The sequence below is a fragment of the Lampris incognitus genome, chromosome 11 (assembly GCF_029633865.1).
Source record: "Lampris incognitus isolate fLamInc1 chromosome 11, fLamInc1.hap2, whole genome shotgun sequence".
Lineage (NCBI taxonomy): Eukaryota > Metazoa > Chordata > Actinopteri > Lampriformes > Lampridae > Lampris > Lampris incognitus.
The window spans coordinates 29585909-29657997 of record NC_079221.1 but is presented as its reverse complement, the minus strand read 5'-3'; positions in this window follow the sequence as shown (position 1 = coordinate 29657997).

The following is a 72089-nucleotide window of genomic DNA, read 5'->3' as shown; positions in this document are numbered from 1 at the left end:
AGGGGTCTCCTGCCTTTTTCAGAAGGTTTTTCACGGTCTGGACTGCCCATTCTGCTTCACCGTTACTCTGTGGAAACCTCGGGCTGCTGGTGATGTGTTTAAACCCATATGAAGCTGCAAAGGAAGTGAAGGCTTGTCCAGAAAACTGTGGCCCATTATCTGACATCAGGAACTCCGGAATGCCATGGCGGGCAAAAATCGACTTTGAATCTGCAACTTTTTTTATTCGCTTCTTCAGCTCTCTCCAACATGTCAGCTCTCTCCAACATGAAATGCACAATGACGTCAGTGGACCTGGTGTGAGATAATTGTGCAATTTCAACATACCTGGAGAAGTAATCAACAACAAGCAGGTAAGTTTTACTTCCCAGGACAAACAGGTCCGCCCCCGACTTTTGCCATGGTCTTTCAGGGCGTTCTCATGGCATGAGTGGCTCTTTGTGATTGTGTCGCTCTTGTATGCATGTCCTGCAGTTGAGCACCATTTCGTTTACTTGCTGGCTGAGTCCTGGCCACCACACAGACTGACGAGCATGTGCTCTACACTTTACCACACCTAGGTGTCCTTCGTGTAGTTTGACTAGCACGTCGTTCCGCATTGCTGAAGGTATTACGAGCCGTGTGTCTTTCAGCAGTAAGCCGTCTTTCACTGTGAGTGTAGCTCGCTCTGGCCAGTAGTTTTTCATCACCGGTTCTTGTCTTGCATGTGCTGGCCATCCTTCTGTGCACAGTGTCATGACGCGTGAGCAGACACTGTCAGCTTTCAGCTGCTCTTTCAGATTTTCCATGTATGAAGGGCTCACAGGTAGGCTTTCCATGACACAGTCCACATAGATGTTGGTGCTCTCCATCAGCTCCTGTTCTGCTGTGGACATGCGTGATCTCACAGCTGAGGTGAGTGTGACAGTGTGTCCGCTGTCCAACGTGACTTTCCTGGCACGTGCACGATGGAGTACAAGTAGCGCATCAGCCTCATCCTGAAGCGCTGGATTCTTGGTGGCAAAAGATCCAGTGCTTGGGCTCCAAGTAGGCTGAGAAAGGGTTTATGGTCCGTTTCCAGGCAGAAATGTTTCCCTATGAGAAAATCACAGAACCGTTCGCAGGCCCATGTGAGGCCCAGGGCCTCCTTCTCTACCTGTGCGTACCGTTGTTCGGTTGGAGTGAGCAACCATGATTCATAAGCCACAGGCTTCCATTCTTCCTCCCATCTCTGGAGAAGAACGCCCCCCAAGCCATATGATGATGCATCGGCTGACACTTTGGTGTCTCTGTGTGGGTCGTACATGGCCAGTACAGGAGGAGAAGACAGTGCTTTCTTCAGCGTTTCAAACACCGTCGCCTGGTCCATGTCCCAGACCCAGCAGTTTTTCTTCAAGAGGCGGTCACGAAGCGGCTTATCCTTTTCCGCCAGCTGGGGAATGAACTTTCCCAGCTGGTTGACCATCCCAAGAAAACTCCTCAACTCGCCCACATTTGTAGGCTCCTTCATCTCTGTGATGGCCTCTGTCTTTCTTGGGTCGGGGCGGATGCCCGCGGCTGTGATAATATGGCCCAGGAAGACCACCTCATTCTTGGAGAGTTCACACTTGTCCACATTCAGGGTGATGCCTGCTTTTTCCACTCTTTGTAGCACAGCCTGGAGTCGAGTGTCATGCTCTCCCTGGTCCCGCCCCCACACCAACAGGTCATTGATGCGTCAGACCACACCTTCAAGCCCCTCTATGACCTCAGCCATCCTACACTGGAAATGTTCAGGTGCTGAGGCGATACCAAATGGAAGACGGTTAAAGTGGAACTGCCCAAAGGGTGTAATGAATGTAGTGTACTTGGCTGATTCCTCTGTAAGTGGAATCTGCCAGAACCTCATGTTAGCATCCAATTTGCTGAACAGTTTTGCTCCAGAAAGTGTTCCAAGGCTCTGTTCTACTGACGGCAGAATGTATTTTTCACGGCACACATACTCATTCAAGCCGGTCAGGTCCACACACAACCGCACGTTTTTACGGTCCTTCTTGGGCACGACCACCATGGGAGCGTGTCATCAGCAGGGTGGAGGAGCTCTTCCTTGACTTGGCCCACCAGCGGTAGTGGAATCTCCTGGGGGTTTTCACAGAATATGGCACGGCCCCTGGTTTAAGCTTGATGGCGTACGGTTGTTGTAACACGCCTAGCCCACTGCACAGCTTGGGGTAACCTGTCTTGAGGGTCTCCATGTCCATGCTGTCGACACGGACGAGCAAGCCAAGGGCTTTAATGGCTGGCAACCCGAGCAAGGGCGTGCTCAGGTTTTTGACCACATAAACCTTCTCCATGGTCTGCTTGGCTCCTCTCCTCAGTTGCAATCTGGCGAACCCCGACACATCCAGAGGTATCCGTCCTGGACCCAACAAAGGTTTCTCTGCTTTGCGGAGAATAGGCTGCTGTGCATTTGAAAAAGGTTTTTAAACTCAGTCTGTGACACAGCGGTGACATCCGCTCCAGTGTTCAGTTTGAAAATTGTGTTTTTGTCCATTATGCTTATGTCAGCAGTCCATGTTTCATCATCAGATGTCACAGAGCCGAGAAAGAAGCTTTCCTCCTCTTCCTCTATACCATGCACAGCTTTGCCTGCACGGCACACACGCTGGTAGTGGCCCTTTTTCCTACAGGAATGACACTTGGCATCATTGGCAGGGCACTCGTGCTTTGGGTGCAGCGTGCCACCACATTTGTAGCACTGGGAGCTCTTTTGATTTTTGCTCTTACTGCTGTGTGGCTTTGCTCCATTGCTTTTAAATTTGTTGAATTTAGGCTTTTGCTGTCTGCCTTTAAACACTCTGTCCACAAAGCTAAGATCCATCTGCTTTACACCACTGGCATCACTCCTCAGTGTGTTTTGCTGCTTTTTGATCTCCTCTGATTGTCTTGCCATGTTAATAGCTTTGTCCAGGTTTAAGTTTTTTTTCCATTTGCATGCGTTCTGAGAGCCTTGTGTCAGCCAGTCCAACCGCTATCCTGTCCCTGATAAGTTCGTCATGCAATGTCCCATAATTGCAGTGCTCTGCTAATGCATACAGAACAGTGACGAATGTATCGACAGTCTCGTTTGCTCCCTCACCTGACCTACATGTCTTTGGACTGTGGGAGGAAACCGGAGCACCTAGAGGAAACCAACGCAGACACGGGGATAACATGCAAACTCCACACTGAGGATGACCGGGGACGACCCCCAAGGTTGGACAACCCCGAGGCTCGAACTCAGGACCTTGCTGTGAGGCGGCCGTGCTAACCGCTGTGCCACCATCCCACCCGAATATCCATTTTTTTACATTTAATTCATCAAGTAGAGTGATATTTTCACTCATGCCTTGCCCTTTCCTCATGCAGACACATAGGAGATGTGATCATATACGACAAAACCAAAGGTTAAATGCTAATTTACATGCCAGAATTAAAGCCCATTTTCAGTAACATGGATAGTGCCACTCGGCCTGGTGTGCCAAAACACCAATATCTAATAGAAAATATTCACACAATGCAATAACACAGCATGCTGTCAACATAAAAATAAATAGGCGACAGTAGTATATGCCTACTTGCCAGACTAAGAAAACAGTCTGCTCTGATGATGGACTTCTGTCTTTTTCTGCTTTCCTATGGAGGGGTCATCCATGAAGTGTTACCCCTCTTTCACCTACATCTCTGCCATTCTCTGGGCAGGGAATCAGGCAACCCTTGGTCCATTTATTGAGATGAACAGCAGGCTGTTCGACGTGGGAGACATTAATTCAGTTGTTACCGTCTGTGAGAATATGGTTCTCAAATTCTCTCCTGTGATACCATGGATATGCTGCTCTGACTCCCTTTCATTTTTCCTTTATTTGGCTAGCTGTAGTTTTCGCATTGAAATAGCCCATTGAGGGGGGTGTCTGGGCAGCGTAGTGGTCTATTCCATTGCCTACCAACACTGGGATCGACGGTTCGAGTCCCCGTATTGCCCCTGACTTGGTCGGGCGTCGTTACATACACATAGTTGGCCATGTCTGCGGGTGGGAAGCCGGATGTGGGTATGTGTCCTGGTCGCTGCACTAGCACCTCCTCTGGTCAGTCGGGGCGCCTGTTAGGGGGGAGCAACTGGGGGGAATAGCATGATCCTCCCACGCGCTACATCCCCCTGGCGAAACTTCACTGTCAGGTGAAAAGAAGCAGCTGGCGACTCCACATGTATCAGAGGAGGCATATGGTAGTGTGCAGCCCTCCCCGGATCAACGGGGGGTGGAGCAGCAACCGGGATGACTCGGAAGAATGGGATAATTGACCAAGTACAATTGGGGACAAAAACAGGGAAAAACCCAACAAAAATAAATAAAAGTGAAATAGCCCATTGGTGCTTGGTGACATTCTGAAAAGCCGTGCATGGATTGAGGCCAATGGAACCAGGATCATCACGTAGCCTAAACAAAGCGTCATCTCTATCACACGAGTGCGAACGCTGACAGTGAAAGTCCGTTTTTGAGGTTATTGCTGTTTGCATTATAGACTGTTCTCACATTGCAGCGCTTATTTTAAAAATATTTTCATCTTAGGTGTTTTATGTCTATCAGTGAATTAGCATTAATTACTCTGAAGGGGGGGGTGTACATTTTGTCCCCGGCAGAGATGAACATAATTCAGCAGAGGCAGGGATATATAGACTAGAGGAGGGGCGATCGCACACAGCATGCACCCTACATACACCCTTTTGTGGGGGGGGGGGATTTTTCCCCCTTTTTCCTCCCAGTTGTACTTGGCCAATTACCCCACTCTTCCAAGCCTTCCCAGTCTCTGCTCCACCCTCTGCCGAACCAGGGAGAGCTGCAGACTACCACATGCCTCCTCCGATACATGTGGAGTCGCCAGCTGCTTCTTTTTTATAGCGTCAGCCTTTTCACAAGACTTCGGTCTCCGTCTGCTGAAGCACAAACATTCAAAGCAGAACGGTTAATTCTACATAACTGTAAACAGATGTTCTTCATCGGCCATTATAAGGACTTTTTCTCTTCTATAGGTAGTTCGGCTCTGTACCAGTGCTCTGTCTGTCCTCCTCCCACCCAGGGCTGTCCCTCTGCCCAGCTGGCCCACACCAGCAAACTGACAGGTCAAAGCAGGCACATCACGCTCTTCATCACACACAGACAGGACAGAGGAGAAGGAAAAAAATGTCAGCCAGACGCTGGTGGCAGTGGTTACCCACATTCACCTGTCGCAACTAGTTTATTACTGTGATGTGTTGTGTGTATGTGTTTGCTTTTAGCTTTGTCTTGTGTCGAAGTGTTATGTGTTGCGCTGCAGTTTTGTACGTTGTGGTGATTTATTGTATGTTAGTCCTAGTGCTTCGATGTCACTATCGCAATAATCATGTCGAGTTTTACATGACAATATATATTATGGTATCTGCTTATAGATGTGGACACATGCAATGTTTGTCATTTAATTTTTTTTGAATTTTTCAAAAAGAACTGTAACAGTAAGGCTAGTGGTACACTGCTTCAACAAACTTCACCCCTTCAGGGTCCTGACTTCATTAGTCATGGCATGAAAAAAAATAAGTAAAATATAAAATAAGTAAAAACAAGTTGGCATGTGGAAGTAAGAAACTCATTGTCTGTAACGAGAAGCAAAGGGAGCGTGCCACAGTCACTGAAGGTTCTTGGTTATTCTTCAGATCTAAGCAAGACCTCCATCAGGCTTTATATGAGTCCAAAAAAGATCCCAAGGGGTAGCCCCATCTTCCATGTTGCCTTTTAACCTGTTGAGCATAGACTTGTAGGATGCAGTCTCAATCATTACATATACCCAATCTTTCAAATCTGGAGATTTAGCTATTTTCCAATGTCTTGATATAATACTGGAAGCTGTGACCAAACCCACCATAATAACAGAAAAAACACCTCTTGATATATTTGGTGTTTGAGATCTGTCCCCTAATAGACATAAAGCAGAAGTCAGGGGGATTACAGAGCCAGACCAGCTACTCAGGACCTCCACCACTTTAACCCAGAATGGCTTCACTAATGTACATTCCCATATACAGCGTAGGAAAGTTCCTACCTCTTTTTTACATTTCCAACACATATTGTCCTTCATCAGTTTCATTCTATAGAGTCTTGTTGGAGTGTGGTAATATCTATGTATTATCTTATATCATGTAAACTTCCCTCTTTCTTCCTTTACATATTTTCCACAATCTGCCAAAATATTGAGCCAATTCCCTTGTTTTAAGACTATATTCAGGTCCCTCTGCCATACCAGCTTCACATTAGATGATTCACCACTGACAAAATAGTTTGTTAGTTTATAAAAATGTGAAGCTGTGTGGCATTTATGTGGCATATTCATATAATCCAAAATGTGATTGTTTGTATCCCCACTGAATCTAGCTAATAACACAGTGGGGAAACGTGCAACGTTAAAGAAGCCAGCTGAAGTTCATCACATTGAACTGTATGGCGATGTAGAATATAATATTAAACCAACATTAGTTTTCAAAACACCCCCTCAGGGGGCGTCCGGGTACTGTGGCGGTCTATTCCGTTGTCTACCAACACAGGGATCTCTGGTTCAAATCCCTGTGTTACCTCCGGCTTGGTCAGGCGTCCCTACTGACACAATTGGTCGTATTTGCGGGTGGGAAGCCGGATGTGGGTATGTGTCCTTGTCGCTGCACTAGCGCCTCCTCTGGTCGGTTGGGGCGCCTGTTCTGGGGGAGGGGGAACTGAGGCGAATAGCTTGATCCTCCCACGCGCTACATCCCCCTGGCAAAACTCATATCACTGTGTGTTTTGGTTTATGTTCTAAAACCTAAACCTCCGTCGTGCTCTTATCCTTCACCCTGTTGTTATTGCGTATACATGCTGGGTTTTTTTCCCCCCCACCGTGAGGTGAAAAGCCATTAACCCGCCACTTCCCTGGTGATGTCATGGTCATTCGGGTCTCCACGGTAACCGGCTGAAAGAGCCTGTGTGGTCTTCAGTTTGAAGTGAGAGGTTATTGGAAGCCATCAGGGCTGTAATAGACCTTGCAATGCTACAACAGTTCCCCATGAGAGGATGTGGTGCAGCTACACATGACTGACAAAACGGCAAACTGAATCATGCACTGCCATGTGCTTATAATAAAAATAAGTGTGCTCTTGTGTAATGCAGTGTTTAACAACGTGAGGCCTGATGGACCCTACAGGGGTCCTTGAAAGGGCTCCACGCTGGTCCCCAAGCAAAACAAGGGGATGTTCTGTTTTAATTGAATCTAGGATTATGACATAATATACTAAAAGATAGGGATAAGTGTTCTGATCTTCTAAAGTTTTAACAATAGTTTAAAAAAAAGAAGAAGCACTGATTGGGGCATTGGGAACAGGATCACAGAAAGGATGTCAATCTATGTCAAATCTATTTAGGACTCCCTTTTGAAATGAAAAAGTGCACCATGGGAGCTCCAGTAACAAATCTGATTCTTGGTGTTATCTGTGCTGGATTTGACAATGGAAGGAAATACATTTAAAGAAAATAAATGGAATATAAATTGAGCAAAATTTAAAATGTTGCCATACCTGCAGCTAGGAACACATTGTTTTTCATTCAACAATTCAACAGATTCTGACAGAAAAGGGGACATTAACAGCTCAGAGCTATGTCACAATGTTACAATTTCATTTAGAAGACACTTTTATCCCAAAAAAATACATGTGCGAGTTAATGTAACACAAACTTGAATCTAGTCAGGAGACGACAACACAAGTAAGTGCCAAAAAACCGGGTTCATGGGTTTTTTTTTTTAAATACCATCAGGTGTGGAGGCGCTCGTGAAAGCTGGGTCAATATCTTGTGGCGAATTCGGGGGGGGCAGTACGGGAACCGCCGCAGCCGGTACGCGAACCCAGCTCTCCCGGACCACGGGCGACAACGTTAACCAGTCGACTAAAGGGTCCGACCCGTTAGCCAAGAGCTACCGAGCCTATTCATCCGTGATCGTTACAATATATTTCTAAAACCCGTCCAGTAGCAAAACGTGCCAGCCACCCATAATGCTGCCCATGCAACGCCTGCAAAACCATGGTATTGTGGTGACCCACATCTATATAACTAGAGACATTCACCTAAGAGAGAATGACTTCCGCTTCCGGTCCTGAGAGTTCAGTGTCGTTGTCGAATATATGACATGTAAAGTTGGAGCTAGTAAACTACCTCGACTACGTCTACTCTCACGTCTCCTGTCTCGTTGTTTTCTAACTCCACATTGGTGACCCCGACGTGATCGAACAACTAATACGAGTATGTTTGACAACGACGACGCCGGTGCTAACAACATGGCTATTGCTAACGCTAGCATTTACACCGCTACTGTGAAGCTACCCGACTTTTGGCAGCATAATCCACGGCCGTGGTTTCAACATGTGGAAGCCCAGTTCCAGCTGAGAGGGATAACGCAGGATGCAACGCAGTACTTCCACGTAGTGGCGGCGTTAGACGCATCGACAACGGCGCGAGCAATGACACTGTTGGAAGCTCCGCCAGCTGCTGGCAAGTACGATGCTATAAAGACATTCCTCCTGAAACTATTTGAACTGTCGGAGCTGGAGAAGGCAGACCGTTTACTGTCCCCGAATGGCCTCGGCGACGGCAAACCGTCTGATTTAATGGAAAAAATGCTGTCTGTGCTGGGATCGGCTGATCCGGCCTTTCTTTTCACACACATTTTTCTGAGGCAGCTCCCCGCACCTGTACGCACAGCACTGGCCAGTTCTCCTCTCGCCGCCTCCAAGGACTACCGTTCTCTGGCTGCTGAAGCAGACAGGGTTTTCCTGGCCAACCGGCAACAGTTTGTGCATGCCCTGCTACCCCACCAGACCGCCCCACCACCACCTGTGTACGACTATATGGACACCGCGGCTGCGGTGACAGCCCGCCGCCAACCTGACGACGGGCTCTGTTATTACCATGCCAGGTTTGGGGCAAAAGCAAAACGGTGTCGCAAACCCTGCAGTTACAGGGTTCAGGGAAACGCCAAGGCCGGCGCTCGTTAACGGCTATGGGCGCCGGCCGTGACTGCAAGCTGTTGTTCATCAGAGACTCCTTGTCGGGCCGGCGGCTGCTGGTTGACTCTGGCGCTCAACGCAGCATACTACCAGCACAAGCTGTGGACACGATGACCGACAGTCACGGCCCCCAGATGGACGCCGCCAACGGCACGTCCATTCGGACGTACGGTATCAGACATGTGGACGTGTGTTTTGGCGGCCGACGTTTCGGCTGGGACTTTGTGATGGCTGCTGTATCCACCCCGCTCCTAGGTGCGGATTTCCTCTGTGCTTTCAACCTGCTGGTGGATGTTAAAAACTGTCGCGTGATTGATGCCGTCTCTTTTGCGTCATACCCCTGCACGCTTGGGGGCGCTGGAGCGCTGTGCCTCGCTAACACACTCTCCACCGGGGATCCATACCAACGCCTGCTCGCAAATTTCCCCGAGCTGACCACACCCACCTTCTCCTCGGCGGCGGCCAAGCACGGCGTGGAACATCATATCACCACAGTGGGGCCCCCAGTTTACGCCCGGGCCCGACGCCTCGACTCGGCCAAGCTCGCAATAGCCAGGGAGGAGTTTTCGACTATGGAGCGCCTCGGCATTGTCCGCCGTTCTGACAGCCCGTGGGCTTCCCCTCTTCACATGGTTACTAAGGCCAACGGGGGTTGGCGCCCGTGCGGGGACTACCGTCGCCTAAACAATGCCACGACCCCCGACCGGTACCCCATACCGCACATACAAGATTTCTCTACCCACCTGGCGGGCGCTGCCATCTATTCCAAAATCGACTTAGTGCGGGGGTATCACCAAGTGCCGGTCCACCCACTGGATATCCCAAAAACGGCTGTCATCACACCCTTTGGGCTCTTTGAGTTTTTACGTATGCCTTTCGGCCTTAAAGGGGCGGCGCAGACGTTTCAGCGCCTTATGGATTCTGTGCTCCGTGACATGCCATTTTTGTTTGTGTACTTAGACGACATCCTCGTGGCCAGCGCGTCGGCGGAGGAACACATGACGCACCTCAGACAGCTGTTTGACAGGCTCAGCGAACACGGCCTCATCATCAACCCAGCTAAGAGTCAGTTCGGGGAGTCGTCCATCACCTTCCTCGGGCACCACATCACTCCACAGGGGGCCGTTCCCCTCCCTGCCAGGGTTGAGGCTGTCACCATGTTCCCCCGCCCCCGCACTGTACAGTCGCTGCAGGAATTCCTGGGCATGGTGAACTTTTATAACCGTTTCCTGCCCCGTGCCGCCCACATCATGCGTCCCCTGTATGAGGCCCTGCGGGGTAAGAAGTCTAAGGACGAGCTGGACTGGTCTTCGGGGATGGACGAGGCTTTTGTGGCCGCCAAGACCGCGCTGGCCAACGCTGCGCTGCTAGCTCACCCGTCGCCTGCCGCCCCCATAGCCCTTACAACGGATGCCTCCGACTACGCCGTGGGGGCCGTGTGTGAGCAGTGGGTGGGGGGGGGGCTGGCAGCCGTTGGCGTTCTTCAGTAAACAACTCCGTGAGAGCGAGCGCAAATACAGCACCTTTGATAGGGAACTACTGGGTCTCTTCCTCGCAACCAGACACTTTAGGTTCCTATTGGAGGGCCGACAGTTCACCGCTTTCGTGGACCACAAACCGCTGACGTTCTGTATGGCCAAAACCTCAGAACCGTGGTCTGGGCGTCAGCAGCGTCATCTCGCGGCGGTTTCCGAGTTTACCACGGACATACAACACGTGTCGGGCAAGGATAACTCCGTCGCCGACTGCCTTTCACGGGCGGTTGTTAACGCCGTTCACTTGGGACTCGACTACGCCGCTATGGCAGCGGACCAAGCCAAGGACGCGACCGTTCAAGACTACCGGTCGACCCCTACGGCGCTACGGCTGGAGGACGTGACGTTCGACGCGGCCAACACCACCCTCCTCTGTGACATCTCCACCGGTCAACCGCGCCCCCTGGTGCCTACTTCCTGGCGGCGCCGAGTTTTCGACACCGTCCACGGCCTTTCCCACCCGGGAGTGAAGGCCTCGACCAAATTGGTGAGCGTCAAGTTTGTTTGGCCTGGGCTCCGTAAGGATGTTAGAGCCTGGGCCGGCTCTTGTGTGGCGTGCCAACGCGCCAAGGTGCACCGCCATACCAAGGCCCCTTTGGCGCCGTTTGTGGTTCCAGAGAGGCGGTTTGACCACGTCAATGTTGACCTGGTGGGTCCCCTGCCCCCCTCCCGTGGTTATACGTTCCTCCTCACTATTGTGGACAGGGCCACCAGGTGGCCAGAGGCTATTCCCTTGTCCTCCACGACGGCAGCAGAGGTAGCACGGGCGTTCATCGGCTGCTGGGTGGCCCGTTTCGGCACACCGGGTGACATCACGAGCGACCGGGGCTCCCAGTTTACCTCGGAGCTCTGGACGGCGGTCGCTGAGCACCTGGGGATGAAGATCCACCGCACTACGGCGTACAACCCGCAGAGCAACGGACTTTGTGAGCGGTTCCATCGGGACATGAAAGCCGCTCTGCGGGCAAGCCTCACTGGCTGCGACTGGATGGACCGGCTCCCATGGGTCATGCTCGGCCTGCGTTCGGCCCCGAAGGAAGACCTCCAGACCTCCTCCGCTGAGCTGGTGTATGGCCAGCCCCTGCGAGTTCCGGGGGAGTTTCTTCCGGATGCTACGACTCCCTGGTCGGCCGCCTCTCACCTCAGTGCGTCCCGGAGCGCTGCCGGTGCCTTCGCTCCCGTTCCGATGTCTCAACACTGCCTCCCCCGGTCCTACGTCCCCAAGGATCTGCCATCGGCGAGGTACGTCTTCATTAGGCACGACAGCCATCGGTCCCCGCTGCAGCCCCCATACGACGGGCCCTTCCGCGTCCTGGAGGCGGGGGATAAGAACTTTGTGGTGGACATGGGGGGCAGGCCGGAGCGGGTCGCTATAGACCGTCTCAAGCCTGCTCACTTGGACATTGGGGAGCCAATGCAATTGGCCCTACCCCCGCGGCGGGGACGCCCTCCTAGGTCGGCCCCGGCACCTGCCTCTGTTCCTGCTTCGGCCCCGCCTATGGCCCGGGTTTCGGCCCCATCTGTTTCCCCTCCTGTGAAGCGCAGCCGTTATGGCCGCAGGGTCCACCCCCCGACTCGTCACTTGTTTTCCCCGTGACTTTGCACTATGTCATTGACTGTTCTGTTGTAGAGTCTATTTTTATGTTCATGAGTTGCGCTTTTGCTGTTTTGCATTGTTTTGTGTAGGTGAATTCTGGGGGGGCCTGTGTGGTAACCCACATCTATATAACTAGAGACATTCACCTAAGAGAGAATGACTTCCGCTTCCGGTCCTGAGAGTTCAGTGTCGTTGTCGAATATATGACATGTAAAGTTGGAGCTAGTAAACTACCTCGACTACGTCTACTCTCACGTCTCCTGTCTCGTTGTTTTCTAACTCCACAGTATAGAGTCTAGACATTGGGTCGACAGGTGTCCTGCCAAGGTACGTATCCCCTGGTATGTGCTCCTGGCCGAAACCTAAACTCATTTTTCGCTATTTACCAAACAGAACATACACATACGCACCAAAACATCTCCTGCTGAATCTAGCAATATCAAGCGTGAAACCAAGTGAGGCTTACTTTGGACGCTAGCACCGCCTGAAGTTGCCCTCTGACAGGAAGTGTACCCCTGGGTCGAAGCGTCAAAAGTAAAAGTCGGATTGCTTCGACTCTAGTACCTTTCGATTCAGCAGGAAACTGAAAATCTTTGATGTATCACGTGCATTTTTGCTTCAAATCATGGGATCGAACACAGAAACAAAGAGCCATTTGCTAGCAAATCTCCACAGAAACATCCTGCTCTACAAGCACTTTATGGGTGTCTCCGTTCCAACGTACATGTAATAAATAAAAATGTTCAGCGCGTCCTGCTTTATCGAGCGGTACCAGGGTCGAAGCAATATGAGCTCTACTTTGGGTGCTACGACCACGGGCATCAGTTTGTTTTGACAAGTGCTGGGGACAACGTAGGGTTCGACGTGTTCACACCTTTTTCCAGTGGGTCATACAGCTACTGCCGATAGATGAATGGCATCTCTTTGAGCATCGTCTTTAAAAGCTGCTTGCGCCCTTATGTGTGCTATGGCCTACATACACCAGGCACAAACACGGGAGCTGCGCTGCGGAGCTCTGTTTTTGCACGGCTGGTCTATTCTTCTTTCTTTCTCTCTCGCTCTCTCTACGTGCGGATATGCAGCTCTCCAACAGGTAAAAACTACATAAAACTGGAAAACAACAAGTACAACCTGTATCTAAAATAAATACCTCATTGTACCAGTGGCAATGTGACGCAGCAATGAAACCTTGTGGGTCTTTTTTGAATTTGATATACTATATTAATCCCCATGGGAAATCCCTCTGCGTTTGGGGGGAGAGGTACGTATGTTCATGCCCGGTGGTCCTTTGTGCCACGAATCCCTGGGGTGTGTGTGTGTGTGTGTGTGTGTGTGTGTGTGTGTGTGTGTGTACATACAGGGTGTTGTGATGCGTCTAGTGCAGCAGTGTGTAGTTGGAGGGAAGGTGCATGTGTTCTTCCAACCCGCTTGTGTCCTTCCTGCCCTTAGCTTGCTGCCGCTGGCTAGCCTTTGTGGCGAATAGGGAAGCATCCTAGCGTGTAAGCCTTCCCTTGCCAGTACATAACCTCTCCTTCACTAAGACTCCTGCCAGGCCTCCCCGTGGCCACACGTGGTAACTGGGGTCTTGCAGCCCCAGGCTAACTTGGCAGGGGATCTCGGAGCAGCAGTGGGCCCCAGAGATATGGTGTGCAGGCCCACCCTGGTGGACATGCCCTGGCACCTATCAACCACTGCCCCGCTGCCTTGTTGGAAGACATAAGGCTAAGGGAGCTTACCCCAACAGAAAAGCAAGCTGTGGCGGTACGCTTCGAGGCGGTTTCCGAAAAACTGGATTTCCGGCAGCCCCCTGCAGTTGTGTGGAGGTGCCGGTCGTCTAGGGGATCCCCCTTGCCATCAGAACCATCTCCTCTACAATCAAGTCATGTGGCGTTGGGAGAAGCGCACCCCCCATGCCACTTTAAAAACCATCTCTGCGCAGGTATCTTCTGCTATCTGAGTCCTCAAAGGACCCACAAATAGAAGAAGATGGTCATCATCGGGCACGATGGACAACCAGCAAGCAAGAGTGTGTGTGTGTGTGTGTGTGTGTGTGTGTGTGTGTGTGTGTGTGTGTGTGTGTGTGTGTGTGTGTGTGTGTGTGTGTGTGTGTGTGAGTGTGTTGTTCTGATCCGTTATTCCCACCTATATGCTTATTTAGGTGTCCTTGATTATAAATGATTAGGCACACCGTTATTACACAATGCCTAACGTGGCTTGCTTTATTCCACCGTATTGCAAGACTGCCCGAATAATATTCGTCGCGCTTCTCCCCACGTCAACAGGTGACGTCACATACATACAGGTGCCCTTACATGCCAAACCGGTACATGACATCCCTCCTTTTCTGGGAAATAAACTTCAGGTTATTTTCAATTCAAAAATATGAACCCATATAATGACAGTATCAAAACTTTCCTAACCAAAACACATACCACATATTATGTATGCTTTCACCTTAATTAGAACCATGTATTAATTCTCCATTAACACATATTCACTTATGAACAGTCTGTAAACATATAAGACCTTTTAACATGTTAATTTCACATTTGCATCATCAAACAACAATCGTCACTGAACTTGACCCAACAGTTTTTTTTTTACATTTCTCCAGTCTATGTCATATCATAGTCTGCCAGCCTTGATGACAAGCGTCTCTCTCTTGGAGGCCTGTCTGCCCCCGGGGTGTCATTGCTGGTGTTGCTCCGCTCTGCGTTTTGAGCACCCAGTGTCTCTCTGTTTGATGTGCAGTCCTCGGCATCCTGTGATGCTTCTGCTCCGGCAGGTGTCTCCTGAGTACTGGTGTATCGCTTCACGAATGTTGTGTTCCGTGTGTATCTGGCTCCGGTTGGAGATTCGACGACAACTTGGTTTCCTGATTTGCTCACCACCTTGTGTGGCGTTGTGTTGAATAGTGTTGTCAGTTTATCAGTCTTTTCTTGTCTCACCAGGACCGTGTCACCGACATTGACATCCGAGTACCTGGCGTGACGCCGTTCGTCTGCATAGATCTTTGATTGTCCTTTCTGTTCTGCGTCTCTGTCTCTTACCTCCAGATCAGCGTGTGCTGCTGTGATGCTTGGCAGCTTCCCCCTCATCTTTCTTTTGAAGAGCAGCTCCGCGGGACTCTGCCCTGTGGTCGCGTGATCGATGCTCCGGTATACTGTCACATACTTTCTAAGTTCTCGCTTCCAATTGAGTCCATCTGAAACAGCGATGCGAATCCTCTTCATCAGCGAGGCGTTTTGACGTTCTACCTCGCCGTTCGCCTGCGCCCATCGTGGCGTTGTTTTCACATGCTTGATTCCGTTGGTGTCACAGTACTCACTGAACTCCTCTGATTTGAACTGAGGACCCTGGTCCGACCTCAGTGTGACGGGAAGTCCATGTCGACTGAAGATTGTCTCTAGACTGTCTATCACTGTTGACGTGGTTGTGGACTTTAACACGTCACACTCATAGTAGCGGCTGTAGTAATCAACTACAACTAGAATCGAGTCACCTGTCGGCAGGGGTCCGAGTAAGTCAATGGCAATATCTTGCCAGGGCCCCTCTGGTAACTCTGTTGGTCTTAACGGTTCCGGTGCGTCTGGCCGAGCAACAACTTGGCATCCGTGGCATGACCTACAATGTCTCTCGGCTGCTCTGTCCATTGTTGGCCACCAGACTTTGCTCCTGAGGTGCTTTTTAGTTCCGACAATTCCTAAGTGTCCTTCGTGTGCTAGTGAGAGAGCGCGTGCCCGCAGTACTTGTGGCAGCACAATACGCGTTCCACGTAGAACCAACTGTCCTATTACACATAACTCACTAGCCACCGCGGCATATGCTGCGCACTTCTCAAAGTGTCCACTCTCAATAGCTTTACGCACCTCGATCAGCTCCTCGTCGTGGGCTGATGCCTCCTCCACCTCGCGGGTTGTCAATGCTCTGGGTGTGGCACTCACTGCAACAAATCTCACATACTCGTCGGATCCGTGTGCATGTTTCTGTTTCAGTGCGCTGTTCCCCAGCAGACGTGATAGTGGGTCTGCTATGTTCTTTTTGCCCGAGATATGTACTACTTTAAAATCATAAGGCTGTAACCTTAGGACCCATCGCTCTATACGAGCGCATGGTTTCGAGCGTGGGCTGTAGATAGATTCAAGAGGTTTGTGGTCTGTAACCAAGTCAAATCGTCTACCATAGATGTATGGGTGTAACCTTTCACACGCCCATACCAGACCTAAGGCCTCTTTCTCTGTCTGAGAATACCTGCGTTCACAGTCGGTTAGACCACGACTGACATAACAAATGGGAACATTTTCTCCATTCTTGGTCTGTACTAACACTGCTCCTAATCCCACTGGACTAGCATCTGCAATGATTTTGGTCGGTGCGTCTTTGTTAAAGTAGGCTAGTGTCCCTGCTTTGGCTAAGCCCTCTTTCAGCGCCTCAAACGCTTGTTTCTGTTCTGGACCGAATTCAAACGGAGTGTCCTTTCTTGTCAGGCGTCGCAGCGGCTCTGACACTGTTGCAAACTGTGGAATGAATCTGCTGCTGTAACTTACGAGCCCGAGGAAGCTTCTCACCTCCGATGCGTTTTCCGGCTCTCTCGCCTCGCTCACGGCTCTCACTCTCTCCTCTGTAGGACCGATTCCTTTTTCAGACAGCAGGATTCCCATGAAAATCAGTCGATCCATGTTGAACTGACACTTGGCAGGGTTTAGCGTCAGTCCGCACTCCTCCAGTCTCCTCATGACTGTGTGTAGTCGCTCGTTGTGTGTCTCCTCATCCTTAGCGTGGACTATGACATCATCTGAGATGTTCTCCACACCTTCTATACCAGCCAGTGCAGCGGCGATTTCATGCTGGTACTGTTCGCTGGCGGAAGACACGCCGAAGATGAGTCTCTTGTATCTGTAGACTCCGTTGTGGATGGCGAATGTGGTGATTCCGCGTGATTCTGGGGTCATTTCAGGTTGGTGGTAGCCCCACTTTAAGTCCAGTTTACTAAACACCACCAATCCATTCATCCCTTGTAGTAGCTCATCCACAGTGGGTATTGGATACCTCTCTCTGATGATGGCAAGGTTTGCCTGTCGCATGTCTAAACACAGTCTTATTTCTGAGTTTGCCTTGGGCACGATGACCACTGGATTTACCCATGGTGTTGGTCCATCGACCGGTTCTATTATGTCTAGATCTAGGAGCTCTTTTATCTTGGCCTCCACAGGTGCCCGTAGGTTGAAGGGTATACGCCTGAGTGGCTGTGCTACTGGTGTCACCTCTGGGTCTATGTGTAGCTTTATCTGTTTTGTTTTCAGCTTCCCTACCCCCTGAAATACAATCGGGTACTGCCGCTGAAGTGATTGGTTCATGTCTCTGACGGCTGATATGTTGGCACCTATTTTCAGTACACCTAGTTTCATGGCCAACTCTTTTCCTAGTAGTGGTTCTCCATCACCTCTGATTACTATGAATTCTGCTTGTTCACAGCGTTCTCCTATTTTTACTTTGCATGTGAACGCCCCTTTAATGGGTAGAGGTTGGTTAGATGAATAAGAAAATAGTTTCGTTTCCGGTTTTGGGACATATGAGTGGCACCTAATGTTCTCTGACTTTAAACCCTCCCAGGTCTTTTCGTCTATCACATTGCAAGTAGCCCCGGAGTCGACAAGCATCTTCAAGCTAACTCCTCCCACATTTATGTTGAGCCTATCTGACTTGTTTGTATCACTCAATACAAAGGCATAATCATGTTCTTCTATCTCTATTTTATGCACTTTTTCCTTTCCTGTTGCACCTTTTGTTTTGCATTGCTTTGCGAAATGGTCTCTACCATTGCATTTGCGACACGTTTGGCCGCGCGCGGGACAATTGGGGTCTTTCCCAAAGTGGTCTGAATGTCCACATCTAAAACACGTTTTGTCCATTTTGTCCGTTTTTCCTCTATCCGCGCCCGGTCTCCCTTGTCCTCTTTTCTGACATTTCCCTCCTTTCTGTGAGACACGACTCACAGTCGCCTCTGTTTTCCCCTCCCTCACAGACATCTCCGCCATTTGTTCTTCAATTTGTTCACACTGTGCCGCCAACTCGAGAGCGCGAGCAAGCACCATACCACGCTCCTCAAGGAGTCTACGGCGAGTATAACTTGACGTGCATTTGCTTACAATTGCATCTCTAATCTGATCGTCTGTGTCTCCACCAAAACCGCAGTCTTTTGCCGCACGTCTCAAGCGTGTAGCGAATTGTTGTACTGTCTCCCCTCGATTCTGAGAGATTTTCTGAAATGTCTGTAGCACTTACTTGAGGCACGAAATATCTGTTCAAAGCTGCAACAGCGGCATCATAATCAGTCACCTCTCCGGTGGCGTCCAAAGTTGAAAAGATGTCCTGTGTGTCTGGACCTGCGTGATGCAAAAGAAGTGCTCTCCGGCGCTGCTTCACTGCATCCCCGGTGTTATCATCGATGATCAGACCTTTCCCATCAGCAAACAGTTCAAATGACATTAGCCATCTTGTCCACCGCGGCCCCAAAGTCGCCGGGTCGGAGTAGCAATCAAACGCCGGTATGCATGCTGTCTTTTCCATGCTGCCGCGCTAGCTAGCTACAACTGTTAGCTACACTTCAGATCTAACTATACGTTACGAACCTTAGCTCATCACTTAGCTTAGGCTCGGTACATCACTCGTCGCCATTGTTCTGATCCGTTATTCCCACCTATATGCTTATTTAGGTGTCCTTGATTATAAATGATTAGGCACACCGTTATTACACAATGCCTAACGTGGCTTGCTTTATTCCACCGTATTGCAAGACTGCCCGAATAATATTCGTCGCGCTTCTCCCCACGTCAACAGGTGACGTCACATACATACGGGTGCCCTTACATGCCAAACCGGTACATGACATGTGTGTGTGTGTGTGTGTGTGTGTGTCTGAACTTTCGTCCTTGTCTAAAAGTGTTTGTGAACTTGTTTCAGCCTCCTGTTCTCTGTGCGGACATGTGCTTCTTTTTTTGTCCAGTTGTGCGTCTATTTACTTGCGTATATATGCATTTGTCCGTGTGAGTGTTTTTACATGTATTTGTTTCCTTCTCTCTCACTCCCATTGTATGTATGAAATGTTATGTATAATTACAGCTGTGTGTAAATACACGTATGTATTTGTCTGTCTCTCGGACTGTGTGCATATACAGCTATGTGTATTTATCTCTTTTAATAGTCATCCGTATGTGAAATTAAAGGAAAATCCTTGGGTTTCTGAACACAAGCCCTGTTTTCCCATTTAACAGAAGTCAATCGAGCAATGGGTAGCAGACTCTTCTAAAGTAATTCAGTATGGAGCAATCCAGCGTCAGCCAACCGCCGCACACCAAGCTGCAATATAATCATGCAGGGCAATTTGTGAGATTGTCAAATAATGTCCGCTAAAAGAGCTGTTTCTTATCATTAGCAGACCGAATGGTATTGTAGCGAATTCGGGGGACAACGCAACCACAGGAACTGCCGCGGCCGGGAAGCGAACCCGTGTCGTCCGCACCGCAGGAGACATCGCTAACCGCTCGACTAAAGGGTTAGACTCGCCAGCCAGCGGCCAGCGTGTCTCAATTAGCTACAGTATGATAAGAGTCTGAAAGCTACCTCCAAGGCAATGCCAGGACAGTCAGTCAGGTCAGCGATTGACCTTTTCAGCACTTTCTCACTTCCTTACTGTGGTATCGTAGTAGATTTCAATAACGACAACAGGTAATGTTCAGAAAATGTTTAGCACTCACCGTCACATGCGTAGCCGCCATAGCTATTCTCTTCTTCTTACTGTATTAACGTATAACACACGTTTCATCACCCAGCAGTGCCTCCTAGCGGCGTTACAAGATAAGCCATTACAGGACAACATCTCTGTAAAAGAATACTCTCGCTTGCGTCGACATAAATGAACAAAGTGGTAAACATGACTCACCGTTGGATGAAAAGTTCTAAAAGCAGCAACAAAACCCTCATAATCAAACACTCAAGATATAATCTGTTGTCAACCGATTAACTATACAACCATCAAATTCATGAACATGGATTGTGTATTAGTACAACTAATTTTAAAAAAGAATGCCAATCACTGCTGTACAAATGAAATGACATCATCTTCCAAAGAGCATAGCTCTGCATTTAACCTAGTGCAGGGTAGTATTGGTCAGTACACAGCATAGTCCTGATGCCATTTGGGTTTGTATCTGGTGCGTGGATAATTCGGGGAAGTGGATGTAGTGGTATGTGAGTGTGTCAGTGTATGGTTTGTCTGTCCTAGCTGTAACAGGTGGAAAATGGGCCAGGTGTGTTGTGTTCCACTTTTTTCCATCACTCAGTAAGAAGGTGTTGGGGCCCCAGATTTTTCCACTGTTACAAGGGCAAAAAATCTGGGGCGAGCTTTAGGAGTTGACCAGGGAATCCTTATCCTCACTCTCCCCCTCATGAAAGAGAGGAGCACGGGCACCGCCTTTGAGTCAGCATAGAGCTTCATCTTGTCCTGTTTCTTCTGCACTTTGTCACATACATCGGCAGGAGTAGGTGTTGCAACAGGAAGCAGAGGCAAGATGTCCAATCTGGTACGCATCTTCTGGCCGTAGAGCATTTCATGGGGTAAGGTGGAGGTGGTGGCATGTGGTGTCACACGGTACACTTCAAGCCAGGTCAGCACAGCCTCTTTCCATGGCTGTGACTGCAGAATTGCCGTTTGCATGCAGCTTCTCGGGGAACGATGAAATCTTTCAATGTCTCCATTGGCTGCAGGATAGTAGACTGATGTCTGGATATGATGTATGCCCCATGCCTCCAAGAACTCAGCGAAGACAGCTGAAGTGAACTGAGGCCCATTGTCAGTGACAATGCATTCTGGGTTGTCGTGGTGGCTGAAGACAGAAGTTAAAAACCTTGTAACATCCACAGCTGTAGCACTGTAGGAGAAAGCAAGCCCGGGCCCCTTGGAATAGTAATCTGGTAGCATAATAGCATACCGACAGGCTGGGGCGGCTGTCTCAAGTGGCCCAACAATATCATGGCCCAGCTTCTTCCAAGGACCATTAGAGAGTTCAACAGGCTACAGGGGAGGAGGGTGGGTGAAGGCCGTTTTATCATTGGACTGGCAGGGAACGCATGACAATATACAGGCCTGAACCTGTATGTCTATCAATGGCCACCAGTAACGGTCACGCAGACATCGTTTTGTACAGACAATCCCTTGGTGACTCTCATGGGCTAGGGCAATCAGAGTGTAGGGTAAGCAGATAGGCACTAGAAGCCTTATGCCTCTGAAAATGTAACTGTCTTTAACTGAGAGTTCTTCTCTCACCTTATAGTAGGGTGTCAAGTCCTCGTTCACCAATTTGATGAAGGATGGCCAACCACGGTGAATCTGTTCATGAAGAGCTGTCATTTCAGGGCATGCAGAGCAGGAAGCTTCAAAGTCAGCAACTGGAAGTGAGCACAGTGTGGAGGAGATTAGCGCCACTAGTTCAGGTTCCACATCAGCAAAGGGGTCAGTAGGCACAGACAGAGGGAGACGGGGAAGGCAGTCAGCATGTGGTTTTGGCAGTATGGATACAGCAGAGCCTGTGTCCACAATGAGCTGTATCTCCTTTGCAGAGGTGGTGGGAGTAGAGATACTGACATTACAGAGCAGTCTCTTTGGGGCTTGGACAGAGTTCTCTATGTAGAGCACAGTCACGTCAGTTAACTGTAACTCATGCACATTACTGGTAGGAGCTGAAAGGCATACACGAGAAAAATTGCCTCTTTTATTGCAAGATTTACACTGGGCTTTGGCTGCAGGGCACTGAGCGGAGTTAGCAAAATGCTTGTCAGAGCCACATCCGAAGCACGAACCGGCCCGCTTTTCGAAAAGGTTTGAGAACCTAACATGATATGGCGGAAGTTGGAGCGATTTCTGTCGGGGGAAAAAAATCATGGCGGACAGAATGCATCTGCTTTGCTTGCTTTTTATAAATTTACTTTGAAAATCGTTACATCTTCATTACATCTTGCATTTAAAGTTTGCCTGCGTGCAGTGACAACAAACAGCATTCATAACAGAAAAAAGAAAAGTCCATCCATCCACTTAACCGTTTATCCTGTTGTCAGGGTCACGGAGATGCTGGAGCCTATTCCAGCAGTCATTGGGCGGCAGGTGGGGAGACACCCTGGACAGGCCACCAGGCCATCACAGAGCTGACACACACACACACACACACACATACCTAGGGACAATTTAGTACGGCCGATTCACCTGACTTACATGTCTTTAGACTGTGGGAGGAAACCGGAGCCCCCGGAGGAAACCCAAGAGATATATAAATAAAAGTTATAATTACCGCAGTCATTGGCCATATCACCAACAATGACGAGATGGCCTACAGGGACGAGATTCATCATTGCTTATGGCATGAAACAGGCTTGTACTGTCTCATAAAGAATTTACTTGACTCACTGGATTATTTTGCTCCTAATTTGTTGAGCACTTTCCCTACCGTTGAGTGTTTATTTTAACAAAGTTATATATATATATAACTTCTCACATATTGTTACGGGACACTCAGGAAGGACTCGGGCACAGACACAAAACTTGCTTCCAACTGACTTCAGAGTTTATTACATGAGGCCAGCTAAGGCGACAACACACAGTGGAAGGAATTGGGCTGGGCTTCCTCGGGCTGAGGAAACAGGACCGGGGGCAGAGACCGTGGGTGGTGGAGAGAGCCAGGCAGAGCAGAGATCTGGAGCAGGTGAAAATCTGGAGAACAGGGACCGGAGGCAGAGCAGGATGACTGCAGTGAAAAGGAGGATGTTAGTCAAACAGCGGTGTAATGTCCGTAGACGCCTTGTCTTACTGACATAAGAATAATTCAAGAACGAGCCGACTTCGTAGGTTCTTAACTGTGTAGCTTTTACTAGCGTTCATCCGACATACAACCTTCATAACATGCGCGTCTCCAACTTCCTGTATACGTCACACGCACTGCACGTACACCCGTGAGTAGGTCAAGTTAAACACGTGACCTTTCATTCATTACATCTCCCCCTCTAAGATGATTTTCTAACCTGTATATCACCCCCCTTTTCACAAAAAAAATAAAAAATCCCCCACAATACACAAGTCCATACGCCTCACAAATCCAGCCGGATTGCTGGCTTGCTCACCCTGCCAGAGCGAGTAACATATGGTGTGGAAGTTGGCATTTCTGCTGCTCGGGACTCATCCGTGTTTCCATTCTCCCCTGGAGTGACATGGTCAGGATCCCTGCTGACAAAGGTGAGTGTTTTGGGTGTGGCCAACAGGTGGCGCCTGTTCCTTCTGTAATGTTCACCTTGAGCTGTCTCCACTATGTAGGATCTGGGAGTGGAGCTCTGACTGTGAACAACTGCTGGCATTGTCCATGTTTTCTGTCCATCAAGTTTGGTGAGTACTGCGTCACCCGAGTTCAGTGGGCGCAGTGTCCGCACGCCGTTCCTGCGGTTGTAGTAGAAAGCCTGCCTCGATTTGGCTGCGGCGTCAGCGGTTTTGATCAGTTCCTCTTTAGGCCAGGCCGGTTTCAGGTTATGCTGCAATGTGGGTAAGGTGGTTCTGAGTCTCCTACCCATGAGCAATTCCGCTGGACTGGCTCCAGTGGAAGAAGAGGGTGTAGCTCTGTATGTCAACAGGGCGAGGAGAGGGTCTTCCTGCCTTAATATGCTTTTGGCTATCTGAACAGCCCTCTCTGCCTGTCCATTACTCTGGGGGTAGTGTGGGCTTGAAGTCACATGGATGAAATCATAATCCTCACTGAACCTCCTCATCTCTTCTGAAACTAGCTGTGGCCCATTATCACTAACTACAATTTCAGGGATACCAAAACGTGCAAATGTAGCCTTCAGCCTAGCTACAACCTGACTGCTAGTAGTTGTTGGTAGATTTAGGATCTCCAAAAACCTGGAATAATAGTCAGACACTATCAAGTAGTTTTGCTTTTTGTACTCACACAGGTCTATGCCAACTTTCTGCCATGGTCTGGATGGGAGCTCACTTGACATTAAAGGCTCTTTTCTCTGTGTGTTCTTGTGTTCTCTGCAGAATTGACATTGCTGTATCTTTGTTGTAATGTGCTCTGTCATTTTGGGCCACCACACTGACTGGCTAGCTCTCTCTCTGCACTTAACTATCCCCTGGTGCCCGTCGTGTATTCTGTCTAAGATCACCTCCCTCATCTCTGTGGGAATGACGATACGACTGCCTCTGATGACTAAACCATCTACCTCAGATAACTCCCCTCTCACCTGATAAAAGTCTCTGACTGTCTCCGGCACTTTATCGACATACTCAGGCCAGCCGTGTCTGATGAAGCCCAACACTGTCTGGAGCTGCAGATCCCCATCCGTGCTCTGTTTTATCTCCTGCATCCTTTGAGGTGTGGCAGGCACCTGGCACACGATGGCATCAATGTGCGCTGCAACATCATCATGAGAAGCACCATCTCCGTAGCACTGCTCTGGGCCTCTGGAGAGTGCATCAGCCACAGCTAAAGTTTTGCCTGGTGCGTATTCAGCCACTGCATTGAAACGCATCAGCCTCATTAACAGTCTCTGGCACCTAATGGGCACATTATCCAAGTCTTTGCTGTTCATGAGGGGCACTAGTGGTTTATGATCGGTGACAAGTCTGAAATTGTCAAGCCCAAACAAGTACTTCTCGAACCTTTCACATGCCCAGACGCTGGCTAAGCACTCTTTCTCGATCTGTGCGTACCTTGTCTCTGCGTCACTCAGCCGTCGGGAGCAGTAGGCCACGGGCTTCCAGTGTTCCCCGTGCTGCTGGAGCAGAACGCCTCCCAGCCCGTAGCTGCTGGCATCTGCTGACACCACCGTAGCCTTAGTGACGTCATAAAAGGTGAGTACCGGGGCGGTGGCGAGTGCTGCTTTAAGGTCTTGGAATGCTGTGTTCTGTGCAGGTCCCCACAGCCACTCTGTCGTTGCTTTAAGCAGTCCATAAAGCGGCTGACCTACAGTGGACAGCTCTGGGACGTATTTTGCCAAATAGTTCACCATCCCGAGGAACCTCTTGAGTTCCGTCACGTTCTGGGGCTGAGGAAAGTTCTCTATTCCGGCCACTTTGTCCGGGTCAGGTCTGATGCCTGCCTCGTTGATGATATGACCAAGGAAGCGGACTTGTTTCTGTTTGAACTTGCATTTCGCTTGGTTCAGTTTGAGACCTGCTGTTTCAATGACCCCCAGCGCCTCTGCTAGGCGCCGGTCATGGATTTCCTCAGTCTCTCCATGTATAAGGATGTCATCCATGTACACCTCTGTGCCCTCTAGCCCGGTCAGAGTTTCCGCCATCTTTCTCTGGAAAATCTCTGGAGCACTCGTTATACCAAATGGAAGGCAGCAGAAAGCATACCTCCCAAATGGGGTGATGAAAGTGGTGAGCCCCCTGCTGTCTTCATGCAAGGGGATCTGGTAAAACCCACTTGCTGCATCCAACGTTGTGAAGAACTTTGACCCTGCGAGCCTTGGCATTATTTCCTCCATAGTGGGCAGCACGTATTTCTCACGTTTCACCGCTCGATTCAGCCTCCTGAGGTCAGCGCAGCAGCGAACCTCTTTCTTGTTCGGTTTCAGCACCGGCACCATAGCGGCGCACCATTCTGTGGGCTGAGTCACTTTTTCAATAATGCCCTCATTTTCCATGCGCTGCAGTTCTTTCTTAACTAGTGGTACAAGTGGCAGCGGTATCCGTCTGGCTGTATGCACCGCGTATGGCTGGGCACCCTCCACCAGAGCTATTTTCACTGGGTCTGTTTTCAGCAGTCCACTTGAACCGAAAACTCCACTGACCTCATTCATCCGCTTCACTAGACCCATCTCCACTGCCTCTGGACGACTCAGCAGACAGCTGCCTCTCCCCTTGATCACATACACTGGAAAGGAGTATTGTTTCTCCTTGTAGTTGGTTGTGGCTTGAAACTGTCCTATGCAGCTGATGTTTCCACCTGGGCTTATGAAGCATGTGTCAGGAGGTCCCAGTTTTATGTTTGGCTTCAGCTTTTTAAATGTCCCTTGGTTGATAACAGTAGCGTCAGCCCCCGTGTCAATTTTAAAGGTTATTGGTACATCACTTATTGTTAAACTAACAGTCCAATCTTCCTGACTGCTCTCTTTGCCAACTTCTCCCAGAAAGTACAGCTGTTTAACCTCTTCAGTGACTTCTCTCACCGCTTTAGAGTGACATACACGCTCCCAATGTCCCTTTTTATGACACTTGTTGCACTTACTGTTCGTTGCCGGACACTTCCGCTCATCGGTGTGCTGCGTCTTGCCGCACCTGCCGCATTCATCTACTTTGTTGGTTGCAGGACTGCCGCCACCATGACGCTGTCCGCCCTTTTTGTTTTGGCGTCCGTCCCGCCGTCGGACAACATTGACGTTAGCCAGCTGGGCCTCTGGTTGGTTAGCTTGGAGGCTGAGCTGCCTTGTTATTGCCTCCGCCTGGCGCACTTGTTCAATGACTTTCACCAGAGTAAGGTCCGCTGTGAGCTGGAACTGACGGGAGAGCACCTTATCTTTTATGCCCACTACCAGACGATCTCTGATATGTTCATCCCTCTTGTCCCCAAACTCACAGTGTTCAGACAGCTCATACAATGTCCGGATGTACATCTCCGCTGTCTCTCCTGGCTGCTGGCTACGTTGATAGAAGCACGCCCTCTCATGTATGATGTTACGGCGGGGAATAAAGTAGCCGTCGAACTTTTTCAGTACGATATCATAGTCCACTTTATCACCCTCCGCCGCGAAGTCAAACGAGCTGAATATCTTTTCAGCCTCGCTTCCCATTGCATAAATCAGCGAACTCACTTGAATCTCCCCGTCGTCTTTATCCAGCTTTGTCGCGAGCCTGAAGCGCGAAAACCGTTGGTTCCACTCCGGCCATTCAACGGGGCAGTCAAACTTGAATTCACTCGGCGGATTAAACTTCGGCATGACCGCTCGTGTTCCGATACACAGACTATTCTGACACCATGTAATGTCCGTAGACGCCTTGTCTTACTGACATAAGAATAATTCAAGAACGAGCCGACTTCGTAGGTTCTTAACTGTGTAGCTTTTACTAGCGTTCATCCGACATACAACCTTCCTAACATGCGCGTCTCCAACTTCCTGTATACGTCACACGCACTGCACGTACACCCGTGAGTAGGTCAAGTTAAACACGTGACCTTTCATTCATTACAAGCGGGTTCAAAAACAGATTTCGCGAGCAAGGGCTGGATGCAGTGCACTGACGGATCAGAGGCTACGATCTGGCAGGGTGGAAGTGGCAGTGCTGGTCTTTTATAGCAGGTTGGCTTGATTATGGAATGGGTTGCAGCTGGTGAGGCTCTGCTCTCCTGTCTCCACTCACACACAAACACGGGGGGGGGGGGGACTGACACTCGGGGAGTGGCTCAGGTTAAGCAGCCTTTGAGGTGGAGGCTGTGGAAGGAGGGACAGATGTAACACACACATATATATTATATGTGTGTGTGTGTGTGTGTGTATGTATATAATAATAATAAATATTAATAATAAATCAATCTTATATAGTGCTTTTCTAATACTCAAAGTCGCTTTACAATAAACGAGGTGAAACAAGACGACAGATAAACATAACACAGACATACAGGGGTGGATGGGAAGCGGGGCTACAAGAGGGAGAAGAGAAATATATATATATACTAGATAGATAGATAGATAGATAGATAGATAGATAGATAGATGTATATATATATATATATATATATATATATAGCGTTTTTTCCGAAACCGTCAATGGTGTTGTAAGTGCTCAACTAATGAGAACCGCTGATAACCATATATATATATATGTGTGTGTGTGTGTGTGTGTGTGTGTGTGTGTGTGTGTGTGAGATAACTATATATTGTGGCGGACACTAGGGGCTGTGCCTCTCACCCAGCAGGACTGTGAGCTGGGGGCGTGGTTTACGTTCCCGGGCTCGCCGGGGCAGGGTTGTTCCTGCTTTAGTTGGTTTTTGGAGTTGAGGAATAAACATCAAACTCGCCTTGGTCTCATGTGTTTTTCCTCATTCCTGCCACATTGGTGACCCCGAATTGAACATGTTTGGAGCAGAAGATGTGTGTGAATCCACTTCGGCCACGCCGCCCCAACTCTCACAGCCGGCCGTTCTCGCCGCGGCTGTGAAACTCCCAGAGTTCTGGAAGAGGGACCCGGCCTCGTGGTTCCAGCATGTCGAGGCGCTGTTCCACCTGCGTGGAATCTCCGCGGACGACTCCAGATACTATCTGGTCGTCGCTGCGCTGGATCAGCAGTCCACACGCCGGGCCATGCAGCTGTTGCGCGCCCCTCCGCAACACGATAAATACGTCGCCCTCAAACATCTTCTGCTCCGGAGGTACAGCCTATCTGCCGCAGAGAGGGCAGATAGAATCCTTTCCCTATCCGGTTTGGGCGACGGGACGGCTGTGGATCTCATGGACAATATGCTGTCGCTGCTAGGCTCAGACGAAGGTGGGTTCCTTTTCCCGCACGTTTTCTTGCGCCAGCTCCCGTCTCCTGTGCGCGCGGCTTTGGCTAACTCCCCGTGTCTGGCCGCTGGTGACTGCCGAGGTTTGGCGGAGGAGGCCGATCGGGTCCTGCTGGCTACCAGACGGTTCTCTGTGCAGAGTGTGGCATCGGAGCCTCTGCAGCCGACGTCGGAGGACGCGGACCCGGCAGTGGTGGCTGGAGTGACTGCCCGGAGACGGCGCGGGAGCGGCCTCTGTTTCTTCCACCAGCGGTTCGGCGGCAAAGCGAGGCGCTGCGTCCCTCCGTGCACGTTTGAGACGGCGGGAAACTCCAGGGCCAGCGCTCAGTTCGCGTCTTAAGCTATGACGTAGGCACGTCCCTGTTGCGTAGGCGCGCGCGCGCGAATTTGCTTCCGGCTCCATCGACTTGTTGACAATATGCCTCACTGCTGTGTCCCCCTTTGTTTAAATCGATCAGAGAGTAAAACTGAGACCAAACTGTCTTTCTATCGCTTTCCTCCGAAAGACAAAGATAAGAAGAGGTGGCTGCAGTTAATACGGTAAGTTGCTATTGAAGAAATGCATTGAAAATCGAAGTTTGGCGCCGACTTTTGTGCTAAGTGCAGACTAGCTACCCTGCACTGCAGACTAGCTACTACCGGTAGCTACCCTCTTGTTACCGAAATCCACGTTACATACTAGACAGGTATTTAGATTTTTAGCTAATTCAACAAGCGAGGATCAATATATGTGCTTTTCCATATGTTTTTCTGCTCAATAAGGCTTTAATCAGAGTTTAGTGGAGGGTAAACAAGCATCGGTTAGCCACTTATGTTGTTACTACTACAACCCTGTCTGTGAAGACATACAGTTACTGTAAGCAAGCATTATGTCAGCTACACACTCGGAAAACTGCATTATTCTATGCATTGTTAGCCCATGATTATCTAAAACGAGATGATGCATCTCAAGGGGATTATCATTAAAGAGACTTGGAGTAAATGCATGAATAAGCAGGGGTACATAACGTTATAGTCCAGGTGAATGTGCTGTTTCTGCCTGTTTTGTTACAGTAGTTTCACTTCTGACTTTTCCCATATAAATGAAACAATGAAACTTCATATCTACAAAAAATAATGTTTCTGTAGGGAGACTGACATCTAATTCTAAAGCCTTACTATGTAACCTTTCCTTTATGAAAAGGCTATGAAAAGGCTATAATATTTGCCCCCCCCAAAAAAAAATCTGTATTGTATAGTATGTGAACACAATATAACTTGCCCAATCTGTATGGTAGACTGTTTGTATAATATCATTATACAATCTTTACAGTAGAGTATGTAAACACAATAGAAATTGTGTTTTAAATAATTGATGGTTTAAGGTGGCATGCTTTAACTTTTTTTGCTAAAAAATAAAGTTGATTTTGGTCACAATTTACCACTATCTTTTACTGAAGGAGGTAACAGAGGACTGATTTAGCCTATTTCCCATTCACAAATCCTTCACCATCTGTTACAATGCCCATGTTTGTGACTGTGTCTAACCAGACACAGACACAAAAATGGGCACGAGCTGCTCTTCATTAAGGACACGATGTCAGGAAGACGGTTTCTGGTGGACTCAGGCTCGCAAAAGAGCCTACTCCCTCCTGCTAAGACAGACAGGTCAGCCGAAGGCGGCGGCGGCCCACAGTTAAGTGCAGCTAACGGTTCGTCCATCGCGACGTTTGGCACAAGGTTGGTGACTGTTTGCTTCCACGGGCGCCATTTTGAGTGGGACTTTGTAGTGGCCGCCATTACTGTTCCTATTATCGGCGCGGATTTTCTGTATGCTAATGGTCTGCTAGTTGATGTTGCAAACCGCCGTTTAATTGTGCTGTGTCTTTCGCCACTGTTCCGTGCGAGACGGGGAGCCGGGCCGTTAACACACGCTAACTTTTTAGCATTAGGGGATGTTTTTCAGCGTTTGCTGGCGGATTTTCCATCGGTGACTACACCTGCCTTTTCCACCGCGGTTACTAAACACGGGGTAGAACATTTCATTCCCACTCTGGGACCTCCCGTTTTTGCGCGCGCGCGGCGCCTCGACGCGGTAAAATTGGCTATAGCTAAGGAGGAGTTCGCCATCATGGAGCGTCTGGGTATAGTGAGGCGTTCCAACAGCCCGTGGGCCTCGCCGCTTCACATGGTGCCCAAGGCGGATGGGTCGTGGCGGCCTTGCGGCGATTTTCGCCGCCTGAACAACGTCACCGCCAATGACCGCTATCCCATCCCACACATACAGGACTTTTCCACACGCCTGGCAGGTACCACTATTGTCTCTAAGGTGGACCTGGTGCGCGGCTATCATCAGGTTCCCGTGCGCGCAGAGGACGTGCCCAAGACCGCAGTGATCACCCCGTTTGGGCTTTTTGAGTTCATGCGCATGCCTTTTGGCTTGAAGGGGGCAGCGCAAACCTTTCAGAGGCTGATGGACTCGGTGTTGCGTGACCTTGATTTCGTGTTCGTTTATCTCGACGACATATTAGTGGCCAGTCCGTCAGCTGACGAGCACCTGGCGCACCTGAAACAGGTTTTCCGTCGTCTGGACGAACACGGCCTGATAGTCAACCCGGCCAAATGTCAGTGTTATGTATGCACACATCGACAGTGCTGCATTTGATTTGGTGCTGTTCTATTGTGCTGGGATCGATTGGTGATGCCTGCGGGCTCTGGGTTGTTTGATCGGGTCTGCCTTTGATGCTGTGTCAGTCTAAATAAAGAATGCCACGGAGAGGTTGTGTCGAGCGACAGCGCTGTGTCCTGACGTGATTTCTAAACTTAATAGTCAGTTTGGACTGCCGGTGATTGACTTCTTGGGTCACCGCATTTCGCCGCAAGGCGCGGTCCCGTTGCCGTCAAAGGTGCAAGCGGTGGCGGAATTTCCCCGCCCGGTCTCTGTTAAGGCATTGCAGGAATTCTTGGCAATGGTGAATTTCTATAACCGTTTCCTCCCTCGCGCTGCCCACCTCCTTCAGCCACTTTACGAAGCCCTGCGGCTTAAGAAGGCTAACGACCCTGTCGACTGGACTCCCGAACAGGTCCAGGCCTTTGACGGAGCTAAGTGCGCCCTAGCTAACGCTGCCCTCCTCGCCCATCCCACACCCACGGCGTCCATAGCTTTAACAACCGATGCATCTGACATAGCCGTGGGGGCTGTGGTTGAACAGCGTGTGGCGAATGCGTGGCAGCCACTCGCATTTTTTAGCCGCAAACTGCGGGATAGCGAGCGCAAGTACAGCGTTTTTGACCGGGAGTTGCTGGCACTGCACCTTGCAATCCGGCATTTCCGCTTCCTGCTGGAGGGTCGCCCATTCACGGCTTATGTGGATCATAAGCCGCTGACTTTTGCCATGTCCAAGGTGACTGAGCCGTGGTCTGCTCGTCAACAGCGCCACCTAGCGGCGATCTCCGAGTTCACAACGGACATTCAGCATGTGGCCGGGAAGTCCAACCCTGTTGCTGATTGTCTGTCGCGTGTGCTTGTGTGTCCTGTGCACCTCGGTGTGGATTTCTCCGCTATGGCTGCCGACCAGCCCAGTGACCCGGACGTCCTTGCCCTTAGGTCAACGCGTACCAGTCTCAAGCTAGAGGACGCTGTGATGCAGGAAGGCAGTCCTGCCCTCCTCTGCGATGTCTCCACCGGCCGTCCCCGCCCCGTTGTTCCAGTGGCCTGGCGCCGTCGAGTTTTCGATTCGATTCACTCCCTCTCGCACCCTGGAGTTCGGGCATCGGTGAAGTTGGTCGGTTCCAAGTTCGTCTGGCCTGGCCCCCGCAAGGACGTCAAGGGGTGGGCAGCTGCATGTGTAGCGTGCCAGCGCGCTAAGGTCCACCAGCACACTAAATCGCCCCTCGAGCCGTTTCCGATCCCGGCCAGACGTTTCGACCACGTGCATGTGGACCTGGTGGGCCCTCTACCTTCTTCACAGGGTTTTACGCACCTGCTCACAATGGTAGATCGGACCACCAGGTGGCCAGAGGCTGTCCCTCTATCCTCCACAACATCCTCGGATGTTGCACGCGCTTTTCTTTCCTCCTGGGTCGCCCGTTTCGGCACTCCGTCAGATATCACCTCAGACAGGGGCCCCCAGTTCGTGTCAGAGCTCTGGTCGGCACTTGCGCGATCCTTGGGTGTGCAGGTACACCGCACTACCGCGTATCACCCTCAGGCTAACGGGTTGTGTGAACGTTTCACCGGTCGCTCAAGGCAGCGCTGCGCTCTCGGATGGTAACTGGGTGGATCGTTTACCTTGGGTTATGCTCGGGTTGTGTTCGGCTCCTAAGGAGGACCTCGACGCGTCACCCGCTGAGCTGGTGCTCGGTCAGCCACTCCGCGTCCCTGGGGAATTTTTGCCTGGGAGTTCCGCTCCTCGACCCCGTCCGGCCGTTTATCCTTTTTTGTCCGACAGCACTCGGGTTCCAGGCCCCGTTCACCACTGTTTTCCACGGTCGTTCGTGCCTGCGGAGCTCATGTCGGCTCGTTTTGTTTTTGTACGGCATGATGCTCACCGCTCACCCCTCCAACCCCCATACGATGGCCCATTTCGGGTTCTTGAGACGGGTCCTAAGGGTTTTGTGCTAGATATGGGTGGGCGTAGGGAGCGTGTCACGCTTGATAGGCTTAAACCGGCGCACAGGGTGGCAGGCGAAGTTGTGTTTCCGGCCCAGGTTCCCCGTCGGGGTCGTCCTCCTTCCAGGACCCCGGCAGTGTCTTCACGGGTTCAGCGTTCTGCTTCTCAGCCGGCTTTGGACTGTGTTTCACCTACTGTTTCGGCTGAGGGACGGCGCAGCCGTTATGGCAGGGTGCTTAAGCCTCCAGTGAGACACTAAGTTTCTTTCCAGGAGTCCCCTCTGGGTGTTCGGGGGGGGGGGGGCTGTGTGGCGGACACTAGGGGCTGTGCCTCTCACCCAGCAGGACTGTGAGCTGGGGGCGTGGTTTACGTTCCTGGGCTCGCCGGGGCAGGGTTGTTCCTGCTTTAGTTGGTTTTTGGAGTTGAGGAATAAACATCAAACTCGCCTTGGTCTCATGTGTTTTTCCTCATTCCTGCCACAATATGTATATCTATATATATATCTATATATATAGATATATATAGATAGATATAGATAGATATAGATGTGTGTGTGTGTATATGTATGTATATATATATATGTGTGTGTATATATATATATATATATGTATGTATATATGTATGTATATATATGTATGTATTTATAACCGGTAGTGTGGTGTGGATGCGGTTTGTAGCAGTTGTCTCGGGGACACTCCGTAGCTGCTGGGGAAGCCAGATACTGGTTGCCTTCACAGGATATCGGCTTAGTGTTTAAAGAGCCCAGACGCAAAAGCACTTGAAGACTAGGGGAGAGTTGGATAGCTTCATGGTTAGGAGGGGGAGTTCTGGAATTTGTTTTGTGCATGTTGTTTTCCCAATTTTTGTCTGTGCTTGTGTAAATTTGCATAGTTTCATCCAGCATGGAAGATATTGATGAGTTTGTCCGTGGTCCCTAGGAGTGGATAGAGCGGTGCATTAATAAGGACCAATTGCTTAAAACAGCAGATTATTATTCTTTGGATGTTGGCGATAGAAGGCAAAGCAGAGAGAGACACTGTTAGGGCCGCAGTGAAGTCCCAGTTGGATTGGAAGGTCTTGTTAAGTAAGGCAGAGAAGAGGCCTGGTCCGCTTCTCCAGCCACCCGTAGGCAGTAGTCTCATGTTTGAATAGCAGAAAGAGTTGCTCTTGTTGCAGCTAGAGTATGAAAGTAAAAAACATGAAGCTGAGTTGAAATTGGAGCAAGCAAAGTTAGAGCTGCAACACACTAAGCTGGATTTAATTAAGACAGGCAGAATGACCGGTGATTCAAGTATGGACTTTCATATATCTCCTGGTGATTCTCCAGACCGGTTTGATGCCAGCAATTTGCATCTTGCCCCACTGTTCAGTGATCAGGATCCAGACACCTTTTTTATCCGTTTGAGCACATTGCTGATGCTAGGCAGTGGCCTGATGCAGAGCACGCTTTGTTATTGCACTGCATCATGACTGGTAAGGCGCAAGAGGCATATGCTGCTCTCAGTTCAGTCGATTGTCGTAGCTATGATAAAGTGAAGTCCACTGTGTTAAGGGCATATCAACTGGTGTCCAAGGCTTACCGGCAGTGGTTTAGGTCATGGAGAAAGGGAGATTAGCAGATGCATGGGATCTAGCCACTCATTTTCACCAGTGGTGCGCTGTTTTGGAAGTGGAAACGTTTGAGGGCTTGGCCGATCTTACTATGTTAGAACAGTTCAAAGACTCAGTCCCTGTCTACATAGCCACCCACATTAATGAGCACAAAGTTAAGACTGCTGCGGAGGCTGCTGTCCTAGCTGACGAGTACATTTTAATCAATAAAAATACTTTTGGAGATGTGCACACTCACAGGCAGTGTATGGCAAGTGGTTCGCATTCTTTAGGTTGGATGGGCCGAGACGGGAGTTCAGTGCATGCTAAAGTGATCGTGGGTCAGGTGGGAAGTTTGATCCAAATGGAGTTTGTAATTACTGACAGGGGAGGGGACACCGGAAGGCAGAGGGTCCTGTTCTTAGAGGTAGGAGTAAGTTATCAGGAGGTAGGGGGCAGGGAAAGGCTGTAGCGTTGGCCACCTCTATCCAAACTGGTAATCCGGAGCAGGTGCAGCCACCAGCATCCTCATGCCGCTCTGCCAGTCCTGATTATTCTGATTTCTCACTATTTATTACAGAGGGTCATGTCTCACTCATGGGAAGTAATGTGAGAGTCCGAGTGAAAACCCTGCGGGACACTGGAGCTGTAGATTTTTTCATTTTAGAATCAGTACTTCCTTTTTCTGCTAAGTCTGATACCAGTGATAGTGTACCAAGGTACGGGGCATGGGTTTAATCACGTTGTCTATTCCACTTCATCAGATGATGCTCATGTCTGACCAGGTGGAAGCAGTGGTTGGTGTCCGCCCAGTGCTACCGGCTGAGGGGGTTCACCTCATTCTAGGTAATGGTCTATCTAGCTGGGGGATATGTTTTGGCTTATGTGCCACCACCTCTAGTAGTTAGCCCTTCACCGGACACTCGTGAGGGAGGTAGAGGAAAGTGCACGAAGTTTGCCAGAGGTTTTCACAGCCTGCGCTGTGACACGCGCTATGAGCCACGCGCTATGAGCCACGCTATACCTGATCCACAGCTTGAGCTAAGTGGTAAAAAAGAGGACCCCACAATGCCATTGTTATCCTTGCCAGATCTGTCTGACTTGCCTTTTTCTGTATCCTTAGAGGACATGGCTAGTGCACAGCAGGTGAATCCCACCTTGAAGGAGCTCCTTGACAGTGCCTGTCCTGTGGGTGAGGGGGATTGATTTGTGACAGAAGGGTACCAGCAAGAGTTAAAGGGAAGGTTTACAAGATAGTTGTGAGACCAGCTATGTTGTATGGCTTGGAGACAGTGGCACTGATGAAAAGACAGGAGGTGGAAGGTGGAGCTGGAGGTGGCAGAGTTGAAGATGCTAAGATTTTCATTGGGAGTGACGAAGAAGGACAGGATTAGGAACAAGTATATTAGAGGGACAGCTCAGGTTGGACGGTTTGGAGACAACGCAAGAGAGGCAAGATTGAGATGGCTTGGACATGTGTGGAGGAGAGATGCTGGGTATATTGGCAGAAGGATATTCATTAAAAAGAGAGAAGAAAAACAACAACAAAAAGATCAAAAAACAAACAAACAAGAACTAAAACATGAATTAACAAAAGCACGGCGTCTTCTCTGCGGCATTTGTGACATTAATAATTGTACAGTCCGTCAGCTCATCATCAGTCCTTGAAGGAGTCAGCAAGTGACCCATTCTACAGCTCAAACCTGGAAACCAAAGAGATGTCCCTAAATGAATAACCTCGGTACAAACAGCTAAAAGGATCCAGAATGACTTTCATATTTTGGTGTTTTGCTTTGGGACAACAATGCATCCAGAGAGACCATGACATACCTTAATCAGGCTGGTCTGACAGATTAAATAGATGTGAATATTCTTCACCAGGTTCATTTAAGAAAGCATTTTTGGGAATGTCTTTGCTCTATATGCTGGTGCTTTTTTACGTATTTATATTTTTATTTATCCACTTATATAAAAGAACAAAACACAAGGAAAAGTATGTACAGGTAGGGAGTGATTTTTTTCTTTACAACATAATCATTGATTTGTGAAAATAAAATCAGGCCTATGGGGTGCTACGTAGTCAAACCATTTCTTCCAGTATAAGGTTAATTGTTCCACTTCATGATTGTCAGGTGCTGCTATCCTCTCCATTTTATAAATGTCCATTGTAATTTCCATCCATGTGTTTAAAGTTGGGCTCTCCTGTGATAACCATTTCCTGGTAAGAGTCTTTTTACTAGCCACCAGCAGTATATTCATTAAATATTTATCGCCTTTCAACCATTCTTGGGGTATATACTCAAAATATATGGTCTTAATATCTAGGAGTGTTTCACATTTAAAAATGTCTTGTGGGCATCGTGTATCACTCTCCAATAATCTTTGATAACAGGGCAATCCCAGAAAATATGGTAGTGGTTTGCATTTTGGTTTCCACAGTTTCTCCAGCAAACGGGGAGGTTACTATCATAATGGGATTTCTGAGAGGCTTTAATAAAATACCTTATCAGGTTTTTCCAACAAACTCCCTCCATTTCTGCAAACTAGTACACTTCCATTGATACCTCCATATTGTTGTCCATTCTTCCTCAGATATAATTGTCCCTCCTTCCTTCTCCCATTTTGTTTTAATGTATAAAGTCGAATATATTTTAAGATTTAACAGACCCTTATATATGCATGAAATGATTCTATCAGTATCTGAATTATATGCTTTTCTAAACAGTTCTATCAGACAAGTACTTGCCCCAGTTACATTTTTCATCTTCATATTAACATAATGTCGCATCTGCAGATACCGATAAAAGTCTTGGTTTTCAAATAAGTGTTTCTTTTTAAGCATTTCAAAACTCAGCAGTGTTCCTTCTTTCTTTATACTGCATAGAACTGTTATTCCTTTAGCTGTCCAGTCCTTAAATCTAGGATCTAGTTTTATTGGGTGTAAAATCTGAGTCATATGCACAACATTTAAGAATTACAATATCTCCCTCTAGTTTATATTCTTTTATAATAGTTTTCCATATTTTGAGAGTGCATTTTACCCATGGTTATCCATAGTATCTAGTATATAACTTTGTAGATTGTTATCAGCTAAGATTGCCTGTATGGGGATGGACCGTATCCTCTCTTCAATGTTTTTCCATTGAGCCTCACATGATGGGTTACACCAACATATCATAGCTCTCATCTGTGCTGCAAAACAATAATCTCTAATAGAAGGTAGGCCCTATCCCCCCTTTTCTTTGGCCAACTGCAAAGTTTTGAGATGAACCCTACGTCTTTTACTTTGCCATATATACCTTGACAACATTTTGTCCCATTCATTGAATTGGTTTTGGTTAATCTCTATTGGTAGGGTCTGAAAGATATACAATAGTCGGGGCAATATATTCATTTTAATGGGTTCGATCCTTGACCTGAGACTAAGGAAATTAATTAGGTTCCATCTTGTTATGTTTTCCTTAATTTTTTTAGTTATAGGCCAATAATTGTATTCTGATAGTTTTGTCAATCTTTTGGCATGTTGATGCCCAAATATTTGAAAGACTCCGTTTGCCATGTGATCTAAATATATGAAGTGGTAAAAAAGAGGACCGCACAGTGCCATTGTTATCCTTGCCAGATCTGTCTGACTTGCCTTTTTCTGTTTCCTTAGAGGATGTGGCTATTGCACAGCAGGCTGATCCCACCTTGAAGGAGCTCCTTGACTGTGCCTGTCCTGTGGGTGAGGGGTCCAGCCTTGCACACGGGTATTTCATCCAGAATGGGCTGTTGGTGAAGAAATGGGTGCGTCATGGGGAGAGTTTTGTTGGTGATGCTATTGTGCAGATCGTAATCCCTGAGAAATTTTGTAAATTGGTGTTGGAACTCTCACGATAGGTCAGGACATTTGGGGGTGAGAAAAACTTACAACCGTATCCTGACATATATTTTTTGGCCTCATGTGAAGAAGGATGTTGCTGCTCATGTCAAAACATGTCACACTTGTCAATTGATGGGGAAACCAAATGAAAGCATCAAACCAGCACCCCTGTGTCCAATCTCAGCAATTGGTAAACCATTTGAAAATCTTACTATTGATTGTGTTAGTCCCCTCCCATGTTCTAAGTCAGGCAGTAGTTATTTACTTACAGTCATGTGTCAAAGCACCCGCTATCCCGCTGCGTACCCATTGCGCAACATTACCACTCGGGCTGTAGTAAAGCCATTATCACAATTAATTTCAGTTTTTGGTATCCCCAAGACTATTCAAAGTGATCAGGGCAGTAATTTTTCTTCTCACATGTTTGCCCAGATTTTGAAACAGTTTCATGTTAAGCATAAGCAGTCCACAACTTATCATGCACGGAGCCAAGGCGCTTTGGAAAAACTCCACCAGTCAGTAACGTCACTGATGCGTGCATACTGTGTGGAGTTGGATCGAGACTGGGGAGAGGGGTTGCCTTGGTTACTCCTAGCAGCCAGGGAAGTGGTACAGGACAGCATTGGGTTCAGTCCAAACGACCTCGTCTTTGGTCATACTGTGCGAAGGCCACTGGCTGTCCTGCAAGATGACTAGAGGGCTGAGGAGGACCCTCCTACAAACCTTATCAGTTATGTCAACGGTTTTAGACACTGACTCTATGCAGCGGGGGAATTGGCTAAACAGAAATTAGCAACCTCCCAAGATAAGATGAAGCATCTGTATGTTTTTAAAAGTGCTATATAAATAAAAAATTTCTTGCTCGCTTGCTTGTATGACCGCAGGGTCAAGAAACATCACTTTTCAGAGGGAGACCAGGTTCTCGCTCTTAGACCTATAGTAGGGTCACCTCTTGAAGCAAAATTTGTTGGGCCATATGCTGTAGTCCAGCAGGTTTCAGATGAAAATTATCTGTTTGCCACTCCGCATCGCAGAAAGTCAAAACAGCTGTGTCATGTCATTCTGTTAAAGCCCTATTATGCACGTTCGCCTGCCACGGCGCCACCAGATAGCGGGACATGCCCAGACAATGCCCACCTAGCTCTCAGTGGGTACTTGTGTTAGGAATGAGGACACTGTTGTCACCTCTACTCATGAGGGGGTGGGTGGGGACGAAGTCGGTATCAGTTAAAGTTACCTGTATCTATCCAGGGTAAGTCAGCTTAACATGCCTGCTAGTCCTCTGTCCCCTGGTCGGGAGTTGAATGTGTTGCGCTTGGGAACTTTTCTGGATGTGAGAGAGTAAAAGGTATTTTTCATTCACTGTCCTCAATTACATTATTCAAGAAGTTCAAGGGTCCCTCTGAACCACTGTTAAAACCAAGAAATACAGATTGAGGCCATTTGTTGTTCTAAGCAGCCATTAGAGTAACTTTGTACATGACAAGTAGAAAAAAACCAGTTAAGCTACTCGTGAGTGAAGAGTTGAGTACTCCACCATAAGTGGTTTGTCTGTGCATTGATAGGTGTCATTGTGTCACGTGTCATATTACTTTGTACGCTCTCTGTTCTCACTGCTCCTTCAGATATGTTTTAGTCAAGAAACACAAATTGAATGCATCTCACATCTTTGACTGGGAAGTATAATAAGAGGCACCTGTATCCATGCTGAAAGTGGAGGGGTGACACATAACAATATTACAATCTGCAATTTTCGGCTTTGTTAATGCTGGCACTGAAATTGACTTCAGCTAAATTATGCCATATGAGGTCTCCTAGAGAGATGAAATGTAACTCATTATTACAACAATACGATAATTACAACTTCCCGCCTTGTCTCTCTGATTCGCCCTTTGGAGTTTGGTTCTCAAAGGGAATCAAAACACTTTCTAATTTATACATTGATGGAAAATTCAGTTCATTTACACAACTTTCCCAAATGTACGATTTGCCAAAATCTCACTTTTTCAGATATCTCCAAATCCAACACTTTGCTCACAAAAACATTACTTCTTTTCCAAATTTGCCAACAAACGATACAATTGATCACATTCTTTCTTTATCCCCACACCGCAAAGGCTTGATATCAATTCTTTATGACAGAATAAGTAATATCTCCCCTCATTCATTGCAAGTTGTTAGGAGACTTTGGGAAGTGGACCTTGGAGGGGAAATGACGGATGATGACTGGGAGGCTGCACTTGGCTTAATACATACCTCCTCACCATGTGCAAGATACAGCTTAATCCAGCTAAAGGTGGTTTTGAGAGCACATTTTACCAATGCTAGACTGGCCAAAATTTTTGCTAATGCAGACCCTTCCTGTCCTCACTGTAAAAGTCAGATCACACACATATGTTCTGGTCATGCCCTCCAAACCTTAACACATTTTGGACCAGTATTTTTAACGCCTATAGCAAGATGTTTCAAAAAGACATTCCTCCTAACCCTATATGTGTCCTATTTAGTTTTGCCCCAGAAACTCATACCCTTAAAGGTAAAGCACATGTAATCATAGCATTCACCTTCTTGCTTGTTAGACGTCTCATTGTTCTCTCATGGAAGCAACTGGATGTGAGAGACCACCTAATTTTTCCAGATGGATTAAAGACATTATGCAGTTTTTGAAACTTGAGAAAATCAGATACACCCATCAAGGTTCTATACAAAAGTTTATGAAGATTTGGACCCCCTTTTTCAACTATTAAAAGAGTTTATAAATCCCACTCAATAACCATTTCCCGAAACATGTTACAAATTCTGCATGAATGTGTTTTTCCTGTCTTTCTTGCACGCAGCCGTTGGGTTTCCATTCACTTTCAGTGCACTATGAAAATGCTTGAGATAGTTTGACTAGTCCAACTTTATTTCTCATAATTGCAGGATAATATGGTTGAAAGCGTGGATTGGTTTGAGAAAATAGTACTACCTGGGATTTAACAAACAAACAAAAATTTTGTTTTGCAAATGAAATTCAAACATCCGTCATTGCTCCCTCCGGGTTGGGGATGAGTTGTTGCCTCAAGTGAAGGAGTTCAAGTATCTCGGGGTCTTGTTCACGGGTGAGGGTAGGATGGAGTAGGAGATTGACAGGTGGATTGGTGCAGCATCAGCAATAATGCAGATGTTGTACTGGACCATTGTGGTGAAGAAGGAGCTGAGCCGGAAGGCAAAGCTCTCAATTTACCAGTCAATCTTCGTTCCAGCCCTCACCTATGGTCATGAGCTTTGGGTAGTGACTGAAAGGGTGAGATCGTGGATACAAGCGACTGAAATGAGTTTCCTCCATAGGGTGTCTGAGCTCAGACTTAGAGACAGGGTGAGGAGCTCAGACATCCGGAGGGAGCTTGGAGTAGAGCCGCTGCTCCTTCGCATCGGAAGGAGCCAGTTGAGGTGGTTCGGGCATCTGATTAGGATGCCTCCTGGGTGCCTTCCTTTGGAAGTTTTCCATGCACGGCCAGCTGGGAGGAGACCCTGGGGTAGACCCAGAACTCGCTGGAGGGACTACATGTCCAATCTGGCTGCTTTGGGATCCCCCAAGAGGAGCTGGAGGGCGTTGCTGGGGAGACGGACATCTGGAGTGCCCTACTTAGCTTGCTGTCACCGCAACCCGACCCCGGAGAAGCGGCTGAAGATGAATTAATTAATTGATTATCATTAATTACTGATATTATTTTTTAGAATTTTGCATGATTTCAGCCTGATGGATCATTTTTTTCTTTTATATATTTATTTGAGAAATTACTGGTTTTTTGGGGGGTTGTTTCACTATATTGACTTCTGCTTTGAAAAGTGTCAGGTCAGGTGCTTCCTTTGTTTTAAGGATTCCTCTTTCATTCAGTTGAGTGCTCACCCCAAGATGCTGTGTGATATGCTTTTCGTCCCTCTGAACCACGACACGACCAGCAAATATCAGCAGGGTTTGTTAAGTGGTAGGGTTTGAAAAAAAAGTAATTGTCTTGTTTGCCCGGATTTACTGTTGTTATTGGCGTTGCTGGACCTAAGAGGTCAGGGTTCAAGTAGAATTACATGCAACACCTTAAACGTCAGGAGAACTCATCTTCTGTGGGATTCAGACCCTCAGGGTGTACATGTGACTCCAGAGGGAAGGTACTTAATCAGACAACCGTCTCTGAAAACAGAATCAGAATCATGTTTATTGGCCACGTAGATTTGCACATACGGGGAATTTGACTTGGGTTTCGTGGCTCTCTCAGTGCGCTTAACATAGAATAACAACATGACAACACAACAACACTCAGATATATACACAAGGATTGATTTATACAGACAAAATAAGAGGTGATAAAGTGCAATGGTGCAGAAAATATAGCAGAAATGCTGAAATAAATGTTAGCAGGTTACTTACATACTACATGCCTGAGGTAGATGGACATAACATCTATCATGACATCTACCATCTGAGTATTATTGTTATTATAAGCATATGGAAGCTTGAAATGTGACTACTTCCATACCTCTGGTCTCCTACACTAATTTGTTAACCCCCGAATATAACCTCTTTGAATAAGAAGTCAACCAACATCACTTGACATTAAATGAAAAAGTATAAAATTAGCTTTTTTGATAGAAAAAACAATGCCCCCCACGTAAGTAGATGCATGCACACAGAAGGAATAACACAGAGACACACAAAAAACATTAACACATATGTAATCAAATGTAACCTAACAATTATAGTCATACAAGCGTTCAAACACACACACACACACTCACTCTCTCTCTCTCTAACTAGCTCTCTCACGCTCTCTCTCTCCCTCTCTCTTTCTCTCTCTCACACACACACACACACATACAGATTTGGGCAGCTCCTTCTGACATCATTTATCATGTTCACGTATCACTATGCATCAAATCGTTTCTAAAACAGGCTCTTTTTTCTCAGTACCTGTCAGCCCTCTTCATAAACCCTCCCTTTCCCCACAATCCAATAGCTTCCTCATCCATGCCACTGTGGTTTACAAATGACTCTGTCGTCTAGCACAATGAACCGAGGTACAGAGGGCTTAATAAATACTCGACTGAAAAGCGTCAGGATATCTGCTAAATATAGAACTTCCCAAAATGGGAAAATGTAAGGTGGAGAAAAATATGCTGCTGCTAAGCCACCCCCCAGGAGAGCCTTGACAAAGACACAGTAGTGGAGGAAGTCAATTACAATAGGTAATGTGATAATTTACAGCCATGTAAATTATGGCTTTGAATTTAAGGAGGCTATTTTAATGGTAGTCATGCACTGAGTTATGGTTTTTAAGAAGCAATGTATTCAACCTGTACAGTGTTCTGCAGGGGATGTTTCCACGCCCCCACAACCCTGACTTGGACTAAGTGGGTGTATGATATGAAATGTGAGATCGAATAAGTAATAATAATCTGTACTATACGGTTTGTTAATATTACACTCATCTAAAGCCTATTTGCAAAGTAACATCTTTATGCATGCTCAATAATCCTGTTAAGGAAATCACAGAAAGTTGAACCAGTTCATCTGGACACAACGTTTATTGAAAGAAGCGTTTCATCACTTGTCTAAGTGACCTCTTAAGGCTCAACTGACTGCAGGTATCCCCCACCCTTATAAACAATACAGTGGCATAACGACCGAAACCAACTATCAGTTTCATATGCAAATTGCCCCGACCATTAACTAGAATTACGATGGCAGTGTGTACTATTCACAGAGGATGGCGGAATAGTTCTAATCACAGCATTGTAAGATGGCGACAGATGTACTCGGTTCACACACTTGGCCAGTGTTACTTGGCCACTCTTTCAAGGATGAGGATGTGCACGTCCTTGATAGGGAGGAACGCTGGTTTGAACGGGGAGTCAAAGAGGCCATATATGTTAAGTGGGAATGACCATCCCTGAACCAGGGAGTTAAGAGTACATCTGTTGCCATCTTACAATGTTGTGATTGCAACTAATCTCCAATCCTCTATGAATAGCACACATGGCCATTGTAGCTCTAGCCAGTTAGATGACTGATATAACATTTCTCTCAATAAATGTTGTGTCCAGATGAACTGATTCAGTTTTCTGTGATTTGCAAAGTAAATTCACATTTTCTTGAATAATCCTCCAAAACTCACCAGACAATCACTGTTCAGGGGTCGATTTTAAAAATGAAATAGACAACTTGTCGTTGTGAAGTAAAACCCAGCCACAGAGGATGCACAAGCCAGTGCATTCTTAGTGCCGGTTCCAAGACCGGATAAATGGGGAGGGTTGCGTCAGGGCATCCAGCATAATATCTTTGCCAAATCAAGTATGCGGATCATAAATCAGATTTCCCCACTGGATCAGTCGAGGCCCGGGATACGAACGACCGCCACTGGTACTGTTGGCCAGCAGGGTGCCGGTGGAAACTATGCTGAATGTTGGGTGAGGGAGAAGAAGAGGGGGAAAGAATGTCCAGAGGCAGCAGGAGAGGAGGAAGGGTAGGAGTGTGGAGGTGAGGGCCAGAACTTTGAATGTTGGCACCCTCATTTCATTTTTAACATGTGCCTGCACATTGTTTTTAATGACAATAAATTGAGTTGAATTGAATGACTGGTAAAGGGAGCGAGCTGGCACATATGATGGAAAGAAGAAAGGTAGATATACTGTGTGTGCAAGAGACCAGGTGGAAGGGGAGTAAGGCCAGGAGTATCGAAGGTCGGTTCAAACTCTTCTACCATGGTGTAAATGGGAGGAGAAATGGGGTAGGGGTGATTCTGAAGGAAGAGTGTGTCAAGAATGTGCTGGAGGTGAAGAGAGTGTCAGACAGAGTGATGAGCATGAAGCTGGAAATCGAAGGTGTATTGATGATTTTTTTCAGTGCATATGCCCTGCAAGTTGGGTGTGAGATGTAAGAGAAAGAATCATTCTGGAGTGAGTTGGATGAAGTGGTGGAGAGGGTACCCAAGGAGGAGAGAGTGGTGATTGCAGCGGACTTCAATGGACATGTTGGTGAAGGGAACGGAGGTGATGAGGAGGTGATTGGTAGGTATGGTGTCAAGGAGAGAAATGCAGAAGGACAGATGGTGGTGGATTTTGCGAAAAGGATGGAAATGGCTGTGGTGAATACATATTTCAAGAAGAGGGAGGAACACAGGGTGATGTACAAGAGTGGAGGAAAGTGCACACAGGTTGACTATATCTTATGTAGAAGGCGCGATCTGAAAGGGATTGGAGACTGCAAGGTGGTGACAGGGGAGAACATAGCTAGGCAGCATCGGATGGTGGCTTGTGGGATGACTTTGGAGACCAAGAAGAGGAAGTGAGTAAAGGCAGAGCCAAAGATCAAATGGTTGAAGTTGAAGAACTGTTGTGTGGAGTGAAGACTGTTGTGTGGAGTTCAGGGAGGAGTTAAGACAAGACACTGGATGGTAGTGAAGAGTTGCCGGATGGCTGGGCAAGTACTGCAGAAATGCTGAGGGAGACAGCTAGGAAGGTACTTGGTGTGTCATCAGGACAGAGGAAGGAAGACAGGGAGACTTGGTGGTGGAATGAGGAAGTACAGCAAAGTATACAAAGGAAGAGGTTGGCAAAGCAGAGGTGGGATAGTCAGAGAGATGAAGAAAGTAGACAGGAGTACAAGTAGATGCAGCGTAAAGCAAAGAGAAAGATTCCAAAGGAAAAGGTGTATGGTGAGTTTTATGAGAGGTTAGACACTAAGGAAGGAGAAAAGGACTTGTACCGATTGGCTAGACAGAGGGACCGAGCTGGGAAGGATGTGAAGCAGGTTAGGACGATCAAAGATAAGAGATGGAAATGTGCTGACAAGCAATGAGTGTGCTGAGAAGGTGGAAGGAGTACTTTGAGGGGCTGATGAATGAAGAAAATAGGAGAGAAGGTTGGATGGTGTGGGGATAGTGAATCAGGAAGTGCTGTGGATTAGCAAGGAGGGCAGCTATGAAGAGGATGAAGAGTGGAAAGGCAGTTGGTCCAGATGACATACCTGTGGAGGCATGGGGATGTTTAGGAGAGATGGCAGTGGAGTTTTTAACTAGATTGTTTAACACAATCTTGGACAGTAAAAGGATGCCTGAGGTGTGGAGAAGAAGCATACTGGTACCAATTTTCAAGAATAAGGGTGATGTGCAGAACTGCAGCAACTACAAAGGTATAAAGTTGATCAGCCACAGCATGAAGATATGGGAAAGAGTAATAGAAGCTAGGTTAAGAGGAGAGGTGACGATTAGCAAGCAACAGTATGGTTTCATGCCATGAAAGAGCACCACAGATGCGATGTTTGCTTTGAGAAGGTTGATTGAGAAGTATAGAGAAGGCCAGAAGGAGTTACATTGTGTCTTTGTGGATTTAGAGAAAACATAGGACAGGGTGCCAAGAGAGGAGGTGTGGTATTGTATTAGGAAGACAGGAGTTGCAGAGAATTATGTAGGAGTGGTGCAGGATATGTATGAGGGAAGTGTGAAAATGGCGAGGTGTGCTGTTGGAATGACAGATGGGTTCAAGGTGGAGGTGGGTTACATCAAGGATCGGCTCTGAGCCCTTTCTTGTTTGCAATGGTTGACGGACAAGATCAGGCAGGAGTCTCCATGGACGATGATGTTCGCAGATAACATTGTGATCTGTAGCGAGAGTAGGGTGCAGGTTGAGGAGAGCCTGGAGAGGTGGAGGTATGCACTGGAGAGAAGAGGAATGAAAGTCAGTAGGAGCAAGATGGAATACTTATACTATGTGTGAATGAGAGGGAGGACAGTGGAATGGTGAGAATGCAAGTAGAGGTGATGAAGGCGTATGAGTTTAAATACTTGGGGTCAACTGTCCAAAGTAATGGGGAGTGCAGGAGAGGTGAAAAAGAGAGTGCAGGCAGAGTGGAGTGGGTGGAGAAGAGTGTCAGGAGTGATTTGTGACAGAAGGTTACCAGCAAGAGTTAAAGGGAAGGTTTACAAGATGGTTGTGAGACCAGCTATGTGATATGGTTTGGAGACAGTGGCACTGATGAAAAGACACGAGGCAGAGCTGGAGGTGGCAGAATTGAATATGCTAAGATTTTCATTGGGGGTGTCGAAGAAGGACAGGTTTAGGAACAATTGTATTAGAGGGACAGCTCAGGTTGGATGGTTTGGAGACAAACAAGAGGGGCAAGGTTGAGATGCCTTGGACATGTCTACAGGAGAGATGCTTGAAATACTGGGAGAAAGATGGTGAATATGGAGCTGCCAGGGAAGAGGAAAAGAGGAAGGCCAAAGAGGAGGTTTATAGATGTTGTGAGGGAGGACATGCAAGTGGCTGGTGTGACAGGAAGATGCAGAAGACAGGAAGAAATAGATACGGATGATCCACTGTGGCAACCCCTAACGGGAGCAGCCGAAAGTAGTAGTAGTAGTTATCATTACGAAGTAAACGTTGATTGCACAGTGTAATGGCTATAGAATAATGAAACCATCGGCATTTAGATTGATTCCCTATAAGCCTCATGTTCACTATGCTGTCCGTAACTGTAGTCCACTGACTTCCGGTTTTCACTGCAGCGGTCATACCAGTTTCCTGTTTGTTGGCGTGTGCTATTGACAATGGCATATTTTTCGCGATGCCTGCAAGATTTACCATGGATAAATGTCAACGACATGCACCAAACTGTCGACAAACATTCACCTGCACTTAACAGCAAACGGGTGAAAAGTTTCAAGTTGTACATACCAAGTTACGTCCACAATTCTGTCCGTCCGCTCATCCTCATAATTGTCGACTTAACTTGATATTGTAAATTCGATCCAGAATTGTACTGCACCACGCGGTGACGTCGCTGACCGCTCGACCCGCTGGCGATCGGCCAGTGAGTCTTTTTGTAGGTTACAGTATTTACCCTCTACCGGAAGCGCGCCCTCGCGCTTTATTATTACCGTGTTCCGAAGAGACTTCTGAGGATCCGCACGCTTCCGGGTCCTACTGCTGCCACCTATGTAACAGAGTATATTTCCGCCCGCTGCGGGATTTCATCTGAGTTGTACTGCATGCACCAGGAGTACGACGTCGCTAACCGCTCGACCAAAGGGGGCCGACCCCCTGGTGATCGGCCAGTGAGTGTTTTTGTAGGTTACAAAACGTACAACTTTGTTTTTCACCGTTTGCTGGTAGGTGCAGGTGAAAGTTTGCCGCCAGTTCTGTGCATGTCACTAACATTTATCCGTTGTAAATATTGCAGACATCACGAAAAATATGCCAATGTCAATAGCACACGCCAACAAACAGGAAACTGGTATGACTGCTGCAGTAGAAACCGAAAGTCAGTGAACTACAGTTATGCACTGAACCGATTCTGTCTGCCACCAGGTACGATCTCCTGCTCTGGGAAAATGAAGGCTCGATTTACGTCACGAAGAAAGTGCGTCAATCATTGCGCAACAAAAGGAGGCAGAGGATAGCGCTTTTGTTTTCCCTTGTCGCTACGGGTAATTATCCCCAGTAACAGAAATGGCGGATGGTGGAACAACCAAAGTGACAGTAGAAACCCTACCCAGCAAGAGACAAAGAACCCCATTGACGGTGGAGGCATAAACTTGGGTAAAACATCAAGTTTGATGTATGTAGAATGTACGATAACGCCTACTGAATCGCAGGCTATGACGCAAGTCTATAAAACGTCATCAGCATGCGTGCGCATCAGTACGCGTAATCAATCTACGCCGCTGGTAGAGCAATATGACGCCAAGCAGGAATCGAGTCCTTTCAATAGTCGCCACAGCTCGTTTTGCTCGTTTTGTTGAATCCATCGCATTTGGGTCACAGATGCTAACAGTCTGTTTGTGTTTAGCGCCTTCAAAGAGTGTGCGTCGCGTTGATTAGTGCGTCATTTCGTGCTGCATTTCTATTGGTTGGTTAGTAGACGTAGGTCGTAGCAGCAGTCATGGTCATTTTGCGGCGCCCGGGTAGCTAGCGCTCTATTCCGTTGCCTACCAACACGTGGGTCGGCGGATCGAATCCCCGTGTTACCTCCGTCTTGGTCGATCGTCTCTACAGACACAATTGACCGTGTCTGCGGGTGAGAGGCTGAATGTGAAGAGTAGGGTAATTGGCCAAGTACAATTGGGGGGAAAAAGAGATGGTTGTGGAGTTAGAAAACAACGAGACAGGAGACGTGAGAGTAGACGTAGTCGAGGTAGTTTACTAGCTCCAACTTAGCATGTCATACGTTCGACAACGACACTGAACTGTGAACCGGAAGTGTATTATCTGACCCCTCGCCTCTTCCCTTAAAGGTACACCGTCCTCTTAGGTGAATGTCTCTCGTTATATAGATGTGGGTCGCCACATGGTCATCCTAAATTTTTGACAGGGTCAGACTTTTTTCCGAGGTTATCTTCGCTCGCAAGACCGTAATAACGGCCGTCTTTGAACCTGTTTCACAGTGCGACGTAGGGCCACCGTTTTGGAGCCACGACCAAAGATATCGCCACGTTTAGTTAACTTTCGTCTGAGACGGCCCAAATCGCACAGTCTAGGGCAGGGTCACGTTATCGGAAGGGTCACAGATTTTTTTTTGTAACACCCGGACTGTGATTCCCTGCTGTTCTCACCTGTAAACATGAGCACTAAAGACGATTCAGCGTTTGTGATTATCAGAGATTATTTTGATGCAGGGCATACATATAACGCTGCCAATTTATCACAACATCACCATGAGTATACACACTCTGAAGACAAGTTTGATAAAAGAAGCAGGGTTGTATAGAAGAGAGAACTATTCCCAACTATCTTAAGTTAAACATGCCATTCTTTTTGCCACAATGAGGGCAATACATCTTCCATCCATTCGTTATCCGAACCACTTATCCTGTTCTCAGGGTTGCGGGGACGCTGGAGCCTATCCCAGCAGTCATTGGCCGGCAGGGGGGGACACCCTGGACAGGCCGCCAGGCCATCACAATACATTGCAATACATCTTAATATATTTAATTCCCCTGTCCTGGTTGCTTTGGTGTTCTCCTTCGTGCGACCACATGAGAGATACATTAATTTCTCTTAAAGAAACGGACAGTGCGTCCAATCAGTGACGATCCCTGTCAATAGGCACCCACCCTTTCCGGTAGGAGTTAATGTCACTGTGTTTTCCGATTTGTAGTTGTAGTTTTTGATTTGTCGTTGTATTTTCCAATTTGTTGCTGTGTTTTCTGATTTGTGGTTAGGGTTTCTGTTTTGCCTTTGGGATTTCTGATTTGTTGTGTTTTCTGATTTGTTGTTGTGTTTTCTCTTTTGTTAATTTGATTTGCAATTTGTCATTGTGTTTTGTTATTTGCCATTGTTTTTTTTTAATTTGTCATTGTGTTGTGTGAGTTGTTGTGTTTTCCTCTTTTCCATTGCGTTTTTTTTATGTCTTTGTGTTTTCTTATTTGTCGGTGTGATTTGCCCTTCAAGGCCACCATACGTTTCTCGTCCCAGGATTGGCTGAATTTATTTCATATCTTTGCAATTTGTTTATTTAACCGCTAGTCAAAGCTTGGGATGCAAATGAATAGCCATCAAACAAAAACCTGGACGTTTTGATGACACTCAACATTTGATAATAATCGATCAAAAATTAACTGCTAAAAGCTGAATTAACTTGGTAGCAGCAGGAACGTGTCTATGTTCCTTCAACCATATTTCATTGAACTTACCTAAACTTCACCTAACACCTCAACCTGACTTAACCCCAACCTCTGCCTAACCTTAACCCAATGCTTACCTTAACCCAACCTTAACCAATAGTTAACCTATTTGATAGCTAACCCACAGGGCTGAGGGAACATAGGGCCAGCCAACTCATTTTTTTTAAGACAAATATATTCTGTCTTAAATATCAAAAGTTAATAACCTACTCATAGATCTGACACTGAATATAATTTTGATAAGACTTATGTGTCGACAGCTTTTGTTGGTAATCATCCAAAGGAAATTCCAGTCATCAGAGACAAACTGACAACCATAAAGGTTGAACTCTGCCATTACTACCGGCCAACAAAATGGAAATTAACACCCATGCTAGGCATTTCACCCATGCTCTTATCCAGGGTGCATTGCAATCTGAAAGAGATGTGCATGAATATACCCCATTGTCTGAATGAACTCAATAACCAGTCAGTTGTGGAGGCGATCAAAGCCACCTCTGAACAGAACCTAAGCTCTCACTTGCTCCATGGTTAGCTCTGGTCTTTGTGTTGCTGACCTCAGAGGAAGAATTGAATGTGTTCAGCATGAGGAAGTACTCAAGATCAGATGGGGATCTGCACAGGCTAATACCAGAGATTAAAGCCTCCAAAAAAATGCTCATAGAGTACCCATCTATCCATCCATTATTCAAGCTGCTTATCCTAATTACAGTCACGGGATGCTGGAGCCTATCCCCAGCAGTCATTGGGCGGCAGGCAGGGAGACAACCTGGACAGGCCACCAGTCCATCACAAGGCCGACACATTCACACTTAGGGACAACCAACCTACATGTCTTTGGACTGTGGGAGGAAAGCAGAGCACCCGGAGGAAACCCATGCAGACACGGGGAGATCATGCAAACTCCACACAGACGACGATTTGGGATGACCCCCAAGTTGGGACAACCCTGGGGTTCAAACCCAGGACCTTTTTGCTGTGAGGCAACCACACTAACCATTGCGTCACCGTGCCACCCCAAAGAGTACCCAGACTCTCAAAAACAGTTACAATTAAGAATTTGAGAACATTGCATTATTTATGTTTGAACTGAATATGAGGTATTTGGCAGACACTTGAACCCTGACATTAATAATACAATAAGCGTCAATGTCTACATCGCCAACTTACAAGCAACAAAAAAGTCAGAAGGTCTGTGACAAAGTTGGAAGTTCTCTAAAGGACGGACACTGAGGAAACAGTATGACAAGTTGAAAAGTTTATGAAACAAAGTTCTTTCAAAGCACGGCACTGACTCAATTCAAATTCTTTCCAGGTGTAGTCTAGAGCCTTTAATAATCTCAGCAGCAGAGGTCTGGAGATCAACTGTTCCCCTAGATAATCGTGCACTCTGTCTCTAGTGTCAAATTTCTCCCTTATTGCACAATTCAAGTTTATTGCTTGGATGCCAATTTTAAGTCTCCCTGTTCACTGTTCATCTCTGAAAGTGATCCAACTTCCATGCGCAAATATACAAAAACAAAAAGTATCTTGTGGCTGCACTTAGCTATTTCATGAGCATTTTTTTCCAAACGCAGATCAATCAGGATTTGGCTCTGGTTCAGCTCCAATTTCCAATTTCCTCAAAAAGATACTTCCTCAAAAAAAAAACCCATTATATCAGCATCTTTTCACCGACATCCATCATTCCTGTCACTATTCTTTTTCTCATCAAGCCACTGGAGCCTGCCAACACACTGGTGGCAACACTAATCTGCCCCAGAAAGAGTGACATAAAGTCTGTCTATGTAAATACTAATTTACCATCCAGACTAGCAGGCATGGCTGAATATTGAATATGCATCAAATAAAGGACCACATATGACTTGAAAAGATGCATTTCCGTGTTATTTGTTTTCACCCTGCTCTAAAAAAAAAACCAGATAGACCCGTGTCACATCTTTCACTTTTTTTTGGGGGGGGGGGGTTCAGACTTGGGTCCAATTTAAAATATAGCTTGAAAGCCCCCTTAGTTTGGGAACACGCAAGAGGAGAATTGGGCAGATATGCCTCGTAAATAGCCAATCCCAACAACCTCAGGAGAAATCCTGATCCAAGGCATACTTGGGGTGGGGGGGGGGGATTTTATGGAGGTGTGAGGGGTTCAGAGATCCTATTTAACCACCCTGTTCCACTCACTGACTGATTTTGTCTAACATGATATCGGGAGCGTGTCTATGGTCTCTCAGACCTATGTTCCCTCAACCCTATTTTATTGAACTTACTTAAACTTAACCTAACACACCTTAACCTGACGTAACCTCAACCTCTACCTCACCCTAACCTTAACCCAACGGTTACCTTAACCTAATCTTAACCAATAGCTAACCTATTTGATAGCTAACCCACAGGGCTGAGGGAACACAGGGCTGCCCACCATGATATCAGTAGCAAACTGTGGCCAGTGGCCCAAGGCCATTGTTGGGGGGGGGGGGTCGAGAAAAAAGCTTATATTGTTATACCAAAACACCCAATTTTGACCCTGTTTACACCTGGCATTAAGATGCAATCCGTATCTGGATAATAAATGATCCAATCTTGCCTTTGCGTTTATACCTGGTATTTTTAATGCGTTCTTGTTGTCCTCATTGAGTTTGGATCTCTGTCCTCCAGAGCAAAACCTGCACGTGAGTAATCTGAGGTAGCGGCAAGTCAACTGAAGGCTACGTTTCAACATGGCAGGTGTAAGATTGCCAGAGTTGCTATTACTGTGCCACCTGTTTCTACTTTTTCTGTCACGGAAGGGGTCATTTTGGATACTTTTCTGTTAGGAGCAAACATCAAAGAAGACTGGCTCTGTTTGCAGTAACTGCATTTGCAGCTACTATAAATGTTATGACGGGACTGGTCTCTGTGGATGAGAGAACGGAGTAATGAGTGGTGGGAGCGTATTGTCTTGGGGGCATTTGACAAAGATGACTGGTTGGCAAACTTCAGAATGAGCCAAAATGTGTTTGACTACATCTGTGAGAAGTTGCAGCCTGTGCTGTCATGGAGAAGTACTCTGCTGCAGTCGTCAGTGTCTGTGGAGAAATGAGCAGCGGCTGCTCTTTGGTATTATGCCACGGGGTCTGGGTACAGAACAGTCTCTCGTCTCTTTGGAATAAGCACAGCAACTGTATGCCAGGGAGTCTGCCTGGTCGCTTGAGCACTAAGGTCTGTGTTTGGCCACTGTATTGAACTGCCCATGGAAGGCTTCAGGGGGTTGTGACCATGCTTTCAGGAGCGGTGGAGGTTCCCTCAGTGTGTGGGCGCCATTGACGGGATACTGTCATAGCCCCAGAGCACAACACGACTGCTTATTTAAACAGAAAAAGTTGCGACTCCGTTGTGCTTCAAACTGTTGTGGACCACCAGTATAGGTGGATTATGTGTCTCTACTATGGATAAATAGCAACCGAAATAGTATATAACACAGCTATTTTTATAACCAAAACAAATCTATGTAATTCCTTCTACTGCCTGATTAATGTAATTTAACGATGAATAAGGGGGAGGGAAGAGGTGTAACTCCGGTCAAAATCAATAGGAGATGTGTTCAATGCTGCCCAAAGCAGACCTCAAAAATAAATAGCCTATGTTAAATGTCATATTTTAAAATGTTAAATAAACCTTTTGTACATTTATTGATATTAGAAAAGAAATCACTTGAGGGACAAGGTCTGCTTATTTTTTCCCACCAATGATGGCAGAAGTGGCTAGTGAGTGAACCATCTCAGTTTCTTCCTATTTCTATACATTATCTGGAGTGACACGTCATAAATCATGTCTCCTATCTTTGAAAAGATAGCTATCCTCTCAGCAACAGTGTGGTGCTGAGAGGATAGTAGATATCGACCCCTTTGACTCCCAAATTTCCCTTAGTTCTCTGAACATCCCATAGGTTCAAAGTAAGAAGAAACATTTTTTCCACACACACACACACACACACATATATATATATATATATATATATATATATATATATATATATATATATATATATATATATATATACACTACCGTTCAAAAGTTTGGGATCACCCAAACAATTTCGTGTTTTCCATGAAAAGTCACACTTATTCACCACCATATGTTGTGAAATGAATAGAAAATAGAGTCAAGACATTGACAAGGTTAGAAATAATGATTTGTATTTGAAATAAGATTTTTTTTACATCAAACTTTGCTTTCGTCAAAGAATCCTCCATTTGCAGCAATTACAGCATTGCAGACCTTTGGCATTCTAGCTGTTAATTTGTTGAGGTAATCTGGAGAAATTGCACCCCATGCTTCCAGAAGCAGCTCCCACAAGTTGGATTGGTTGGATGGGCACTTCTTTGAGCAGATTGAGTTTCTGGAGCATCACATTTGTGGGGTCAATTAAACGCTCAAAATGGCCAGAAAAAGAGAACTTTCATCTGAAACTCGACAGTCTATTCTTGTTCTTAGAAATGAAGGCTATTCCATGCGAGAAATTGCTAAGAAATTGAAGATTTCCTACACCGGTGTGTACTACTCCCTTCAGAGGACAGCACAAACAGGCTCTAACAGGTACTATTTAATGAAGATGCCAGTTGGGGACCTGTGAGGCGTCTGTTTCTCAAACTAGAGACTCTAATGTACTTATCTTCTTGCTCAGTTGTGCAACGCGGCCTCCCACTTCTTTTTCTACTCTGGTTAGAGCCTGTTTGTGCTGTCCTCTGAAGGGAGTAGTACACACCGGTGTAGGAAATCTTCAATTTCTTAGCAATTTCTCGCATGGAATAGCCTTCATTTCTAAGAACAAGAATAGACTGTCGAGTTTCAGATGAAAGTTCTCTTTTTCTGGCCATTTTGAGCGTTTAATTGACCCCACAAATGTGATGCTCCAGAAACTCAATCTGCTCAAAGAAGTGCCCATCCAACCAATCCAACTTGTGGGAGCTGCTTCTGGAAGCGTGGGGTGCAATTTCTCCAGATTACCTCAACAAATTAACAGCTAGAATGCCAAAGGTCTGCAATGCTGTAATTGCTGCAAATGGAGGATTCTTTGACGAAAGCAAAGTTTGATGTAAAAAAAATCTTATTTCAAATACAAATCATTATTTCTAACCTTGTCAAGGTCTTGACTCTATTTTCTATTCATTTCACAACATATGGTGGTGAATAAGTGTGACTTTTCATGGAAAACACAAAATTGTTTGGGTGATCCCAAACTTTTGAACGGTAGTGTATATATATCTCAAAGTTGTTAAATGGCAGAACAAGCTTGTTTCATGCTCAAGTGCACCCATCAGCTGCTGCATTGAGCACGAAACAAGCTTGTTCTGCCATTTAACAACTTTGAGCTATAAGAAATATATCTTTGTTCCTGAATTGTTGAGCTTTTTTTCTACATCGAAGGTTTCATTGCAACATCCTGTGGATATATATATATATATATATATATATATATATATATATATATATATATATATATATATATATATATATATGTATATATATATATATATATATATAATCATTCTGCATATCTGCTAGTTGCAACAGTTAATTGAAACTACTTGAAACTGCATCATGTTTACATTATGTGAAACATTCAAAGTCAAAATGCATGGGTGCAACATTACATCAAATAGAAAATATTGAGGTGACATTGTGCAGCATTTCTCTGTTTTTCAGCAGGACATATTCAATAACTCTGGAAACCTTGAGATCACCACTATTTTAAATTCAAGTTCTGTGGGTTTGGAAAAAAACAGTTTGTATGTATATATGTATGTATGTATGTATGTATGTATGTGGCCGGTTCACTAGCATATATGTTGGCTGGCCAGGAAGCATGCTACAAGAGTGCTTGGAAATTCCACACTTTATGATCTAGCTGAGAACAAGAGGTAAATCTAGCCCACAGTAATCCAGACATTATAATGAAGAGTAAAACCTGCATATAACCCAGTTTGGTTGGTGACTCAATGCATGCATTACATTATGATGTGCTGCAAAAATAAATTACCTATCTATAGATAGATATGTGTGAGATAGAGATATGAGACAGGTGTGTGTGTGTGTGTGTGTGTGTGTGTGTGTTGTTTGTACATTTCTAGGCCACGTGTGACATTCATGGCACATCAGCCCCTGTCATGCGTCTGGGAGATGCAGCATACCCCCTTCTGAGCTGGCACATGAAGGCTTAACATGACAATTGCCATCTAACACATGAGCAGGAATACTTCAACTACTGCCACAGCCAAGCTCGTATGATTGTGGAGTGTGCCTTCAGTCAGCTCAAAGGGCAGTTGAGATGCCTTCTGGAAAGAGTGGATTTTCAGATCTCAGAGTTCCACGTTGTCACAATTTGCTGTATTTTGCACAATCTCTGAGAAATTCATGCAGTGTTTTGATGAAATCTGAATGGAACCAGCCTGTGAACTATACACCCAATGTTTCTGATCTCCCTCAACAAAGAGAGGCTGGACCAGATGCTGTCAGAGATGCGGTGGCCAGTGATACAGAGAACTTGCAAAAAAAAAAACTCAATGAGACGAGGATCCTTCAAAATATGACTTTTATTGACGAATCAACAAAGTCTGAGTCAGGTCTGCAGAGTGACTGAAAATCAGACAAAAGCCTCCCTGTCTTTATACCATTTACAAATCCAGTGAACAATCTACTTGCATCAGTCAATGTCCTGCTGTTAATCAGGGTTCTTGTTGATCAAGACATGTTGGCAGAGCAGGAGCCTCTCTATCGATGTAAGGACGACGTTAGGATGTCTTCCGTCATCGCCCTTTGACAGTCTAATGGTTGTCTTGATATGCTACTACTACTGCTGCTACTGTTTTCTGCATAATAATGGTTACACTTACATAATGGAATGTCACTTATCATACTTTTGGACATAAACAAGTTTATCTTCTACTGATGTTATGTGCTGGTTATATGGCCTTGCGCTACTTGCCACACTTAATGAGCCCACCTTCAATGAAGCTACACCCCCCATTCCAAGATGCATTACAAAAGAGCAGCTACAATTTTAAGCTCAAGTACAAGCCACCATTAAATTACTTTATACAAATACCCCACTCTTCCGATTCATTCCGGTTGCTGCTCCACCCCGTCTGCCGATCCGGGGAGGGCTGCAGACTACCACATGCCTCCTCCGATACATGTGGAGTCACCAGCCGCTTCTTTTTACCTGACAGTGAGGAGTTTCACCAGGGGGACGTAGCGCGTGGGAGGATCACGCTATTTCCCCCAGTCCCCCCCTCCCCCAAACAGGCACCCCGACCGATCAGAGGAGGCGCTAGTGCAGCGACCAGGACACATACCCACACCTGGCTTCCTACCCGCAGACATGGCCAGTTGTGTCTGTAGGGACGCCCGACCAAGCCGGAGGTAACGCAGGGATTTGAACCGGTGATCCCTGTGTTGGTAGGCAACGGAACAGGCCACCCGGACGCCCTCAAGTTGACTTTTGATTGGTTGATTATGCGATCACTCTATAATCACTCAGATTCTGATTCTGATAATGTCTTCGTGCCTTCTCAAAAATCACAGAGGACCCAGCCAATCCACGCCAACCATTTTTTTCCCTAGCCAGTAACCATTTGCAAAAAACTCATTGGCTTTTCCTTGCCAACATGCGAGTTGACATTTGCAGATCAAAAATAAAAATTGGAGAAATAAAGGGATATTTAAACAAAATTAAATAAATAGCTGTGATAACAAAAATAGAGAAATAATAAATACATTTCAAAAATGTTACATCTCATACGGCCAAGAAGACCCTGACAGTACCCCACCACATGATATCATTTAACATGGTTGATATTCACAGTAGAAAATATCTGCATGACTTCTACGGTGTGAAAGGATAAGCAACTTGTTTTCAGAGTAACAGCCAGTGACAACCATGTATATAATGCGATAAGTAAGAGGTAAGGTGAAGATTTTGAAAGACAACGCACACAAATGTGTATCAAGTCTTGCAGTCTGCCCCCTTTGATCATATTGGGTTGTGTGAGACAATTGGGCCTACTGTTAATGACGTGTCGGGATTCCGTGATATCAATAAGTATGTATCTGTCCCATCTTTCCCCTGTCCTCTAGGGTGATCACCTTCATGGCTAAGATAAAAAGATCCATGATTTTGAATGTCTTCTAATGTGCACCCAGAACACAGAATGGAAAAGAACTAGCAAAGAAAATAAACAGAGAGGAGGAGATGTTTGCTTCACCTATCGTGCAGGACTGGAGACACTGCAAAGCCTCACACCATATTCCCACCAAGCACCGGACATACCATGACTCCTCACTTGATGAGAAGAGACACGTGACATTTACCAAGGAAACAGCCTCCTTTTGTCTATTTGTGGGTGCAGGTGTGTATGTGTGTGTGTGTGTGTGTGTGTGTGTGTGTGTGTGTGTGTGTGTACATACACACAGGGTGTTGTGATGCGTCTAGTGCAGCAGTGTGTAGTTGGAGGGAAGGTGCATGTGTTCTTCCAACCCGCTTGTGTCCTTCCTGCCCTTAGCTTGCTGCCGCTGGCTAGCCTTTGTGGCGAATAGGGAAGCATCCTAGCGTGTAAGCCTTCCCTTGCCAGTACATATCCTCTCCTTCACCAAGACTCCTGCCAGGCCTCCCCGTGGCCACACATGGTAACTGGGGTCTTGCGGCCCCAGGCTAACTTGGCAGGGGATCTCGGAGCAGCAGTGGGCCCCAGAGATATGGTGTGCAGGCCCTGGCACCTATCAACCACTGCCCCGCTGCCTTGTGGGTGAGTCTGGAAGACATAAGGCTAAGGGAGCTCACCCCAACAGAAAAGCAAGCTGTGGCGGCACGCTTCGAGGCGGTTTCCGAAAAACTTGATTTCCGGCAGCCCCCTGCAGTTGTGTGGAGGTGCCGGTCGTCTAGGGATCCCCCTTGCCATCGGAACCATCTCCTCTACAATCAAGGCATGTGGCGTTGGGAGAAGCGCATCCCCCATGCCACTTTAAAAACCATCTCTGCGCAGGTATCTTCTGCTATCTGAGTCCTCAAAGGACCCGCAAATAGAAGAAGATGGTCATCATCGGGCACGATGGACAACCAGCAAGCAAGTGTGTGTGTGTGTGTGTGTGTGTGTGTGTGTGTGTGTGTGTGTGTGTGTGTGTGTGTGTGTGTGAGTGTGTGTGTGAGTGTGTGTGTGTGGGGGGGGGGCTTCTGTGTTGTCATGCATGTATCTATGTGTACATGTGTTTGTGAGACTGTTTGTGAGCATATGTGTTTCCCTGTTTACCAGGGGTATGTTATCTGTCACCATTCCTTTGTGCACATGTGCATGTGTTGACATACATTTGTTTTTGAGCTACATATAGTACCTGCATGCATAATAATAACTGCAAATACCCAACTTCACACACATCAATACAGTTTTGTCTGTGATGCTTTTCCTTTTTATGTATTCTCGTGCACATGTAAACTACTTCACTTACCGGAGCATCTTAAGACCAATCTCACTATTTTTTATGTGCCTGCACCTGCATCTGTAGTGCACGCATGTAGTTGTGCACACATGAGAAAATCAATCAAGCACACTTGCCACTTGCCACTGCATGGTTCAACCACCTGGCACTGCTGCAGGAGATGAACTCAGGCCAAACGGAAGTGTGGCCACTTGTCTATCGGTGTCCAGCTGTGTTTCCACTGTCCAGCCCTGCTGTGACACACCAGTCTACCAGCCACCTGTTGAAAGCCTTGGCTGTGCTCCAAGACGACCATGTCTACATGTGTGCACCTGTTTCTGTGTGTGAGAGCGTGTGAGAGAGGGAGAGAAAGAGACAATCTCAATCATGTGTACATACACAGGGATACGTACATCTGCAGTTACGGAAAGGCAAACATTTGCTCTGTAATCTAGCCTATAATCTTCTGCGTGTGTTTAAAATGCGATGGCAGGATGCGCTTCCTACATGCTCATTTCCCATTTGTTTTGTCTCTCCCCTGTATTCGCCTCATCTGTGGCCGACCCAGTCCCATTCCTCATCATGATCAGGGTCAGCCACTCATCCCAAAAGGTGGATGTTTACTGCAAAGTCTGGCAGAGGAGCAGCCGATCTTAAAGCTGTTTTTCACCAACACAGTACAAAAATGTTGAACATCCTCTTGATTTGTTTTGTGCGAGAACAACACAAATCTAGCCCAGGGTGAAATTTTCACATTGTTGTTCTATAATTTCATACTGACAAACAAAATGTTTATGCTCATGTCCAAAGAAAAATCAAAGTCATACTTGAAGCGCCATACTTGGTCTCAGCTCATTTAGATCATAAAAAATCTCTTTTCCTTTGTTTCCTTTGTAACTTGTCAGTGACTGAAAGCTCCAGTGAAAAGTGGAAGTATGAAATGATGTGTTTGAACATGGTCTCAGATGGAAGATAGATAGAGAGAGAGAGAGAGAGAGAGAGAGAGAGAGAGAGAGAGAGAGAGAGAGAGAGAGAGAGAGAGAGAGAGGATTTCAGTGGTCAAACGTGCTTCCGTAAAATGTTAAACAGTGCAGACTTTCTTTTCACATGAAAAGTCTTGTTTTATGCACAAACATCCATAATAATGAATGAAATCAAATTATATATATATATATATGTGTGTGTGTATGTGTGTGTGTGTGTATATATATATATATATATATATATATATATATATATATATATATACACTACCGTTCAAAAGTTTGGGGTCACATTGAAATGTCCATATTTTTGAAGGAAAAGCACTGTACTTTTCAATGAAGATAACTTTAAACTAGTCTTAACTTTAAAGAAATACACTCTATACATTGCTAATGTGGTAAATGACTATTCTAGCTGCAAATGTCTGGTTTTTGGTGCAATATCTACATAGGTGTATAGAGGCCCATTTCAAGCAACTATCACTCCAGTGTTCTAATGGTACAATGTGTTTGCTCATTGGCTCAGAAGGCTAATTGATGATTAGAAAACCCTTGTGCAATCATGTTCACACATCTGAAAACAGTTTAGCTCGTTACAGAAGCTACAAAACTGACCTTCCTTTGAGCAGATTGAGTTTCTGGAGCATCACATTTGTGGGGTCAATTAAACGCTCAAAATGGCCAGAAAAAGAGAACTTTCATCTGAAACTCGACAGTCTATTCTTGTTCTTAGAAATGAAGGCTATTCCATGCGAGAAATTGCTAAGAAATTGAAGATTTCCTACACCGGTGTGTACTACTCCCTTCAGAGGACAGCACAAACAGGCTCTAACCAGAGTAGAAAAAGAAGTGGGAGGCCGCGTTGCACAACTGAGCAAGAAGATAAGTACATTAGAGTCTCTAGTTTGAGAAACAGACGCCTCACAGGCCCCCAACTGGCATCTTCATTAAATAGTACCCGCAAAACACCAGTGTCAACATCTACAGTGAAGAGGCGGCTGCGGGATTCTGGGCTTCAGGGCAGAGTGGCAAAGAAAAAGCCATATCTGAGACTGACCAATAAAAGAAAAAGATTAAGATGGGCAAAAGAACACAGACATTGGACAGAGGAAGACTGGAAAAAAGTGTTGTGGACGGATGAATCCAAGTTTGAGGTGTTTGGATCACAAAGAAGAACGTTTGTGAGACGCAGAACAAATGAAAAGATGCTGGAAGAATGCCTGACGCCATCTGTTAAGCATGGTGGAGGTAATGTGATGGTCTGGGGTTGCTTTGGTGCTGGTAAGGTGGGAGATTTGTACAGGGTAAAAGGGATTCTGAATAAGGAAGGCTATCACTCCATTTTGCAACGCCATGCCATACCCAGTGGACAGCGCTTGATTGGAGCCAATTTCATCCTACAACAGGACAATGACCCTAAACACACCTCCAAATTGTGCAAGAACTATTTAGAGCAGAAGCAGGCAGCTGGTATTCTATCGGTAATGGAGTGGCCAGCGCAGTCACCAGATCTGAACCCCATTGAGCTGTTGTGGGAGCAGCTTGACCGTATGGTACGCAAGAAGTGTCCATCCAACCAATCCAACTTGTGGGAGCTGCTTCTGGAAGCGTGGGGTGCAATTTCTCCAGATTACCTCAACAAATTAACAGCTAGAATGCCAAAGGTCTGCAATGCTGTAATTGCTGCAAATGGAGGATTCTTTGACGAAAGCAAAGTTTGATGTAAAAAAAATCTTATTTCAAATACAAATCATTATTTCTAACCTTGTCAATGTCTTGACTCTATTTTCTATTCATTTCACAACATATGGTGGTGAATAAGTGTGACTTTTCATGGAAAACACAAAATTGTTTGGGTGACCCCAAACTTTTGAACGGTAGTGTATATATATATATATATAGGTATATATATATGTATAGGTGTGTGTATATATAAATATATTTATGTATGTATGTATGTATGTATATGTATATGGGCGTCCAAGTAGTGTAGTGGTCTATTCCATTGCCTACCAACATGAGGATCGCCGGTTCGAATCCTTGTGTTACCTCTGGCTTGGTCAGTCATCCCTACAGACACAATTAGCCATGTTTGCGGCTGGGAAGCCGGATGTGGGTATGTGTCCTGGTCACTGCACTAGCGCCTCCTCTGGTCAGTCGGGGCACCTGTTTGGGGGGGGGGACTGGGGGGAATAGCGTGATCCACCCTGGTGAAACTCCTCACTGTCAGGTGAAAAGAAGCGGCTGGCGACTCCACATGTATCGGAGGAGGCATGTGGTAGTCTGCAGCCCTCCCTGGATCAGCAGATGGGGTGGAGCAGCGACCAGGATGGCTGGGAAGAGTGGAGTAATTGGCCGGATACAATTGGGGAGAAAAAAGGGGAGGGGAGGGGGATCCATTAAAAAAGTTATGTGTGTGTGTGTATATATATATATCGTTTTCTGTGAATACTATTGTAATACCAAAATAAAACAGCTTTTAGCACTGATGTGTGGCATCATACGGGTCATAAATTATATTGCTTTGCAGAACACCAGACGGCGTGAATGTTGGGAGGGTCTGAGAAGACGCATGACTGTTGCCATGAAGTTTAGCAGCTGAAGAGGCTTTGTGTCCATCTGCTTGTGTGCTTTAACACTCTTTTGTCCTTCTGTATGTTTACAAGCACAGGGGCCTGATTGTGCATGTTTGTGTGTGTGATTTTGAGTTTGCCACCATGAACCTCGTTGTTTCTCTACCTGTCTTTGTACTAGTTAGTTGGTGATGGGGTGTGTCGGTGTACACATAGGAGTTCATATTATGTATGTGTTTGTGGCTGTACCTGTCTGTGTGTGATTATTTGACCCAAGTCTGTGTGTGTGTGTGTGTGTGTGTGTGTGTGTGTGTGTGTGTGTGTGTGTGTGTGTGCGTGACAGCTCCTTCACCTGGTAGCCTTGTGTGTTCGTATTTCGGAAGACTCATTGCAGACGGAGGGAAGCAAAGAACACAGTGGGGAGGATGGAGAAAAACTACAGGGGTTGGTGAGTCATCGCACACCGCTCTACCTTCAGAGGGTGAGAGAGGGAGCAGACCACAAAGCTCTACCTCCCACAGAAAGAGTGAGAGATGGAAAAAAAAACAAGTCTCTCACATAGGAAAACTAGCTTTGCTTGGCTCTGAACATGCAGTGTATCAAAGAGGAACAAACTCAATCAGTTCAATTGGCTCAGATGACAGAGATCAAGAAGATGAAGAGAGAACGGGTGAGAGAGAGAGAGAGAGAGAGAGAGAGAGAGAGAGAGAGAGAGAGAGAGAGAGAGAGAGACTGTATTATTTATAGTCATAGCATGCTGCTCATTGAAGAAAACATGCTGCTGATATTGAGAAAGACACTGATACATAACTACCTTGGGATCACAAGTGATTTGCCAGGCTAAAAATGGGCAACTGACCAAGAAGTGATGATATCACAAGGATGGATGGCAATTATGGCTGAACAGTATAGCTGAAGTAATAGCCCTATTAATTAAAATCACATATTAAATCTTGATGATTGTGGTATTGTCAGACCTATTTTAGGGGACCCAAGCCACCAAAAACACACATTAAAATCAACTCCTTCTGAGTTGCCTAGTTAATATGGTGTCATCAAAGACAGTGAGACCAATATTATAGTATATCAAGATGTGAGATGGTATTGCCTGATTTCCCACACATTACAACAACAAATTGGGTAAAAATATCAAATTGTGAGGACATCTCCGGTGCACAACCCTCTTCAAGTCACTCCACAGACTTTAGTTGGATTCAGGTCTGGGCCATTCCAAAACGTTGGTCTACTTTTGGCGAAGCCATTCCTTTGTTGATTTGGATGTATGTTTTGGGTCGTTGTCGTGCCAAAACGTGAAATTTCTCTTCCTCTTGAGCATTCTAGCAGACGCCTGTATGTTTTGAGACAAAATCACCTGGTATTTGGAGCTATTCACGAATCCCTCCGCCTTGACTAAAGCCCCCAGTTCCGGGTGGGCTGAAGAAAAACAGTCCCAAAGCATGATGCTGCCACCACCATGCTTTACCGTGGGTATGGTGTTCTTCTCATGATGTTTGGTGTTGTTTTTGTGCCAAGCACAACTTTTGAAATTGTGGCCAAAAAGTTCAACCTTGGTCTCATCATTCCACAACACATCTTCCCACATGGTTTTGGGATACTGGATGTATCTCTTTTCAAAATTTAGCCGGGATAGGAGTTGTGTGTGTGTGTGTGTGTGTGTGTGTGTGTGGGAAACGGCTTCTGTCTTGCCACCCTATCCCATTGATCAGACCTATAAAGAATTCGGGAGATTGTTGTCATGACCAAGTTCTGCGAGCAGTAGCAGGCACCTTCTGTGCTAGGATCAGCAACAGCAAGCAGCAACACCCAACAAAATGCACCATCACCTTTGTTCAAGCAGGGGAGAAGCCCCAGCCCCAGTCAAAGGCCCAGGGCGGGCTGCTCGCAATAGCAAGGGACTTGTGGTTCCTGGTCGACCTATGGAGACAACTGAGGCAACTGTATGCCACTCCAGGTTGTTTTACCTATATGTTTTAACAAGGTGAAAAATTTTAGTCATCAGATGTTTGGATCTTAAATTATTAGTAGATTTAAGTTGGCTATCAGCTGGACGTAGTTTACTGGCCCATCTCAACTGCTGCCAGCTTAACTAGATGTATTTTTAGCCTGGTGGTTTGGCTAGCCGATCACTTTTACCGAGGGCTTTAAGCTTTTAGCCCCTTTACGGACTTTTATGCCAATTTTCTTGCTTATTGCCTGACAACACACATGGCCATTTGTGTGGATGCCATCCTACCTTTGCACAATTGAAAACTGATGTTACCCAACTGCAGGCTGAACTCAGGGAGAAGTTAATCCTGGACCTATCATTCATGGTCACAGCAGTCAAAACACCTCTCCTTCCTGGGCAATTGGAGGGGTGCCAACCCGCCCTGCCCCCCAGACCATACAGCGTTAGCCCAGGACAATGATACCACTATTCCGTGGTCTGGAGGTGAAGCGATCCACTCTCTCGACCCAGGGGGAGGACGTGTGTCTCAGTCTCAGCCTTGCAGCAAAACCTAAGACCCAAGCTTGCTCCATCCATCGCAGAGCCTTGGGTCCAGGTTAGGAACAGTAAACCCCACCAGGGTAAACACTGCCTCCAGCCGCTCTCACATGAGGCTTTCCAGCTTTGAAATGAATTTCAAGTTCTGGAAAATCTGACCTCCCCAACTCCCCCAGTACACCCTGATCTGGCTGGCTGTCCTCACTGACTGCTCCTCCCAACCTGTCAGCAAATAGATTTGACATCCTGGACAAAAAAGACTTCCCTCCACTGACTAGTCCATCGCATCCAGGAGTGGAGCGCTCACCATCAGCTACTGCTCACCACCCCGGATCCCAAAAGGAAACTTCATCCGTTCGACGTAGGTTGTTCAAGGAGGACGTGTCCAGACACTGCCAGCTCTGAACTGACCACCGGTGGCATCCCCCCTCCCGGTGCTGTGTCCTGTGCACTGGCTGGGAGCCCCCATCCACCAGTGTATTATGGTCGAGTACACTCTTCTACTGCACCCATTCTACAGCCACCTTCTGTTGTGATTGTGGGTGATTCTACCACCAGGGATGTCTGGTCCAACAGGGCCACAACACACTGCTTTCCAGGTGCCAAGGTAAATGACATGCTGACAGAACCTCCTAGTTTGCTATCTCAGTAGATCTCCGTCAAGAAAGCTGTCATTCACGTTGGCACAAATGACATTCCACGGCAGCATTCAGTGCTTTTAAAATCTGATTTAATGTGCCTTTTTAATCTTCTAAAGCTTAGTAAGAAGGAAGTTTTTATCTCCAGCCCACTCCCTGCTTTCGGCCGTGGCATTGATCGTTTTAGCAGACTTTTGCAGCTGGCTTCAGTCGCAGTGCTCTCATTTACAATTTAGTTTTATCGACAATTTTAATCTGTTCTGGGAATGCTCTTCTATTTTTAAACATAATGGACTCCATCCAAATCTAGCTGGAGCACGAATGCTATCTGCAAATATGTTTTATTCCTTTACTTTTCACAACAGCCTATGGCTAAGTTCTTTGTGTGTGTGTGTGTGTGTGTGTGTGTGTGTGTGTGTGTGTGTGTGTGTGTGTGTGTGTGTGTGTGTGTGTGTGTGTGTGTGTGTGTGTTTCATATATTTTGACATGTGTATATTTTTCTCCAATTCCTGTATAACTGCACTAACACCTGTTTATAAGCATATTTATTTTCTACATTTGCACTTTTATGATTACGTTTCAATTGTATTGTCACTTCATATAAAGGACATTGTGTTGCCCTGTATATGAAATGTGCTATATAGATAAAGTTTGACTTGACTTGACTCCTGTCCCTGTCAGTGGCACAACACTTCCCATTTCTTTAACTCTTTACCAGTGTGGGGCTCAGGTCTGGTCATATATGGCATGGTGGCCCAGTCACAGCAAGAAGGCTCCTGGGTTCGAACCTCAGGCTGTCCCCGGACCTTTCTGTGTGGCATTTGCATGTTCTCCCTGCGTCTGTATGGGTTTCCTCCGGGTGCTCCAGTTTCCTCCCACCATCAAAAAGACATGCATGTTAGGGTTACTACTCCTGTCTGTGTCCCTGAACAAGGCAATGGAAAGCAGAACTGGAGTTGGACCCCGGGTGTTGCAGCTGCCCACTGCTCTTATACATAGCATGGATTAAATACCGAAAACAAATTTCATTCTAGCAGAACTGTAAAATGACAAAAATAAAGTGGCTTTCTTCTATTTACCAGTTTTGTGACACTTTCCCAATCAACTCATCCCCTTTTTGTTGACTATTCCAACTGAACAACAACCAAATAACATATATATTTTCTGGCCACAGGCAGCGAAACTGTTTTTTAGGTTTCCCTTCAGATGTTGTAATTGGGTTTGCTGAGAAATGTGGACTTGATATCTAAATGCATTAATCTGCATTTAGATATCAAAATATTTTGTTTCAACATTCAATAACATTCCCATCAATAGTGATCCATTCATACATTCTCATATCTCGTAAGTATCCTTCAGTGGTATGCTAAATACTGTCAGCTGCTTGAAGAAACATTCCCTGACCTCTGCTGCCTGAGCCAGCTAAATGATGTGGACATCGTCACATTGGAGAACAGTGAAAAAAATGACCCGAGAGAGACAGACAGTAAACGAGTGTGAATGAAACGCAAAGCATTCGTCAATGATTCATAAAGGCTACTTATTTTTCAAAGTGTATTTCCAGCTGCATCATGTTTTAAGTACTCCTCAGAAGTACTTAAAACATACAAAACATCAAAATAAATAATGTAAAGCAAACACACAAAGCTTCTTTATCATTGTAGCAAGTCCATCAGGAAATTACCAAGAATTCTAATTTCAAACATTGAATTGAGGTTTATGTTTTCTGAATGGACCGACCCCCCATCTCCGCCTCTTGCCCATCCTCTGTGGGCAACAGACATCTGGCCAGCCTTATCAGGCCTAAGGTAAATAAGCAGGTGGGAATAGCGCAGCTTTCTTAAACCTTAAACCTTATCAGTCATCCGCAGGCCAGAGAGCACGGTGGCTTAGACGGCCTGCCTCCCTTTTACTACTCCCTCATGCTACAGGGAGTCAGATATTGAAGAGGGGAAGAGAGCAGAGAGAAAGAGCGAGGGAGAACGAAGTAGAGAGGGTCAAGAATTTAAGTTTAAATGGTAAATGGATTGCATTTATAGAGTGCTTTTCTAGTCTACTGACCACTCAAAGCACATGTTAATGCCATGACCTGGTCCACCTCACATTCACCCATTCATACACACATATTCATACACTGATGGCGGAGGCTGCCATGCAAGGCGCCAACCTGCTCATCAGGAGCAGTTAGTGGTTCAATGTCTTGCTCAAGGACACTTCGACATGTTCTTTGGAGGAGCCGGGATCGAACCAGTGACCTTCGCTCTACCTCCTGATCCATGCCGTCCCCAGAAGCAATAAAATGCTCAATAAGAGCAGTTAACCCCAGAAATGGACTGCATTTTATAAAGCGCTTTTCTAGTCTACCGGCCACTGGAAGCGCTTTACAGTGCATGCCTCACATTCACCCTTTCACACACACGTTCATACACTGAAGGTAAAGCTGATGTAGCTTTTGGCTTTTAGATATACAAACAAACTGCTTTTGCTAAATATAACGTGCTTTGTTGTGGGCATTTTGAGATATATGCCAAACCACTTAAAGACATACCCTCAATTGCGTGCAGTGTGACCGACAAAGTTACTGTACTGTGTGTGTCTTTGTTATCCAGCCATCAGAAACCCACAATCTGAATCTTTTAGCTTAGTTTTTCGAATGTTCAAAAATGGTTCTGCAGATGAATTTTGTCATTTTAAGTCTGACAGAAAAAGAAAGAAAGAAAGAAAGAAAGAAAGAAAGAAAGAAAGAAAGAAAGAAAGAAAGAAAGAAAGAAAGAAAGAAAGAAAAGTTGGACAGTCAACAGTAGGCTGGTGGGAAAACTTAACAGAGAAATTGATAAGAGAGAAGGAAGAGGAGAAAGATGAAGACGGAGTGTTCACTGTCTGCGGACATTTACACGTTTAATGTTTAAGATGTGAATCAACAAGAGAGACAGGAAGAAAGGGGTGATAGGGCCCCTAGCCAAGGTGTTCAGTTTATACATGAGCAGACACGTCTGAGAAAGAGAGACTGACAAAAGATGGGGAGACGGGGAGAATGAGATAGACGGATAGGCCGACAGAAACTAGATATGGCTTTGTTTTTGCTAATCATCACCATCCACACTCATGCGCGCGCTCGCACGCACACGCACACACACACACACACACACACACACACACACACACATACTCGATTCAGACAAACATTCGCACAAGTAAATTCACAGAGATGTGTACATTTATCACAGAAACATACAAACATTGCCAGTGTGTGTAAATTATTTTTTTTAAAAAACAAAACACTGCTACACACATTAGCGCTTCTTGTGTAACTCCCAACTGTTGTGGAAAAATGGTTTTACTCTGAGTGGAAATCTCCCTGCTGAAATGGAGAAACGCCAGTAATTATTCTCAGAGGTCTATCCCTGAGATAAAACCTTTCTGGAACGGAGACCTGCTGTCTGGAGTGTCACTGTTTGTGATCTCCTGCATCCAGCATGTTGACTACAAGAACTGATCGTTAGCTTACCCACACCTTGACCTGTGTCCTTGTTTGGAGATGATCAACGTTCATCGGTTCACCTGCGAGTGGCCATAATGTTTTGGCTCGTCAGTGTATGTCTCCCCATTGCAGGAAAAGGGGTCCGGCCCCTGGACAGCTCCCTCATCGGTGGTGCATTTTCTGCTCCAGTGGTTTTTCGCTGGCCTTTTCATCGCTGAAGTAACATGACAAGTATGTAATGAAGGGTCTTGTGTGCAATTACGATCATCTCTACCAACCAGAGGACCAAAGATGTGCCTCTCACTGCAGCGGTGTGTGTCTGTGTGTGTGCATGCATGTGTGTTTAAGAGAGATGGACGTGCCATCCCAGATAGAAAAACACAGAGCGGGCAGTCCTTTTAAGGTAGCATTTATTCTTTTTTGTATCATGGTCAGCCAACGGTCTGAGCCCCACAGTAGCTGCCAACTTAACCACAGCAGCCTCCTCTGGTATTCAGTAAGCATGCGCAACAATGTGTCTTTGGGCAGGACACTGGATCCCTACCAGCTCTAAGAATGCGTTTCTGTTATTTACCCTGATCTCTGATCTCCCTGTGGACACTGGCAGCGGAAACTGTTATCACTGGGATCAATAAATTATAACAACATCATTCATCATAATTATGATATAATATGATAACAGAGGTTTGCACTGTTGCCTCACAGCCTGTATTTGATGGCAACCCGGTGGAGTTTGCATGTCTGGCCCCGTGTTCGTGCAGGTATCCTCACTTCTTTCCCATCAGCCAAAGACGTGCATCTTAGATGGTGTGTCAGTGGTTGAGCTGTGGCGAGATGGGACTTGTTCAAGGCGTCTCCCTGCCTTCCACCCAATGACTAGCTGTGAAAACACCACTTATCAATTTTGGAGGAAATCCAATCCTGTACATTGTTGGGGTTACAGTAGTCAGTAGTCAGTAGTAATTTAGGGTTGGTTTTAATATTTCTAAAATCCCTTTTTATTCATCAAATAAGCACAGTGATAAGA